The sequence below is a fragment of the Eschrichtius robustus genome, chromosome X (assembly GCF_028021215.1).
Source record: "Eschrichtius robustus isolate mEscRob2 chromosome X, mEscRob2.pri, whole genome shotgun sequence".
In the NCBI taxonomy this organism is placed as follows: Eukaryota; Metazoa; Chordata; class Mammalia; order Artiodactyla; family Eschrichtiidae; genus Eschrichtius; species Eschrichtius robustus.
In genome coordinates, this window is record NC_090845.1 from 91,726,984 (window position 1) to 91,799,072 (window position 72,089).

Here is a 72,089-nt window from a genome sequence, read left to right on the forward strand (position 1 = left end):
CTGTGTTCCCTCCATGTTGGTGTTTGGCCTGAGGCGACCCTGCACTGGAGCCTGCAAGCTGTTTGGTGGGGCTAATGGGGGCCTCCGGGAGGGTTCACACCAATGAGTACTTACCAGAAGTGGTGCTGCCAGTGTCCTTGTCCCCATGGTGAGCCAAAGCCACCCCCAGCTCTGCAGAAGACCCTCCAACACTAGCAGGTAGGTTTGGTTCAGTCTCCTGTGGGGTCACTGCTCCTTTCCCCTGGGTCCTGGTGCGCATAAGACTTTGTGTGTGCCCTCCAAGAGTGGGGTCTCTTGTTTCCCCCAGTCCTGTGGAAGTCCTGCAATCACGTCCTGCTGGCCTTCCAAGTCCGGTTCTCTGGGGATTCCTCCTCCTGTTGCTGAGCCCCCAGGTTGGGAAGCCTGACACGTGGCTCAGAGCCTTCACTCCAGTGGGAGAACTTCTGTCGTATAATGGTTCTCCAGTTTGTGAGTCGCCCACCCAGCAATTATGGGATTTGATTTTATCATGATTGTGCCCCTCCTACCGTCTCATTGTGGCTTCTCCTTTGTCTTTGGATGTGGGGTATCTTATTTTGTGGGTTCCAGCGTCTTCCTGTCAATGGTTATTCAGAAGATAGTTGTGATTCTGGTACTCTGGCAAGAAGGGGTGCGCACACATCCTTCTAACCCCCCATCTTGAGCCACTCTTCCATAAATGTTTAAATGATAAGCTTTCATATCAATAGTATATTTATGTTAAAATAAAACAATTTTCTTTCATCTGCTATGAAGACAGGGTTTCTTTGACTGTAGGTCTGCTCTTGATAAGAGATTGGGAAAGGTTTTTCTGCACCTTTTAAATAATCTGCCTAGAAAGGGGATAGTTCTTCTCTTTCCAAAATAATTTCCTGTGCTTCATGTTGTGTTTATCATGTCTTTAACTACATAAGAAAACTGTCTTCTCAGTATTAAAATACCTAAGTTTTGCTCACAACTATGTATCCTGCTGTATTTGCTTTTAAATTCTTTTATTGTCACTTCAGTTAAATAGATAATTAAGTATTGTTCCATAATGGTCTGTGATCCCACTTAGTCAAATGTCCCTTTCTCTTAATCTATCTAGAACCCCATGTTATTTTGGGGATCTCAAGAAGAGATAAAAATAGCAAAAATCATTAGAAAACCTTGGTGTATACTGTTCATGGATAAGTACTCTTAAGAGGTGAGTGTGTCCATTGTAAAGCAATTATACTTCAATAAAGATGTTTAAAAAAAAAAGCATGCATCCATATATAAGAAGACTGGAAGGAAAATAAAAATGTTGATGCACTGGAAAAAAAAAAAAAGTACAGAGCTCTTCAATTCTAAACCCTTAATTAAAAGCCTTTTACTTGAACACCCCCAGCCGCAAAAATGTACAGAGATGGCTCCATCTAGCACCGTATATTATTTAGATGCATCCGTATACACAGTGAGATTAAAAGAGTGCAAGTATTAGTCTACTAAACAAAATCAATCAATCAGTCAATCAGTCAATCATGGGCAATTTGCCCCCCTCCAATTTAAACATTGTGCATTTACCAGGCACCCTGTTTTAGATCATTTTTATTTTAATCTGTCAGAAATTCCAGATTTTTACTACTTATATTAAATAACTTCTAAGGGACACTTGTCATTAAATAATATCTAATATTAAGAAAAGGAAATGTATTTGATCTGCAGTATGTAGTATTAATATAATCTGTATAATGTGTTATTCGAAATTTCCACTCTATTTTCCAAGGAATAAAGCATTGATACTAAATACAAAAAAAAAATAAAAAATAAAAAGAGGTGAGTGTGTATTTGTTTTCAGAAATTTTGTTATGCAAATATAACCTGCATTTTTAAGATGAGCAATGAGGTGATACCCTACATACGGTTTTGTACACTGCTTTTTTTCTACAAACACCATATTATGGAGGTCAATTCACGCCAATCAGTATAAGCCCACATAATAATAAAATGGCCTTAAACACTAATGGTCAATTTAGGTATGATAATCATAAGAACTGTTAATTATAACTGCTGACTCCCTCAGTTCCCCACACTGTGGTAAGTGCTAAACCTGTACTCGCTCATTTAATCCTCATCACAACCTATGAGGAGGAGCTCCTGTTGCCCGACTAACCATCAGGGGACTGAGGCACAGTGATGGCAGTGCTAGCCAGTCACAAGATTAAGATATGATTTCTGGGTGGCAGCTGAGCCCCACATCTAACTAGTGTACACTAGTGCTTCTTATCTGATAAGACCCTCAACCTTACTGTTCATCAGGGCACAGCAAAATAAAACTAACGTCCCATGGTTTTTTCTCAGTTAGCTGGGCAAAAGTTTAAACAACAGATCTTAATCAGTGTGGTTTGGAACTTGGAGACCTGTGTCCTGTTATACTGTGGAAGGGGCTCCTCCAACATTCTGTCTCCCTTCCTGTGCCTCCGGGATGTTCCCCTACTAAAGTGGATAACTCTCCTGTGCTTGGAGCAGAAAATGTTTATGTTTCTCCAGCCTTTTTAATATTTTGTATAATTGCAAGGGCAATAGGAATTTATTACAGTTAAAAATAGATAACATACAAATGGAAATAAAATAATAATACCTCAAAGCCCACCATCTGAAGAAAAGCCCTTCTAGGCGCTTAGCGCCGAGCCGGCTGAGAGGAAGATGTGTTGGGTGCAGGGCTTGGGCTGCTGCTCTCGCCCCTTCGGTCACCGCCCCTGGAAACCCCTTTTGTAAAGCCTATACAGTTCAGACCCCCGATCAGACCCCCGAGAGTACGTCTCCAACTGCTGCTACAGAGGTTTACTCAACAGCTTTAGCTGTTTGCCATGGACCACTGGACCTCTCTGACTTTCTGATCAAAGCTCGTGAGCTAAAGGGCGATGAACATCAAAGAAGAGTCATACAGTGTTTGCAGGAATTACATGAGGACCTTAAAGGATACAGTATAGAGGCAGAAGGCCTTTTTTTCTAAGGTACAGGGAAAACAATGGTGATGGACATGTTTTATGCTTATGTGGAAATGAAGAGGAAAAAACGGGTTCATTTTCATGGTTTCATGCTAGATGTTCACAAAAGAATACACCGCCTTAAACAGAGTTTGCCAAAAAGGAAACCAGGACTCATGGCTAAATCATACGATCCAATAGCTCCTATAGCTGAAGAAATCAGTGAAGAAGCACGTCTCTTATGTTTTGATGAATTTCACGTCACGGACATTGCTGATGCCATGATTCTGAAACAGCTTTTTGAAAACCTGTTCAAAAATGGGGTCGTCGTTGTGGCAACATCCAACTGGCCACCAGATGATCTCTATAAAAATGGACTCCAAAGAGCTAACTTTGTACCATTCGTAGCTGTCCTGAAGGTCTCTGAGGCAATGAGAGAGTGGGATGCATGTATGTGGGCAATGCTGTATTTCTTTCTGGAATACTGTAATATGGTCCAGCTAGATTCTGGGATAGATGATCGGAAAAAGGAACTTCCTGCTGCAGGAGAACTCTACTATCTCACAAGTGAAGCTGATGTGGAGGCTGTCATGGATAAGTTGTTTGATGAGCTGGCTCAGAAACAAAGCGATTTAACTAGACCGAGGACTCTAAAGGTGCAAGGCAGAGAGCTGCGGCTGCATAAAGCCTGTGGAGCCGTTGCCGACTGCACATCTGAAGAGCCATGTGAGAGAGATCCCATCCAGGACACCACATTACCTTTAGTCATCATGCCTCCTTAGATTCCTCTTAGCTGTGACAATTTCTCAGAATTTCCTTCTTTTTGATGACCCTGACAGTTTTGAGGAATACTGGTCAGTTATTTTGTAGACTGCCCCTCAAATGGGATTTGTCTGATGTTTTTCTCATGATTTGACTGGAACTGTGGGCTTTGGGAGGAAGACCACAGAGGTCAAGTGCTATTTTCACCAGATCATATCAAGGGCACATATGATCAATATGACTTAACACTGTTGATGTTAACCTTGATCACACTTGTCTGAGGTAGTGTTTGTCCCCACTGTAAAGTTACTCTTTTCCCCCTCTTTCCATAGTGAACTCTTTGGAAGGAAGTTCTTGCTGAGTTTTCATGTAGCAGCGAAGAAGAAAATCCACAAGTATCTAACAAGGCTGTTAAAATACTTTTCCCTTTTCCAACTACACATTTGTGTGAGGCTAGATTTTCTTATATGACTCAACTAAAGCAACATATAACAATAGTCTGACTGTAGAAGCAGGTATGAGAATTCCACTATCTTCTATTACGCCAGACATTAAAGAGATTTGCCCAAAGTATAAAACAATGCTACTCTTCTTACTATTTTCATTTTAGAAATATAATTATTTTCATAAAAATGTTATTTCTGTTAATTTTATGGGTTGAATATAATGGTTTTATCATAGTTATTTTAAATAAATTAATAAATATTTTATAAATGTTATTTATTTATTTATTTATTTGGCTGTGTTGGGTCTTCGTTTCCGTGCGAGGGCTTTCTCCAGTTGCGGCGAGCGGGGGCCACTCTTCATCGTGGTGCGCGGCCCTCTCACTGTCGCGGCCTCTCCCGTTGCGGAGCACAGGCTCCAGACGCGCAGGCCCAGCAGCTGTGGCTCACGGGCCTAGTTGCTCCGCGGCATGTGGGATCCTCCCAGACCAGGGCTCGAACCCGTGTCCCCCGCATCGGCAGGCAGATTCTCAACCACTGCGCCACCAAGGAAGCCCGATAAATATTTTACAAAAAAAGAAAAGAAAAGCCCTTCTAATGTTTTCATCTGCATTATATTCCTCCAGAATTATTCTTATGCAGGTATTATATATTTATACATGTATGCATACATTTATATATTTACATACAAATCATAAGATCTCATCTTACATTTAATTTTATAACTTATCTCACTGTAGTGGGTTGAATTGTGTGCCCCCCAATATTGCCAAATCGTAACACCCCCATACCTTAGTTGGAAATAGGGTCTTTGCAGATATAATTAAGTTAAAGATCTCAAGAGATGATTGGATTTAGGATGGTCCCTAAACCCAATGACTAATGTCCTTATAAAAGAAAGGAAGGGGCTTCCCTGGTGGCGCAGTGGTTGAGAATCTGCCTGCCAATGCAGGGGACACGGGTTCGAGCCCTGGTCTGGGAAGATCCCATATGCCGCGGAGCAACTGGGCCCATGAGCCACAATTACTGAGCCTGCGCGTCTGGAGCCTGTGCTCCGCAACAAGGGAGGCTGCGATACTGAGAGGCCGGCACACCGCGATGAAGAGTGGCCCCCGCTTGCCACAACTAGAGGAAGCCCTCGCACAGAAAAGTAGACCCAACACAGCCATAAATAAATTAATTAATTAATTTAAAAAAAAAAAAGAAAAGAGGGAGATTTCACACACACAGGGAAGAAGGCCATGTGAAGACAGAGACAGAGACAGGAGTTATGCTGCCACAAACCAAGGGAAGCCAGGAGCCACCAGAAGCTGGAAGAAGAAAGGATGAATTCTCCTCTGGAAGCTTCAGAGGAAGCTTGACCCTGCCGACACCTTGATTTCAGATTTCTGGTCTCTAAAACTATGGGATAATGCATTTCTCTTGTTCTAAGCCACGAAGTTCCTGTTAATTAGTAACAGCAGCCCTAGGAAACACACACACTCACTAACCATATACCCCAAATGTCATTGATCGTGAATAAACACCACTCTGTATCCTATTTTTTTGTGTGTGCCTGTGGGGATAGTAATGATAATAAAGGTATATACGAAAAATAAATATGGCTAAAGTTTTAAACTCCTAATGGTTTTTACTGTATTGATTCATTTAATGCGCCAGGCACCCCTATGAGGTAGGTACTGTTGCTCAACCCCATTTTGTAGATGAAAAACTGAGGGGCAGAGAGAACTTGGCCTAGGACTACACAGTTAGAGAACAGGAAAGCTTGGGTTTGTACCTCACACTCCAGAGCCTGGGAAACTGTCAAAGCTTTGTTGTTAAGTAACAGAAGCGGTCTGCATAGCATGTATAATTTAGGAGGTCATTAAGGCAATTTTCATGTATTAACATATTTATACAAATAGCTGGACCTAGTGACCTTGGTGAGAGCACGTTCATTGCAAGATTCAATAGTGCAGTGAGATAAGAGGTTAGTGGGAAGTGAAGAATGTTAACCGGGAATGCAGAAAATGCTTTCTGGAACTTTGATTTTGAAGGACGGGGGAGAAAGGGAGAGAGAAACAGAGACAAACACAGAGAGAGAGAAAGAGAGAGAGAGAAACAGAGACAGACACACAGAGAGAGAAGGCCTGTGACTGAATGGGGAAAAGGGGTCCAAAGAGGGATTTTTTTTTTACATCTTCAGTTCCTTGAAAGTATAAAAGTTAATATTGCAGGAGTCATGTCATCTCAGATTTAACCTTTGAAAGAATTTCCCCATATTTCCCTCTTATTTCCACTTTAGAGTTAATGGGATGCCTCCAATGAACAGTATGGGTTTTTGAGCTCAATATCTATTTAGCTATGAGTGATAGGAAGAATGGATAATTGTGTGTCAAAGAAATGGTAGTAATTTGTGGATTTTTGCCTCTCAGGGAGGCAGCACATGGCTGAAATCCTTGTGTGACATGATCTGAGGACCCCTGCACAGTTGAATGGGAAACAGGTCTAGAATTTTCCTATAAACGTATTAACATACAGAGCAGTCCAGGAGCAGCAGTTAGACAAACACCGCAACTCGCTGCCCTGGTGCCACCTCTCACTGAGCTCACCAGGTGAGTCAAAGGCAAGTCTGTCTTCCCAGCGTGGGGAACTGGATTAGGGTCTGCTCAGAGGCACGATGTTGGGCAGCTCTTAGGAGCTTCTGAGTCTCCCAAGAAACTAGAGATCCTTCTGTCTTTAAAACTTTGAACTCAAGGCATACCAGAGAGAGATTTGCTTCCTTCATAAAGGTATCTATATTCTCATTAGGAGAAAGAATGAAGAACACCTTTCCACAGTGCCTGCCTTAGCCCTAAGGCTCAGTCAGCCCCTGCTACTGAGTCTTGACTTTTAAAGAGCCCTCGAAGTCCCACAATATGCCATATACTTTGGGCAGGTTTTCTCATTTTCTCCTTGGCATGGCTGTGTGACAAAAGGATCCTGAGTCCCATTTCGTAGACAACAAAGCCCAGGCTCATAGAACCGACAGCACCTCTCCAGATAAGTGGCAGGATTCAAATGAAGTTACATCCCTTGCCCTAAGGACAGGACACAGAGCAGCCTCCCTTTGAGAAAATGGGCTTCCAAGGCTTGAGAAGTGAGCCTCTTACACTCCCCTGATATTGTGGCCCCATGGGTACTCACCCAAAAATCCCTCTTGACGATGAAGATGATAGTGCACATATGTTTGCACATACATTCTTCACGTTATAAACATTCATTATATTCAATTTTATAGAAGAACAAAGTAGATTTTAAAATTGAACTGACAGTGTGTTTATGTGTGTGTGTGTGTGTGTGTGTGTTTCTGTATGTCCTATGGCTTGTACACTCCACAATCTTTATCTTCACATCAGACCAGAGCTTGATTCCTATCTCAGATTTAGATATGCCAGAAAAATGGTAGATACAGAGAAATTGCCACCAGTAAGTGAAAAATTCCGGAAAACACTGGCTAAAACCATTAACCCAGAGCCCAAACTTCGTCCTCACTCTCCTTTGCCAGGCTCCCTGGTCGGAGCCTCAGAGCTGCAATCCTGGATCTGGCCAGCAGGTGGCTTCCACCTCCATTTTTCTTTTACAAAGAAAATGAGCACATGACGCCAAGAATAAGAAGATCTTGGAATGTTTTGTTTACTAAGACACTAATTATGTTTGTGAAACTTATATGTATTACTAGAGCAGTCCCATCTGCTGTTGACCCGAAAAGAACATCGAGTTCATTGAGGTATCTCCTTCCCTCCTAAGTGTAGGTTGAAGTGTCCACACTGCAGGGGGGGGGGGTCCCTCCCAGAGAGTAGGGTATTCACCCTCCAACCCCACCCACCCCGTAGAGTCTGTCCAGAACTTTTCCCACTCCTTGTCTGTCATACCCTGTCCATGACACTGGACACAGCCGCCAAGACCCCGCTCTGGAGCCCCATTCTCTCTTCCACCTCCCACCAGTCCTGCAAAGCCCTTCAACAGCCGACCATTGCCAACACGCTACTGCCACCTGGTATTTCGTCTTCGTATTCAAGACCCGGAGTATATGTTTTTACACTCTTCTTTTACACCTAACAGGTTTTTCAGGCAAAATTAGAATCATTCTGTACATAGGTTCATGGGCTGGGTTTTGAGGAAGAGGATGGTATTTTTTTTTGCTCTTTGAATGAACGTCTTTGTAGAGAAGTTTGACAATGGAGGTACGATGGTGCCACCTCGTGACAGTGGACTGAACTGCAGCATGAACATCGCTGAGCCAGAAGGTGGGAGGGAAAGGCCTAAATCCAGAGAGCTTTCTGGAAGTCTGGGTGGAAAAGGGACACACTCCGGGTACAGGGATACTGAGGTATCTAGACAGAAAGTGCAGCCTCTTTCTATGCTGAGTGGAAAGCTCTATGTGATTTCAACAGAAAGACCATTTTTATTTTTATGTTTTAACAGAAATGTTTTTTTTTTTTTTTATTTTTAAAGACCTCTGGATAAAGAGGTATACACCTATATAAGCAAAACTGGATCCCTGTCATTTATGATCATTGTAACCCACCTTGGCACTTATTGTGACCATATTTCCATGTAAGTGAATTTCTGTGATAACGTTTTAAGTTACTTGACAATAAAATTGCACTTATTTTTTTTATATTGACCTGTTGTTGCATCATATGGATGCTCCAGAATTCACTTTTCCAGTACTAGTGATGTAAATATAGTTCCTTTACCACGTTTTCTATTACAAACTATAGTGTGCTTAACATTCTTGTTCATATACATGCAGATATCTTAGTAAGCATTTTTATAAGTTCCCGAAGTGTTCTTTCAAAACAATGTAAAAACTATTTTATTTGAACAAACTATTACTGTTTTATATTTCTAACAATACTATATGAAAATTCCTGTTTCTGCACACTTTAGAAATAATGTGAATCGTTGCTAATCTGATAGGCAACAAATCCTCTCTCCTTGTCGTCACTATAACTCGTTTCTGCTGCCTGACTAGAACTCCATCCTATGGATGTAACATAATGGATTCTCACTACCTCGTGTCATTTGGAATTCAGTGTTTCTTATATTCCCCATTGTCAAGGCTGTGTGGATGACATTTAACTGTGCTGAAGGGCACAGTTCAGGATTCATGTGGCTATTTGCACATGAGCTGAACGTGTCCTCTTTGAGCACACATTGCACTCTCTTGTGAGAGTCCTAGGATTCAAAACGCAGCCTGGTCGACGTATGAATATATATGGTGTGAGTGTGTCAGTGTATGGGTGCATGTGTGTGTGTGCGCACTGACAACCACATTTCCTTCTGTTTCTTTCAACCCCTTCATGGCCTTGCTTCTCATTCGTTCTCCCTTCCTAAATCCAGGCCCAGGAATGAAGGTAGGGAATTATCAGGATGGCAATCCTTATAACCAACTCCTATCACCATCCTTAACTACGTCCGTCCTGAATGTAATTTGCTTGTTATGGTGGTACAAAAGAAGACCAGGCCAACATCATATTTTATTTTTATTTTTTATTTTTTTTATTTTAAACAGCTTTCTTTGGGTAAAATTTACAGGCAATAAAGTTCACACATTTTAAGGGTACAGTGTGATGATTTTTAGTAAATGAATGCAACCATCAACATAATTGAATTTAGGCATTTCTGTAGTTCCCAAAACTTCCATAATCCTTGAAAACACTAAACCCCCGTACCCAGAGTTAGTACCAGGCAAGCACTGATTTGCTGTCTGTCTCTATGGATTTGCCTATTTTGGACATTCCCTATAAATTGAATCATATAGTATTTGGTCTTTTATGTTTGACTTTGTTCATTTAGCATAATGGTATCAAGGATCATATATGTTGTACATGTATCAGTGCTTCATTCATTTCATGGCTGAATAATAGTTTGTTGTATGGCTATGCCAAATTTTACTTGTGCATTTATCAACTGATAGGCATTTGAGTTGTTTCCACTTTTTGGCTGTTATGAGTAATGGTACTATGAATATTTTTCTCCGAGTTTCTATGTAGACGTGTTTTCATTTCTCTTGAGTATGTAACTAGAAGTGGAACTGCTGGGCCATATGGCGCCTCAACACGTGAGACAACATTACAATTTCAGATGATTTCATTCCATAATTGGAAATACCTTGAAAAAAAAAAAAAGAGGCAGGTGAGACACAGTCTAGTGAGGCGACCCTAATAAACATTGTTATCCTGCTGTAGACCTATTTGTAAAATCCCTTCCAATGATGCAAAAGTATGAGACATGTGGGGGACATTTTCAACTTCATTTGAAAGCCTACTGTCTATAGCACACACTTCCCCATTATCTGACTTGGTCTCCATGGAAGGTGTTTTACAATTCTAGATTTCAGGTAACTGACAGTATCAGTTTGCAATGTAATCCTGGTTTGTAGACAAGCAACTTAATTGTATCTTGGGAAGAGAAACCTCTGTCTCCATTTGACCATGCATTTCAACACTCATGATGTATAAATGTGACAAAAAGGTGGTTGTTGACTTTGGCAAGATAAATTTCAGTGGAGGAGTGGAGGGACGTCCCCATTAGATGAGAGATGAAGACTGAGTTGGAGGGGAGGTGGGGGGATGTGACTTGAGTATCAAGAATTCACTGTAGATCTTTGGTTGCAGAGTGCAGAATATATATGTAAAGAGGTCAGTAACCAGAGATGTGGACAGAGGTCCACAGCATTAAATGATGTTCTATAATCACCATTTATAAGATACTTGAGCAGCTTGAAATCTTAATGAGAAGGATCTATCTCTTCTTAGATTTAACATCTGAATTTACCACACCAGCCTTCCCACACTTTATTTCCTTGTTTCCATTCTGGAGAAGCCTAAAACTTACTGAAGGGATAGTGTAGAGTTTCTTCTTAATGTCTGTTAAACGTATGAACGGATGAATAGGTGGATGCACGACGTGTCAAAGATGTGCTAAGAACTTAAGGATTTTTATCCCTGAGTGCAGAGCTCCTCATGCAGATGACTGAACCCATGGTGGTGGGTGGCTGAGAGGATGCGGCTTCTCAGGACTCTGCAACTGACGGCTGTGCCACACCTTATGTCCTGGAGGGATCCATCCCTGACCTGAGCAGGTGAGTTCACAGACAGGCTTGCCTTCCACCTGGGGGAACGGGACTACTCTCTGCTCAGAAGCTTGCTGTGGTCCAACTCTTGTGCCATTTCGAAAGACTCAAGAACGAGCAGATCCAGCTCCTCTCTAAACTTGAACTCAACATATATCACAAAGAGATATTCTCAATCTCTTTCTAGGGATACACATTGTCCTTAGGAGCCCCCAGAGGACACACACACACACACACACACACACACACACACACAACCTGGAGCCTTCATGCAGGCAGTAGCCCTAGGAGAACTTGCTGGCTTATAAGGACGTCACTCATTGTTTGTTAGGTTGCAGATGTCACTGGACCTTTTTGCATTAATAACTAATGCAAATGATGATTAGCAGAATAGTCTGCATACTAGGAATACTTTTAAATAACCTTACTATCCAATTAAATCTGATGACAATAAGAGAATTTCTATGTTCATGTTTTTCAAGTGTAACAATAAACTACTGAGAATTTCCAGTGTGGGTGTGCATAGGGGGAATCCTACAAAGTCTGATATTGCTGGTGGGGATTGCACGTAGTACAACTTTTTCACAGGTTGATTTATCAATATGCATTAATGAATCCAGGAACTTTTGACCTTCACGCATTTGGAGACTGTTCCTTCAATTATTCATCCTCAGCATAACACCTGCCCCTCTATTATACTGTGCATATTCCTTATGTTGTCTGGGAATTCACTTTCAAACACTAATGACCTAATCACATTCCCTTGTCTCTACAGAACAGGAAATTGAAGTACAATTGATGTTCACCGACTTGCGTAAATACAAGCAGGACTATCAGCCTGGCGTCGCAAGTGAAGATAGATTTCAGAAGTGACACAGATCAGCAGGAAAGCAAGACTTATTTGAATACGGTGTCATGTGCAGCTGAGCATCATGCAGTCTGCACTCGGACATGTAGGGTGTCAGTCTCTGCTTTTCCTCTTAAGAGAAGGATGACCCCCCAGCCAAGTTGCTTAACCTCTGTACATTACTGTTTCTCCAGCTACAACATGATGTAAAGATATGTTATTCTCTACCTTCCAGGAATGTTGTGGAAAATGCATGAGAGAGAAAAAAATGCATGCATTCACAATAGATAAGTCCCTATGACTTTCTGGGTCAGAGGTCCTGCCCTAATATATAACTTTTCAGTTCCAGCCACCCTAAGACTACTCACAAATGGCCGTTCAAGTACAAAGTAATGCAAGGACTTATGCCTACTGAATCCATTCAACACAGAGTATGATAATATCTGAAGTGTAGATTGGAAAGTAATTACGTAGAAATAACAGCTTCTTCTATCCAATCTAAGGTCTCAAAAGTGCTTTCCCAGATGGTATCTCATTAGCCTCTACATCTGAGAGGTTTTATCCAAAAAAATGGCCAGCATGGGGGAAACGATTTACCCAAGAACCTATGATGTGCCTGGCCCCCAGTGATTTACTGTAGCGTTCTTCTGCAAAGCCCATTCTTGCTGGGTTACAGTACATGTTATTCTTTTTTTATTATTATTATTGAAGTATAGTTGATTTACAATGTTGTGTCAGTTTCTGCTGTACAGCAAAGTGATTCAGTTATACATATATATACCTTTTTACATTCTTTTCCATTATGGTTTATTACAGCATATTGAATATAGTTTCCTGTGCTATACAGTAGGACCTTGTCGTTTATCCATTCTATATATAATAGTTTGCATCGGATAATTCCAAACTCCCAATTCGTCCCTTCCCCACCCCCTCTCCCCCTTGGCAACCACAAGCGTGTTCTCTGTGAGTCTGTTTCTGTTTCATAGATAAGTTCATTTGAGTACACATGTTATTCTTAAGAAATTAACATAATTATTAAAAGTGGAATGGGAAAGGATATGAAGTAGTGTGAAATGGACCAATGGTTTTCTTTCACACACCCAATGGAAATGCTAGAGTAAGTTTCCCTTTTTCCTAAATTATCCGAGAAATGACTCCAGCACAGAGAAATGACACTGAAGTGAATACGTAATGAAAACTTATACATTTCCCTTCCATTTAATATTTCCACATTATTGTCTTATAATCATGCTGTTTGGATTGTATCAAGGGAATCTCCTTTAAAGGAAGGTCAGGTATGAAATAAGACTATTCATACCTATTCAGTACTGTATGTATCATCTGCCCGATTGACTTTTTGCTCCTCACAGTAATTGTCTAATATGGATAGAATTGTTTCCATTTTACAAGTGAGGAAAGGCAAATTCAGAGACACTGTGACGCAGCTATTATAAAATTTCCCATCTGCTTTTCACATCCCTTTTTTGCAGCCTCTAATGATCACTGCCTAGAGCTACATTTCATAAAAGGTTGCAAAAGCATGATGTACAAATTCTATAATTACTTCTGCATGTATTAGCGGAAATTCTTTTATAAAAGAATTCTTCCCTCAACAACTAGGCGTAGGTATAACATGCACAGGGAAGGCAAGGTGTATATACAATTCATTGGCAATATTTCCACTTTCAAAAACCAGGTGTTTCCCTAGGACTCTCAAAGGTGAGCAGTGAGTTGGTTTTGTTGGCTTTTTTTTTAGAGTGTCATAGATGTTTCTATATTTGACTTGTTTTAGTGCACGATACTCATTAATGTTCTTGATGTTCAAATTGTTCTACCTTTGGCCAATGGGAGGCCCTGAGGTTATGAGTCTTTTTGATATAATTTCTGGTATGAGAGTTCAGTCCAGACTCACCTGGTACAATCCTTACCTAGACCAAAAATCAGGCATTTCTCCAAGGAAGCCTGGTTCCTTTTGGTGGGAAATTCAGTCTAGGGACTACAGTTGCTGATTACTACTGTGTTGGTCATTGTTTCTTGCCCTTTCAGTGCATAGAGCCAGTAAACCTAGGTTTCATATTTAAGAGAATTTACATCATTGGCTTGCATCCTGGGCTGCTCTTCTGTCCCCTTACAGGTACGCATTTTTATCATCTTTTGTATTAACTGTACAGTTCTTAAAGTATAAGAAAATATAACATACATTTGTTTTCTCCCCCTTTCATATGTAAAAGTTGTCATATGCTACACCAGTGCTACCCAACAGAAACTTCTGTGGAGAAGGGAATGTTCTGTACCTGTGCTGCTCAACACAGCAGTCATTAACTACCTGAGTTTTATTCAGGAATTGAACATTTAGCACCTAAGACGTGGCAACTGTGACTGAGTAACTGATTTCTAAATTTCATGTAGTTTTAATTTAACTTACTGTAAATAGCTACTTGAGGCTAGTGGCCGTCATACTGGACAGCAGCAGCTCTACACACTTTTCCGCACCTGGCTTTTATCACTGAGCAATATATCCCGGAGATGACTCCACAGCAGTACAGAGAAGGAGTCGTCATTGCTTTTTATAGCTGCACAGTCCTCTCAGATGTAGATGGACCGCGGCTTATCCAACCAGCCCCTTATTGGTGGATATGTCTTGTTTCTTGCCTTCTGCTGTATGAATTGTTCCGGCAGGAATGGCTTTGTGTTTATGTCTTTTTGTCTTTTTACATTGTTACTTTGGGATAGATTCTTAGAAGAGACATTGCTGGTTCCAAGGGTAAGTACCCTGGTAATTTCATAACATCGTATCAAATCCCCTGGCTAGGAGTTATACCATGTTAACATTACCGCCAGCAATGTACGTGACTGCCTATTTCTTCACAGACTTATGTAAATGATGAGAAGAGGCATCTCGGTGTTTTGTCTGTTTGTTTGTTTTCTTTGCATCTCTTAATCCAGAGTTAGGTTTCACACTTTTTAACATGTTTAAGGAACAATTGTTGGGGAAATCCTTTTTGTATCTAGTGCCCTTTCCCCTTCAGAATGTTCTAATTTGCCTTTGCTTTTTCATAATCTTTCTACTACAAGGTAGATAACCTTTGTCATTGATGTAAGCTGTACGTTTCCCAATCTGTAATTTTTCAGTTTAATTTGCTTATGGGATGCTTTCTGCCTCACAATTTTTAATGAAATCAGGTGTATTATGGTTTTCCCTTATTGCTTCTGGATTTGAAGCCATATTTAGAAAACTTTTCTTCACTACTGGCTTTTAGAGGAATTTATTGTGGGTATATGTTTGTGGACAGGAGAGAGAGAAAGGGATCATATTTGAGCGTCAGGTGTAAGAGGACCCCAGAAAAGAAGTGACCATCATGTGAGAAATATGTGAAAACCATTTCACTAAGTCAAGAGAATTAGGCGTTTGGACCAGAGTCTTGGTCCTGTGTTTGTCTTGAGAGCTCGGTCTCTACTCTTTTCTCTCTCTTGTGGGTACGGATCCAGGCTCCCCCTGACTGGCAGAGAAGGTCTTCATGAAGCAGGAACTCCATGTCACCTCAAATGGACCTGTCAGATGACTAAATGGATAGAACCACCCTCTCAGGGATAAAACATACAAAACCAGTTCTGAAATGTACCACTCTGACAGAGCAAAGGTCTAAGAGAAAATAAAACCTCCAGCTGGAGCCTGTGAGGAGAAGCAAAACTGAGACCAACACTGTTCACCTCATCCTTGACTCTCTGAGTGATGTCCCGTCAGGAGAAGGTAATAGCCTATTCGTCCTATGCAAAAAGACGGGGGTTTGAGTTAGAAGGTGCCACAGTTTCCCAAGTTATAGCCTCTCCCACTAAGCTACATCATTTCCTGTTTCCATGCTGGTTTCCAGGACTCAGGGTCAAGCTTGGACTAATCTTGCTTAGAATGGAGCCTGAGGTCATGGGGCTCCACGGGGTGGGCACTAACATCCATCTTGTTTCCTGGGGGCTTTTCCAGTTATGCAGGTCTGGAGATGAAGAGAGGGAGGTTGGGATGCAGATAAGGAATTGGACTGACAGCTCCTGCCACATAGTACACACACAGTACACATTAATAAATTAATGGGAAGCGGGATAGAAACTACACATACGCCCTTTTAGTCTCTCTATACACATCTGAATTTTTCAAAGTAAGTTAAGATCACACTGTACTTGTTTTTTTCCAATAGACTTTGAGGAAACTTTTCACTTCTGTTTTAAAACTATGTATCTTCCATTGAGGGGAAAAAGAAAAATGTGTAGAAAATGGAGAGCGATGCCACCTGGTGACCAGAGTCAGAACTGCAGGGGTTAAAGTCTGAACTGGGGGCTTGGCAAAGGATGGGGGATGGAAAGGACTGCGGTGTTGGTGGGGAGGGGAATGAACTTCATCCTAAAGGCAAGATTTCTAGGCTTCACACTGGCAGCGATCCTTCTGTATTCATGCCCATGCTGGGATCTTCAAGCCCTGGGACCGGAAATCTGGCCCGTAAGTGAACTGAGTAGAAAGCTGCATGAGTTAGTGTATGAATAATTGGTGTAAAGAAATTTGAGATAAAGAGACATATACAAATACACACACATACAAAAAACTGTCAAATCAACTGTTTTGATCTGCTTCCGAATCCATGAATATATGGATAGCGTATTGGTAATCAGTTTGCAATTTTTTGTATTTTCAACATTTTAGTCAATGTTTCCATTCTGGAAACAGCATAGAAATGCAAAGTTATAAAACAAAAACATCTTCTGTCTTCAACAATCCACACTCAGTGATTTATTATCAAAGAAATCTGTTTAGTGTCTAAGTCAATAAATGTATTTCTACACTATTATTTTGTGACTTGGCTGCTGATATACCGGATCTGCAAAACTTTATCTCAGTACTTTGTTAGGGCACCAATTAATACTTCTCTTTGTTTAACACATATGGAGAAATATAGACATGCGTTTTTGGAAACCAAAATTACATTGCCACACCCATCTGTCCCTACCTTTTGGCCACCATAATACAAAGAGAGTTTCTCTTAACTTATTGGTGCCTACTTTCCAGATTTTTCTCTGTATGTAATGCACTAACATATTTAATCACCCTCATACACCCATGTTGATATATATTCTTTTGCAGAAAAAGGGTCATCACATTTTACTTTGTACATCATGACAACCCTGATCGCTTAATATGATTTATTTCCTATTAATTTATTTAGCTTGGCTTGTTTTCAAGTGGTTTTTCTTTGCATCCGCTCTTGATATCATTGACCTAACTCTACTGTTTAAGAATATTTTGTACATTGAAGAGATAAACCCACGTCTGAGTACAATATCCCCCAGATTTTCACACACCTTTTAATGTTTGTAATGCAGAGGGTATCTAATCCTTTTTAATGAGTTTTAGTGTTTTTATTTCACTTCACGTTGTTTTAAAAGGAACAACTGAATAATAATGCCTTCTGGGATGTCGAATGTCAGTTCATAGGATAAAATGTAACTCCAGATTACTTTGTGTAACTCCAGATTATGAATCCTGGAGCAGCAATTGATAAGGTTGTTTCTAGGTCATGTTACTTAACTTTTAAATTCTGTTCCCTGAAATGAATTCAGCAAGGTAGCAGGGTACAAGATTAATATACAGAAATCTGTTGCCTTTCATTACACTAATAATGAAATATCAGAAAGGAAAGTAAACAAATAATCCCATTTAAAATCCCATCAAAAAATGAAATACCGAAGAATAAACTTAACCAAGAGGTGAAAGACCTATACGATGAAAACTATAGAACATTGATAAAAGAAATGGAAGGTGATTCAAAGATATGGAAAGATGTCCCATGCTCTTAGACTGGAAGACTTAATATTGTTAAAATGGCCATACTACCCAAAGCAATCAACAGATTTAATGTAATCCCTATCAAAATACCTGGTACATTGTTCACAGAACTAGAGCTAAAAATCCAAAAATGTATATGGAACCACAAAAGACCCAGAACTGCCAAAGCAATCCTGAGGAAAAGAACAGAGCTGGAGGCATAACCCTCCCAGACTTCAGGTTATACTACCAAACTACAGTAATCAAAATAGCATGGTACTGGCACAAAGACAGACATATAGATCAATGGATAGAATAGACAGCCTAGGAATAAACCCACCCACCTACAGTCAATTAATCTTCAATAAAGGAGGCAAGAATATACAATGGAGAAAAGACTGTCTCTCCAACAAGTGATGTTGGGAAAGCTGGACAGCTACATGTAGATCAATGAAATAAGAACACTCCCTCACACCATATACAAAAATAAACTTGAAATGATTTCAAGACCTAAATATAAGACATGACACCATAAAACTCCTAGAAGAGAACACAGGTGAAACACTCTCTGACATAAATCGTAGCAATATTTTCTTAGATCAGTGTCCCAAGGCAAAAGAAATTAAAGCAAAAATAAACAAATGGGACCTAATTAAACTTAAAACCTTTTGCACAGCCAAGGAAGCCATCAACAAAATGAAAAGACAACTTATGGAATGGGAGAAAAATGTTTGCAAGTGATGTGACTGACAAGGGGTTAATATCCAAAATATACAACTCCATATCAAAATATAAACAACCCAATCAAAAAACGGGCAGAAGATCTAAATAGATATTTTTCCAAAGGAGACATAAAGATGGCCAACAGGCACATGAAAAGATGCTCAACATCACTAATTACCAGAGAAATGCAAATCAAAACCTCACATGAGTCAGAATGGTTATCATCGAAAAGTCTGCAAATAATAAATGCTGGAGAGGGTGCGGAGAAAAGGGACCCTCCTACACTGTTGGTGCGAATGTAAATTGGTGCAGCCACATGGAGAACAGTATGGAGGTTCCTTAAATAGCTAAAAACAGAGCTGCCATAGGATCCAGCAATCCCACGCCTGGGTGTATATCCAGAAAGAAATGAAAACTCATACACACACACACACAGTGGACAATTACTCAGCCATTTGCAGCAACATAGTTGGACTTAGAGAATATTATACTTAGTGAAGTAAGTCAGACAGAGAAAGACAAATATTATATGATATCACTTATATGTGGAATCTAAAAAATAATACAAATGAATCTATATACAAAACAGAAACAGCCTCACAGACATAGAAAACAAACTTATGGTTACCAAAGGGGAGAAGGAGGGGGGAGGGACAAATTAGGAGCATGAGACTGACAGATACAAGCCACTGTACATAAAATAGATAAGTAACAAGGATTTACGGTAAAGTACGGGGAATTGTATTCAATATCTTTTAATAACATATAATGGGAAATAATCTGATATCCAAATCACTTTGCTGTGCACCTGAAACTAACACAATATTGTAAATCAACTGTACTTCAATTTTTAAAAATACACACAAAAAATTCTGATTCTGATCATTTATAAGTACCTATTGGTCTTGAAAAGAGTTTCGGATTAAATGAGATAACATGTAAAACCCCTTTCATATAGTGGTTGTGTACATGTTAATATCCTACCATTCCGGTTCTCTTTCCAAAGGGCAACAGCTTGTGCTGCTTTCTGGGTCCAGTTCAGCACCTCAAGAATCAGCTAGTCATTGTGGCCCCCACACCCAGTCCTCTTGGCCCACGGAGTAGGATTTCATCCCTACCATCATCTTCATGTCCAATGGGGAGCATGACACAGCCCAGATTCCACATCAGGCGAGTTTTCCACTATCAGTCTTTTAAGCCCTGGAATTCTATCATCTAAACAGGAGGCTGCTGCTTGATCTGTGTAGAGGGCAAAGTGTAGACATTTGACCCTGGAAAATTTACATACTCCGTGAATCTGAGGTTGGCCCTCTGTAAAATGGGACTAAGGGCGCCTACTTCTAGACTTGTAAGAAGAAAAGGAGAAAACCTCAAAGAATGTCTGGCATGCAATAGGACTTTGAGATATATTACTCCTGGCCCACCTTGCCTCCTCTGTCCTATAAAATAGATTTGAAACAGCACCTGGAAATGTAGCAGCAAGAAGAGAACTTTGGTGCCATCTCATCATTTCCTTTTTCCTCATGCTTTCTTGTCTCCTTTTTTTTCATTCCAGTTTGACCAGAAGCAATTTCTTATTGAGCCCCAGGAAGAAGAATTAGCACAGAAGAGCAAAGAATAGGAACAGGTCAGCTAGACAGAAGTCATCAAACATATGTCCAGTTCCAGAGCCATCAACTGACCACAGGATCCGGGTTGAGTCTCTTCCCCTGTGTCGGCCTGAGTCCTAACATAGAAGTACACTCAATATAGAAACAGGGGTTAGGGGTGGGGCCTTTTCGGTCAGAAGACCAGGATTTGATACTGGGAACCATTACTGGCTGGTTGACTTACCTTGAGCACAAAGTAATTTATCTAATATGTGTGCTATAATTGTTGCTATCTTTTATTACTATTGTGGGTTTATTATTCTTTCAGTTTTATGAGTATTATTATTTTTCTTACCACCCAGCCAAGTGTGAATGGTAGGAGTGGTGATTAGCACAAAGTTAGGGATGAACCCAACTGAGGGTGGAGAATATAGGAAGTGAAAACAGAGAATGGAGGTGAAGTAAGCAGACAAGCCCTGGGCCCTCCCTGGGTGCCAGGCCCTGTGCCCACCCTTTCATGACCCAGGGAAGGTTCTTACCCAACAGCACTCCTGGTTCTCAGCTGCAGACAGTGATGACCTGGGGGCTGCCAGGGAGGTGCCCAGATGAAGGACTATACCCTTATTAGCTCCCTCCCCATTGAAGACCACCAGAGCTGCCTCTCCATTGCCATCTCCCTGCTCTTTGCCTCTGGGTATCGGAAAAGGTACCCCATGGAAACTTCCACACCTGACCCTTGAAGGGCTTTCCTCATACAAAAGATACTCTACCTTCCTCAGTCCTCAAAAGTTGTCCTGCACAACTTACATTCCCACCAACAGTGCAAGAGGGCTATGACCCAGCAATCCCACTCCTGGGCATATACCCTGAGAAAACCATAATTCAAAAAGAGTCAGGTACCACAATGTTCATTGCAACACTATTTACGATAGCCAGGACATGGAAGCAACCTAAGTGTCCACTGACAAACGAATGGATAAAGAAGATGTGACACATATCTACAATGGAGTATTTACTCACCCATAAAAAGAAATGAAATTGAGTTATCTGTAGTGAGGTGGATGGACCTAGAGTCTCTCATACACAGTGAACTAAGTCAGAAAGAGAAAAACAAATACCGTATGCTAACACATGTATATGGAATCTAAAAACCAAAAACGGTTCTGAAGAACCTAGGGGCAGGACGGGAATAAAGACGCAGACGTAGAGAATGGACTTGAGGACATGGGGAAGGGAAGGGTAAGCTGGGACGAAGTGAGAGAGTGGCATGGACATATATACGCTACCAAATGTAAAACAGACAGCTAGTGGGAAGCAGCCGCATAGCACAGGGAGATCAGCTCGGTGCTTGGTGACCACCTAGAGGGGTGGGTTAGGGAGGGTGGGAGGGAGACGCAAGAGGGAGGCGATATGGGGATATATATATATATACATATACCTGATTCACTTTGTTATACAGCAGAAACTAACACAACGTTGTAAAGCAATTATACTCCAATAAAGATGTTAAAAAAAAAAAAAAGTTGTCCTGCACACTAAGGAAGGGGGACTCTGTGGTAAAGAAGGAAGTGCCTGCCTCTCAGAGGTATGTCATCTCCACGTTTTTACCTGACATATTGTACTTTTATCACTAATGACTTTATACATTTCCTATACACAGCCCATCGATACACACACACAAACACACACACACACACGGAGATACGCTGTCAATTCCACTTGGTTCTACTTTATCTCCCCCATGAAATTGAGCACAATGAACGCTTTTCCAAGTTAATGAATGCATGTGCACATGTATGCGCACTATCATATTCATCAATAGGGGTTTTGAGGGAGTACCCCTTGGGCCTGTTATATCAGGGGAGAACAAAATGACCATTTCTCCAGCCCTAGAAGCCCACTGTCTAAAAGGGAGGCTGTTCCATTGTCCTCTAGAGAGGGCGAGGGATGGAACCTCATTCCCAAACTCCCACTTATCTGGATAGGTGACAGAAGCTATATGAGGAGGAGCTTTGTCATCTGTGAAATGGGACTCATCTTTAACACAGAGCTGTCCTGAGGGGTGAATGAGAAAACCTGGGGCTAAGGCAGGCATTATGGAAAGGTGTTTCTCATTGTTTCTCCTAATGAGAATATCGATATCTTTATGACGGAAGCAAATCTCTCTCTGGTATGCCTTGAGTTCGAAGTTTTAAAGACAGAAGGATCTCTAGTTTCTTGGGAGACTCAGAAGCTCCTAAGAGCTGCCCAACATCGTGCCTCTGAGCAGACCCTAATCCAGTTCCCCACGCTGGGAAGACAGGCTTGCCTTTGATTCACCTGGTGAGCTCAGTGAGAGGTGGCACCAGGGCAGCAAGCTGTGGTGTTTGCCTAACTGCTGCTCCTGGACTGCTCCGCATGTTAATACGTTTATAGGAAAATTCTAGACCTGTCTCCCATTCAACAGTGCAGGGGTCCTCAGTTCATGCGTCATCCAGCCACGTCACACCACAGTTTCAACCATCTGCTGCCTCCCTGTGAGACAAAAACCTAAAACGTACTACCATTTCATTGAAATACAATTGTCCATTCTTTCATTCACTAATAACTAAATATATATTGGGCTTAAAATTTATACTGTTCCATTTGAGGTGTCTCATTAGCTCTGTAGTAGAAATACGATAAGAAGGAAAATTAATATATGGGCAAATTTAAGAGTTAAAAATGAGCTGAGATGGCTCCTTCACATTAGCTGTTAACTTGCTCAAGTTTCAAGGCACTGAAGATTAAATAATCCCTCTTTGGACCCCTCTTCCCCATTCAGCCAAAAGCCTCTCTTTCTCTTTGTCTCTGCCTCTCTATTTCCTTCTCTCTCTCTCTCTCTCTCTCTCTCTCTCTCATGATGAGACCTCATTTTCTGTAGATACATATACAAATATATAAACGTGCATAATAAATATGTAAACACCTACATAAGCAAACTTACAGGAAGATATGATGAAGATGAAAACATTCAACGGTTACCTTTGGGTAGTATGTTTTGGGGTAATGATTTTTTTCCCCCTCCACATATACTGTGACATATACAGTGGAATGAACCTCATGCACACTCCTGAACACCCAACTGTCTGTTAATACAGAAGCAGCATCCATGAAATTAATAAAAATAATACAAGGCTGCTCAAAATAACTAGTTTCATATGTAACACGAATGAAATGCTCAGATTAAAAATGACTGAAATAAACAAGGACAACAAATTAGCTTCAAGTTCCCATTAATCACTCCTCTACTCCTCCCAGCTCCCTCCTATGCCCACGCAAACCCAGCACTCACTTCTGATTCCACTAGAGGTTCACCTCAGGTGGGGTGGAGGATGCCTGCATGATGTCCTGCTGCTCCTGGGAGAGGGTGTGCATGGAGCTGGAGGTGGGCGTAGGCACTGGGATGGAGAACACACTCTGGGTCTCACTGGGGCTGGCGTCCCTCACAAACAGCTCGTCATTCACGATGTACAGACTGAAGGAAAAATGGGCCCTCAGACAAGTGCTGGATGGACACCCACACCCCCAATATTGACTCTGCTCCCACTGGCACTCAGCAACCAGATTCCTTCCACGCCCCTCCTGTGTCTGTCTCCCAGGTTCCTTGACTGGTACCTCTGGCCCTCCCCACAGAGCCCACCTTTGGAGAGACTGTCTACCACCTTCACTCGATTTATAGGTTTATCCCCAACCCACGGGCAATTTCGCATTTACCCTTTACCACAGCCCAAGGGGTGGACGCTCTGATCCCCATTCTCGGAAGAAGACACTGAGTCACAGAGAGGTCATGTGACTTGACCAAGGTCACACAGCGAGTGAGTGTTGGGACAAGGAGAGAACGCATAGGCCGACTCCAGAGCCCATGCTCTTCTTCACCACTAGGCTAGACTGCTCCTGGGATCTTCCCGCTGGCTTTCCACAATACTGAGTAAACCTAAGGTCTCCGCCACCACATTCCCAAGCCCCTGAGCGCAGGCGGGGATGGGCATTCCCGCCCACAACAGGGCTCTCACCTGGAGTACCTGGCAGGGGTAACGATGAAGGTCCGGGTGAAGGCACGCACACAGCCCTGAGAACTTCCTTCCACTTCAACAGCAAACAAACAACAGTACCCCTTAGAGCCACACGTGCTGTACACGCTCACACGGCGGTCCCCAGTCAGGCTGTGACTGGACACTCATGCTGAGAGGGCAGTTGTTCACGGGGGCCAGGGTGTCGGGAATCGGGAGGGCAACTATAGGAGCAGTCTGCGCCCAGTGACAGGGCCCCTGACAACCACTACACAGGTTCACGGGATGCGTTTTTCACAGCCGCCCAAGAGGTGGATACTACTACCCCATTTTGCAAATGAGGAAACTGAGAGGTTAAGTAACGGCCCAAGTTCTCAGAGTGAGTATCTGGGATGACAGCCACCAAACTCCGCAGCCTGTGTCCCCAACGCCCAGGGTTTGCAGGGCAGACAAGGCATGGACACAGCTCAGACCTGGATTGTCTGTGGGAAGCCTGAGGGCTGGAGAACACAGTGAGGGAGGGGAGGGGAGGGGAGGGGATGTGGAGGGGAGGGGGGAGGGGAGGGGAGGGAAACGAAGGGATGGGAGGGGAAGGGGAGGGAGGGGAAGGGAAGGGAGGAGAAGGGAAGGAAACGGGAGGAAAGGGAGGGGAGGGGAAAGGAGGGGAAAGGCAGGTAAGGGAAGGGAAGGGCAAGGAAGGGAAGGGAAGTGCAGAGAGGGGTAAGGGAGGGGAGTGGAAGGGAAGGGAAGGGGAAAGGAGGGAAAAGGCAGGGAAGGGAACGGAAGGGAAGAGAAGGGAAGAGAAGGGGAAGGGAAGGGAAGGGGACGGAAGGGGTCAGGGAAGCTGGGTGGTTCTGGGAATGAGCCTGGCCAGGGGGAGGCAGCAGTGGGGAATCTGGGGAGGGGACTCTACACACACTCACCTTCCTTGAACACCCCGTTGACAGAGAAGCAGAGCACCCTTTCCTGAAAGGGAAGAGCCAAGGTGCCCAGTCACCACCTCCGCCTTCTACCCACCTGCGGCTTCCTGGGCCCGCCCGAGGGAGGAAGCAGGCGCTCACCGTCTGGAACCACGTGTCCACCACGAAGGAGCTTAAGTCATGCTGAGTCTTGGGCAACACACAGAGGGTGTGCACAATGACACGTTTTGTGTGCTTCAGCAGCTGGACCCGCAGGTCTATGAGGGGAGGGGAAGCGGGCGAAGGTCAGGGGCTGCCACGCCCTGGGCCCTATGATTGACCCCTTCACCGCCCTTTCCCACCCAGTCTTCCCATCACACACTCACGGGGGTCCTTGAGCTTCTTCATATTCCTGCTGTCCTTGAAGTACTCGCACAAGCTGCTTCTAGGAGACAAAGAGCAACAGTGGGTGGTGGGTGTTTGCAGGAGCTGGCCCGTGTCGGCTGGGGAGCCACATGGCCCAGGAGCAGAGCCTGTGCTGTGATACTCACGGGGCTGGGTCCTCGGTGTGGAAGGGAATGGTCAGGGAGAAGTAGGCCCTGTGGTGATAAGCACCCACGAGACACCGTCGGTCTCCATAGTCGTGGATCAAGTAGAACCTGAGGGGGAGCAATGAGAACAGTCTATCTCTGTGGTCTGGACCTCACATGAGACTTGGAAACTCCCCTGAGCAGACCTGTGCTTAGGTGGCCTCACCTGTCCTCGCCCTCCCCCCTTGCTCAGCTTCCCAGAGGTACTTACTGCTGCAGGAATTGCAGGACTTGTCTCTTCAGCTTATCAGATCCAAAGTAGCTGCCCTGGAATCAAATGGCATTTGAGACTATGCAGTGGATAAAGCCTCCCTGCAACACCCCAAATGTTGTTTGATCCTCTTCCTCACCTTGCAGGGCTTTACTACGTAGGGAGTGTCAACATCAACGGTAACTGGTGACGGTAACTCCTGGCCATCCTGGAGAAGGGAAGAGGAAGTCAGGAGTGGAGACCAGGGGAGTGGCCCTGGATGATCCGGGAAAAGGATGGGCCCAGGAGGGTGAGGGTCAGAGGTCAGGTGTGAAAGGGCCCTGGAAATTCCATGGGAAAGCTTACACTGGATGTCTTCATCATGAGGTCCTGGAAGTCTCTCTCTAGTGTTATATTCAACTTGTGTGTGTGCGTGTGTGTATTTATGGGTATTTTTCCAGCAAGTCTATCCATGTCATTTTCAGGAGTCCATGCCCCCCAAAATGGTTAAGGTTCTGATGCTAATATGTGATCTAGGCAAGACCCAAAGGGCTTGAGGGCAGGTGCAGAGGCCACCGACATTCGTAAGAGACAATGATTTACGTAGGCACTTACCAGGCGTAACAACTTCGGGAAACATTCTCTGATGGCCCTGTCCAAAACCAAAAATAGAGAAGAGGTGCTTGATAGTTCAAGGCTGCAATGCTTCCTTTGAGTTAAAACAGTAATACCATAAACAGACATCAGTGTGTTCTGGCCCATCCAGCAGCGCCCTTTGCCCACCTCTGCTTCTGATTTTAAGGGTTTTCGGTCCACTTCCCTGTTGAGCACTGAGCATCTGTCATCTTACTGTCTGAAAGGCACTGCCTCCTCATCTCTCTCAATACCTTCACTTTAATATTCCTTCCCTCCCTCCCTTCCTCTCCTTCGCCTGGGTAGCTCCCACCCAGACTACTCGCACTCCCTTCTCCAGTGCCACAGGGAGCAGCATTTCAAACCCATACTGCAGGGCTTCCTTCTCCTCCCTTCCTTCCTCCAGGGCCCCACTGAAGGCTGTGGGGAGAAGAGGGAATGGGGTGGGAGCCCGGGGCTCTGCTACCTCACTGGGGGTCCAGCACTCTGGCAAGACCCGGACACCCCCCAGGGATGGCCCAGGATGCTGGGCCAGGGAGGTGAGTGAGGTGGGGCTCAGGGAGGGAGATGGAGGGGATGAAGGCAGAAAGGGAGTGAAGGTAGGAGGGGAGAGATGAGAGAGACATAGGGGCACAGAGACAAGGGAGAGAGAGAAAGCAAAGGGAAGGGAAAGAAGCTCTCCCGTGGTCGGGGTCAGGGAAGAAGAGAGAAGAAAGGGGAAACGGCGCCCCTGTTGCGGCTCTTCACCTGCCCCAGAATCGCCCAGACACACCAGGTAGGAATGGAAAATATGCACATGTTGGGCTGGGGCCCCACTGGATGCTGGTTGAAACTTTGTCACCTGTGTGAGTTCAGCCAGACTTGGGCATGGGAAACAGGGCCGCCATGGGGGCACATCTCCCCCAGAATGAGGAAAGGGTCAGGTCCCAGCTCAGTATGGGGCTGAGGATCCGTGGCCCAGTCTTATGATCACCGCCTTCTCTCCTGATGACCCCTGCACCTGTCTGAGTTCGTTCTTTATCTGAGGAATCGTACCTGTCTCAGGCTGCCCAGGGCTCCTGTGAAGGACCAGATGGGATGATGTGACGTGTGCAGGGAGGGATGGGAAGTGCCCCTGAGAGCCCTGTCCTTCTGTCTCCTCTACCACCTCTGCCCTCTGCCTTCCACTCCTGCCTCAGGAAGCCCTCTGATCACTGGCGGGGGCCCACGTCTGGCCCCTTGACTCAAGGAGCCCTGCTTTTTCCCGAGGAGGGTCCAGCTCCTGACATTGGGCCAGCAGAATGGATGTCATGACAGCAGCCACCCACGGCCTCAGCCCTCAGCATGGCGCAGGAAAGCCCCCATGTCAACCTGGGAGACGAGGGGGGACCCCTTTGGAGGAAGGGGAAGAGGGCCCCTCTCAGAACGGGGGAGGCAAACGCCATCTCAGCACGAAGAAGGAAGGCTTCTCTCAGCAAGAGGCCCTGGACTGGAGGACCCTTCTCAGTCCAGGGCGCCAGCATCTGGATCAAGGCTGGTCGCTCCTGGTCCTGGTGAGGAGGAGAAGCCCTGCTTCCTGCGGCACACTCTTGGGAGGCCTTGGCGGAATATAGCTGGGCGCAGAGAGCTGGAAACAGACCCCAGAGCCCCTGCAGAGGTGAGCAGGTCAGGGGAAGGAAACTCCTCACCGGTGATAGGCACAGAGAGAGCAGAAGGTGGGGCCTGTGATCCTCCCAGAAGACCAGGGCTGCCACCTTTGGCAAAGGGGCACTGTCACAGATAGTCTAGGCTCCCATGGGTGAAGGTCACCAGGAAGGGTGACAGGGTGTTCACACTGACCTTACATAGGTGGACTGGTCTGGGAAGGTGCCACACAATGGGTTCCCTTGCAGCCACAGCTCTTCAAGCTTCAGCCCTTTAATCTTGCTCAACTCCCACACAGACATCAGCTGAGAAATATGGGGCGGAAGTGGGAAAAGGAATCCCAGGGAAAGAGGGACATCCGGATCTCTGCATCCCCAGCCCCCTCCCTCCCCCACAGGTACCTTCACCTGCCTCCTGTCATCGCTCTGATGGCCACTAACACGCCCCCCCCCCTACTCTCAACCCAACATTGATCTGGCTCCCTCTTCTCACCTTATTTTTGGAGAGGTTCAGGATCTTGACCGTGGGGGCCATCTGTATAATGTCAGACAGGCCATCCAGCTGGTACAGTTTGCTGCTGCTCAAGTTCAAGGACAACAGCTTTGGGGCAAGAAGAGGTAGAGTGAAGGTTACTATCTAGGACCTTGGAGACAAATCTGCCCTCCACCCCATCTCTTCCACCCCCTACCCTAATACCAGCACTGGGCCTACAGCCTCACCTCAGGGAAATTCTTTTTGATGATCTGCAGGGTGGCAGCCATGCAGCTTCTTTGATTCAGAATTATATCAATATCATGGCCCAACAAGCCTTCAGGAAGGAGATGGGAGGGAATCAGATGGCTGAGTGGGGTCTGGGGCCAGCAACAGCCCCGCCCCACGTTACCATCCCTAAGTCTCCCTCTAGGAAGACCCCTCTGCCGTCGCCCGCCCTAGAATTACTGCTGTCAGCCGTACCTGGGTCAACGCGGAGCCTCCGGAGGTCAAGAGCTTGCTTGGAGACATCAAATCTTTTGCGCAAGGTCAGCTGTGGAGAGAGAGATGGAGAGAGCCGCTCAGAGGCTGTGGTGGTGGCAGGGAAATCGGGGGCGAGGGGGACAGGGGCCTGGAGGAAGGAGAGGTGGGTCTGAGCGCTGGCACACAACATGCCTTGAGTCTGCATTACCTTTAGCTGCTCCATTTCTTCTGGCTTCAACTTATCCCGCACAGAGTAGGGAGCAGCGGAGGGGCTGACAAACACAGGTATCTGCAGGAAGAAGAGGTGGGGTAAGCACCAGGAACTCTAGTTCCAAAGAAGACAACCAGCCCCTGGCCTGTACTCCTTCCTCAGGATGAGGTACAGGTAATGCCCGCGACACACACCTTTCGGCTCTCCTCGTCACAAATCTTGTTGCTGACATCCATCAATGCAGAGGCAGTGCTAGCTTCTTGGACAAAGAACTCAGCCCCATTGTGAATAAAGTGGAACTACAGGGATTGAATGCAACAGCAATAGTATCAGAAGCCAACAGACCCTGCTGAACCAGGTCTCTCTCTCCCCCTTCCCTGTGCCCACGCGTCTGGCTTCGGCATCCTCTCTTACGTCCACTGGAGTGAAGGGGACACTGCAATGGCGCTGGATTGAGTTCATTAGCCATGTCCTGTCATACTGTATCCCACAAGGAATCTAAGGATGAAAAGAAGGGATGGGAGAGAGGACAGACAACAGGGAATTTAGGCTGGAGGACGAACCTTTTCCTGTTCTTTTCCGGCCTTCTACTGAGCTTGACAGGGCTTCTAAAGAAGGGACCACTGGCATGATTTCTTATGGGTGTGCGTAATATGGATTTCCTAAATACTCTTTCTCTCCAGTCAAACTCTCTTCCAAATAATCAAGGTGTCAGAGATGATCTTCCTTTTATAAATTTCCAGGAGATCCTACCCAGTGCAGACACTGCTTGCCCCTCAGACAAGGTCTCCAGAGGCTCGACCCTCCATCTCCCACACTCAGCTTGCCAAACTGAGACCTCCAACGTGGAGTTGCTCCATATCCTTGGCAGTAGTTTCCATCTTTGCTCTGAGACAGGCTCCTCCGTTCTCCTCACAGTCAGCCTGTTCCCTTTACACTGCTTCTCTGAATCTGCCCTTAGATGAACAAGATTGTTAACTCCTGGTCATAAAAAGGACAGATTACAAGCTGTCCACAGTGAAATAAACCAGCATCTCTACATGAGACCAACACAACTCCCCCTGACTTTTCTCTCCTGCACATTCCATCCATTTTTCAGGATACTCACGGTGACCCTGAACCAGCTCCCTGGGGTTCCGTCTTGTGTGTTCTCCTGCATTTCTCTCTCCAGAGGTTTTCTGTTTCCCCACACAGTCATATGCATGTGGCCTTCACTGTGCCATCTCACTGTCCTCTCGTTGCCTCGGATGGTACAGGAAGAGCTGCAGGGGGGATGTGGAGAGAAGGAGGGTGAGTGGCCATACGTGCTAAGAAAGTCTTCTGTACACCCTCGTCTCTTTGACACCAGCACTACAATTAGGATCGCTCAACCATTATTTCACTTCTAGCATGCTTCAGTTTTGCAGTGACAGAAGAAGAACAAGTCCACGGAGAGTGAGAGAGGTGCATAGTCCCAGGGGCTGCTGTGTACAAACCCTGCTGCCTGGTCACTTACTGTCTTACTTCGGGGTCCTCCTGGACATCCCTCTTCACCACGTTTCCATCATCCTCCTGGAGGTGTGAGGGCTGAGGCTCACCCCCACTGTGTTCATAATGAGGGCTCCTCTTGCCAGAATTACCTGGGAAAGAACTACAACCTTTCTTTCTTCCTTGAGGTGGTCTACCACCATCACTGTATTCTGAAAAGAGGAACAAAAATACAAGTTTGAAGACACATCTGTGGTGCACTTACCATGTACCATGTCTTAGGTAACAGGATGGTAGGGCAGGCAAAGTGCCAACTTGGCCTAAGGGACCAATCCCACAAACCTCAGAAAGGACAATCTTCTGCCTGTGCAGAGAGGACAGCCTTATCCGACAGATGGCACTATCAGGGGAAGAATCGAGGAGGAGCAGGATGAGGAAGAGGAGGACAAGGAGGAGAAAGAGGAAGGAGAAGGAGGAGGGAGGAGAGGACAACTGCCTTGAAACTTTTAACACAGTGGAGCAGGACTGATAAGGAACCGAGGTGTATGCGTCCATGGGTTAGACTGGACACCAGTCATATATGTACCAGGAAGGCACCCGAATCTTGCCTTCTCTCAGGACTTTCCAACAACCACACCAATACCTCTCTCGTGCTTCCCAAATCCAATCAGCCACCACACCGATTCCACTAACAACCAGCAAGCTAGCTGGACTTCCTTTGCCAGTGCACTAGGAGCTTTAATGTCAGGTGGCACTGATGTCACAGCCTCCTGAACTGTCTCCCTCCCTCCAGCTTTGCCCTGAACAATACTCTGTTTGAAAGAGCCAGGGTGAGCTCTCTTTTGGGCCAGCCTGAAATGCCTTTCAGCTCAGCAGGCAACTCTTCCTCACTTCAGCTCTTCTATAACAAGGGTGTGAATGATAACCTGGAATGATGTGTCAGCCACCATTTCCAAGTGTTTAGGGATTCTTCTTTTGCTTTCTATTACTGGTTTCTAATTTGATTCCATCGTGGCCAGGGAACACACTCTGGGACATTTCAATTCTTCTTTTTTTTTTTTTAATAAGTTAATTTCTTTATTTATGTCTGCGTTGCGTCTTCGTTGCTGCACACGGGCTTTCTCTACTTGCGGCTAGTGGGGCTACTCTTCGCTGTGGTGCACGGGCTTCTCGTCGCGGCGGCTTCTCTTGTTGCGGAGTTTGGGCTCTAGGCGCGCGGGCTTCAGTAGTTGTGGCACGAGGGCTTCAGTAGTTGTGGCACGCGGGCTCAGTAGTTGTGGCTCGAGGGCTCTAGAGCGCAGGCTCAGTAGTTGAGGCGCACGGGCTTAGCTGCTCCGCAGCATGTGGGATCTTCCTGACCAGGGCTCGAACCTGTGTCCCCTGCACTGGCAGGCGGATTCTTAACCACCGCACCACCAGGGAAGTCCCTCAGTTCTTTTTGAATTTACTGAGGCTTGTCTGACGGTCGAGGAGATGGTCTAACTTGGTGAATGTTACAGAGACCCTCGGGGAAAAAAACTGTACTCTGCTGTTGTTGGGCAGACTGTTCTGTTTATGTCATGCAGATCTCGTTAGTTTCCTGTGTTATTCAGGTCTCCTATATCCTTGTTGATTTTCTCTCTGGTAATTCTGTCACTTGCTAAGAGGGAGGTGGGTGTGGAAGGCCCCCACTGTAATTATAGATCTGGCTCTTTCTCCTTTCAGCTCCACCAGTTTTGCTTCATGTACTTTGAGGCTCTGTTGTTTGGTGCGTACACATTTAGGATCTTTATGTCTCCCTGGCGTCCTGATCCTTTCATCATTCTGTAAGGCCTCTCTTTGGCTCTTGTTCATTTTCTTTACTCTGACATCTACTGTATTGGATACTGAAGCCACAGGCACGCTTAGAAAGTGTCCTGGTTATACCTCACCTTTTATTCACTCCTAGGAGTTGTGTTGTTGTTCACCCCTCCGCCCACAAATTCTCCCCTCCAACATATCTAATTCACCATGGGAAAAGATTTGGAAGTTTTTCGGCACCTGCAGAAATAAGATCGTGTCAATTCTCTTCCCCATAGGTGGATTCACTAAGGGTATTTTATTTTTAACACATTCCACTGAAACAGGGAACCAGCAGATAATCATACCAGTGGCTTGTGGGGAGGGAGGATTATGGTAATTACACTGTTAGAAACCAGCTTCCTTTGGGTTGTAATACTTAAGGCTCTCCAGGTTTGTGGGCTGTGCCTTTTGTACATTAACTATTCCATGTTGTCTCAGGGCACGCTTACGAGTAAAGATCCGTCCAGGGCTGATCGCTCCACGATGGAGTGATTACGACCAGGCCTCAGATGAACTCCTCTGAGGAGCCGTTGCTTTCCCTGTGTGGCCCGCTGTCAGGGCAGTCCTGCTACTCACAACCTTGGGACTTTCCCTGTGTGGCACTGGAAGTGAAAGTAAACACAGATAGGGCATTGGACCCACAAATGCCACTTGCTCGGTCCCCAAACCTCGGAGGGGGCCTGGCGTGCTCTCTGTCTCCCACACTCCACATCCAACTGGTCAGGAAATTCTCTCGGCCCCTCTCTCAAAGTATGTCCAGAAGCCAGCCACTTCTCACCACCTCCATTACCACCACCCTGGCCAAGATACCAACATCTATCTCCTGGACTGTACTGCTGTCCAGCTGGCCCCTCTGCTTTCATCCTGGCTCCCTTACCTGTCTGCTTTCAACCCAGCAGCAGAGCACAAGTCAAATCATTTCACTCCTCTGCTCAACACCACATAACAATGGTTTGAAGCCCACCAACATGTTCAAAAGCCAGGAGTTCATAATGATACTCATCAACAATAACAACAACAAAGAGGAACCTTATTGGTGACCTTTGGAGAATGCCGGGCAACCAACTCGTTTTCAGGAAAATCCAGCAATGAAAGGGAAAAATTCACAGTTTAAAGGGAGCAGTAAGGGCATGTGGTCTATGTATGGTGTATAGGAAGAGTCAGAGTCATTTGCAAGAACCCACATTCCTTCAGAAATAACGTTGCCAAGGGGAAAGCGTAGAAGGGGGCCAGCTAACAGCTACCGTAGTCCCCCGGCTGACCAACTATGTCGGGTGCCTAAACAGGGCTAGAGACCTCCCTCATCAAGGTGATTCAGACACAGGCAATCTCAGACATCGCCTTGTCAAGTACTTGATAGAATAATCCAGTGAAGCCATGTGGTCCTGGGATTTACTTTGCTGGGAGATATTTGAGAACTGATTAAATCTCCCTCCTCATTAATCGATCTGTTCATATTATGTATTTCTTTACGATTCAGTCTTGCTAGATTGTCTGTTTGGGGGACTTTATCCATTTCTTCTAGGTTTTCCAATTTGTTGGCATACAATTATTCACAGTATTCGCTAATAATCCTTTTAATTTCTGTAGTATCAGTTGTAATGTCCCTCTTTCATTTCTGATTTTAATTATTTGAGTGTCTTCTATTTTTTTTTTCTTAGTGAGTCTAACTAAGGCGTTTGTCAATTTTGTGTAGCTTTAACAAAAAGCCAACTCTTAGTTTCATTTACTTTTCTTCTATTGTTGTTGTATTTCTTCTCTATTTCATTTATCTCTGCTCTTATATATCTCCTTCCTTCTGCTAGTTTTGGCTTTAGTTTATTCTTCTGTTTCTAATTTCTTGAGGTGTAAAGTTACGTTGTTGATTTGAGATCTTTTGTCTTTTCAATGTACACATTTAAAGCTATAAACTTCCTTCTTAGCACACCTTTGCTGCATCCCATAAGTTTTGGTATGATGGACTTTCATTTTAATTTGTCTCAAAGTAGTTTCTAATTTCCTTTGTGACTTCTTCTTTGACCCATTCATTCTTTATGCGTGTGTATGGAGATTCCAAAAAAAATGAAATACAACTCCCATATGACCTAACAATCCCACTTCTGGGTATATATCCAAAAGAACTGAAAGTAGAATCTTGAGGAGGTACTTGCACATCTATGTTCATAGCAGCACTATTCACAACAGCCAAGAAGTAGAAACAATTAAAATGCCCATCAATGGATAAATGGATGAACAAATTTTGATATGTATATATATATATACAATGGAATATTATTCAGCCTTTTAAAGGAAGGAAATTCTGTCATATGCTACAGCATGGATGAACCTTGAGAACATTACGCTAAATGAAATAAGCCAGTCATGAGACGACAAATACTGTATGATTCCACTTACATAAGTTTTCTAGGGACTTCCCTGGTGGTCCCGTGGGTAAGACTCCATGCTCCCATTGCAGGGGGCCCATGTTCAATTCCTCGTCGGGGAACTAGATCCTGCAAGCATGCTGCAACTGAGAGTCCGCATGCCACAGCTAAGAAGCCTGCATGCCACAACTGAGTCCACATGCTGCAACTAAGAAGCCTGCATGCCGCAACTAGAGATCCCGCATGCTGCAACAAACAGCCAGCGCAGCCAAAATAATAAATAAATAAATATTTTTTTAAAAAGTTGGGAAAACTATAGTAAACAGAGTCCATGGGTTTGAAAAAAAAAAGGTATCTAAAGTAGTCAGATTCATAGAAACAGACAGTAGAATGGGGTTACCAGGGACTGGGGGGAAGGGACAAAGGGGAATTGCTGTTTAAGGTGTAGAGTTTCAGAATTGAAAGACGAAAAAGTTCTGAAGATTGGTTTCACAACAATGTGAATCAACTTAACAGTACTGAACTGTACACTTAAAAATGGTTATGATGGTAAATTTTATGTTACGTATTTTTACCATACTTTTTAAACCTGTACATTAGAGTGTGATTACTCAAAAGGAAATATTAAGAAAAGTTTTTGTTTGGATATGTAAATACAAACGTAAAGAAGTCAACATAAAGGAACACGTGAGAATGTCAACTGTGCTTATGAGTAGGTGTTTGGAATGCACAAGAGGTGTACTTTCATGTCCCTGCTCTACTTGTATAAAAGGCTGGGTCAGGGTTTTGCCACGGGCTTGGGGGGAAGCACTATTGCTACTGACTCATTACCTAGCATAACAGAAACAATTACTGATAATCAGATCCACCTGTCTTCTCTCTGATTATTAAGCTACATCACTTTGGACAATTCACCCGACTTCTCCTGATCTCAAATTACTTACATGTAAAAATCAGGGATTAGAGCTAACCACCACCTCAATCAAGATATAAAGCACATACCACACTCCAAATGGTTCCCAGTTAACCTTTCCATCTCCCAGCTCCATATAAACCTTGATCTGCTCACAGTCCCTGTATATTCGTTTTGCCTGCTGCAGAATTTCTTGTAAATGGAATCATACATACTGCACACCTTTGTGTCTGGCTTTTTAAAGTCAGCATCATGTTTTTGAAATCCGTTTATGTTCCTGCCATTTTTATTGCTGAGTAATATCCCACAGTATGGGTTGTAGTTCTCCACCTCGTTTACACAGTAGAGCCCCTTGGGGAGTTTGAGAATGCCACCAGCTCCAAGCTATACCCACAATAATTAAAGCAGAATTGGGTTGAGACCCAGGCACCCACATTTTCTAAATTCTCCACGTGACTGCAGTGTGCTACCACAGTTGAAAGCTACTGTATTAAAGTATCAGCTTTTGGTTTATGCTTGCCAGAGACCCTAGGAACGGATGCCACCTCATTTTGCTGGCTTTCCACTCTGTTCTTTTAGGGACCTAGTGATTCCATTAGCTTAAATTAGAGATTGGCAGACTACAGCCCATGGGCCAAACCTGGCCTGTGGCCTGTTTTTCTAGGGCCTGCAAGCTAAGAATGGTTGTTACATATTTAAATGGTTACAAAAATAATATTTCTTGACACGTGAAAATTATTTAAAATCCACACGCCAATGTCCATATGCAAAGTTTTATTGGAACACAGCCATACTTGTCTCTGGAGCCTTCCGCTCTACAACAGCAGAGCTGAGTAGTTACGGAAGAGACAAACTGGCCCACAAAGCCTCAAATATTTGTCACCTGGCCCTTTCCAGGGAGTTTGCTGAGCTCTGGCTTAGAGCAAGTGTCCTTAAAGCAAATGCACAGTAACTGTGGTAAATGGCTGACGGTCCCTTTGGCTAAGGCTGGGAAGAAGATTTACTGCAGTAACTTGCGACTTCACCATAGGGTCCTTCCTCAGTAGTCCACTCATTCATGGTGTTCTGGCTCAAGTGTGGGAATTGAGTAAGGGACTACCATTTGCCATCAAGATAGGTCAAGTCACCAGACCTAGAGCTTGATTTCTTTATTTTTATGTTCTTATATTTTATTACAAATATTTATTTATATTTTATTTATTTTTACACTGCTCAAATGCAACTTTGGAGTATGTCAGATATTTCAAGATCCAAGGGATCTGTTGATCAATTAGCCACCTTCAGAGGTTGCTACAGGTCAAACCAATGTGACTACCCTTCCATCCTTGCTGTTTATTAGGTAAACAGCACTCACCTTGAGGCAGGAGATTAAGTGCTCCTACTGGGCCTGCAACACCAGAACCCCAACATCTCCACTCAAATGAGGGTGACCATGTCAATGGCAGAATCTCCCATCTCATCTGTGGCCTACACAAGTCAGCCACTTCAGAACACTTCACAGATGAAGATGCCCTCCACACTAATGTGTTTCTCAATGCTGTGGGGGAAAGGAGTGTCCTCTGGGTCCCAAACAGCAGCTGCCTGGTCCACCAACACATTGACTTCAAAGGCATTTCAATTCAAGTGACCACAGGTGGTAACTCTTGAAACCGAGTCCCCCTAAAACCGAGTTCCCTTGCCAGGTTGATGATTAACTTCTCTATCCAAAACTTTATTCCCTCTCTTGTTCCACTCATGATCCCCTCAGGATTGAGGAGTATCAAAGAAAAGGGGGGACTGACACTGAACAGAACCCTTCAGGGCCCTCCTGGGTACAAAAGCCCCGCTGTGTTCCCTGTTTCTTGTCTGTAGAAAAAGGCTTTGGCCTCCTAGGCCTTCCCTGAGTTCCAAAGAACAGACTCAAGCAGTTACTAGTTAGGGAAGTGAGGAAATGCAGAAACAAAGGAAAAGCAGTCAAAGAAACGAAATTGAGTTATTTGTAGACAGGTGGATGGACATAGAGTCTGTCATACAGAGTGAAGTTAAGTCAGAAAGAGAAAAACAAATACCGTATGCTAACACATATATAGGGAATCTAAAAAGAAATGGTCATGAAGAACCTAGGGACAAGACGGGAATAAAGACACAGACCTACTAGAGAATGGACTTGAGGATACGGGGAGGGGGAAGGGTAAGCTGGGGCGAAGTGAGAGAGTGGCACGGACATATATACACTACCAAACATAAAACAGAGAGCTAGTGGGAAGCAGCCGAATAGCACAGGGAGATCAGCTCGGTGCCTGGTGACCACCGAGAGGGGTGGGATAGGGAGGGTGGGAGGGAGGGAGACGCAAGAGGGAAGAGATATGGGGACATATGTATATGTATAACAGATTCACTTTGTTAGAAAGCAGAAACTAACACACCATTGTAAAGCAATTATACTCCAATAAAGATGTTAAAAAAAAAAAAAAGAAAGAAAGGCAGTCAAGAAACAATAGTGCAGTGATAAAGCAGAGTCCTAGTTTCTCCTCAAGAGATAACAACTTGATACATATCTTTGAGCTGCTATGCAGAAACTAAGATCCCCTGCCCAGGTGGAGGACGGTGACTCCATGCTGACCACAAGCACACAGACCCCAGACTGGTCAGAGCCAGAATGCTGATGATTAAGATCCCTGAAACAGCACCCTGTTTCTTCACCACCAACCAATCAGAGGAAAGTCATGCACCCTGCAGCCCTCACCCCAGATGTTGCCTTTAAAACCCTTCCCTGAAAGTCAGCAGGGAGTTAGAGTCTTCTGAACACAAGCAGCCAGTTCTCCTTGCTTGGCACCCAGAAAATAAACACTGTACTTTCCTTCACCAACAACCCAGTGTCAGTAGATTGGTTTTGCTGCGCAGCAGGTGAGTGGACCCAAGTTCTGTCCAGTAACGCAACTGCAACTCTTTCACCATTGTGTGCCATGGAACACTAATGATTCATCCTCTATTACCAACTGGGTCCTTACTATCTTCAGATCCACCTAGACTGGATGACCTATCCCCGACCCCCACTTCCTTCAGGGCCCTTTGCTTGCAACCAATTTTGGTGTCAAGTACTCTATTAATCAAAGTTCCCACTTCCTTATGCCAGATATTCATTCTAGCTATTTTATAAAAATAAGACATCTTTAATAAAACATATCACACAGCTTACAAAAATTCTGTGAGGGCCAGAAAAGTGGGCTTGGATGCCGCACAGCCAGGGGAAGCCCCCTCACACCATGGGACTGGTATAGCTGAAACACCCCTGCTGCCTATGAGCTAACCAACATGTATGACAGAGACTGAATTCTAGGCACTCTGCTGTGGCTGCCCGTAAAAGCCAGAGACCTCTCCCATCATACAAAGCTGATCCTGCCTGTGGCTCCCACATTACTCAGTTCCACCTCCAAGTTTCACTATGGTGCATAGGCTTGATACATAGAGATCTTCTTTGGGACCCTAGACAAAAGGGGGTCTAGGAAACCTACACACACACACACACACACAGACACACACACACACACACATACGAACGTAGGTCTCCATTCTTGTTTTTAGCTTTCCAGGTCTCTACAGTACAGGAAAACATGTAAGAGTGTTTATGAGTGTTGGAATAGTTGCCAGCTGAGCCAACTTGAGGTATATTCCACAGGACCAATTTTTTTGCTCTCGTAAATGGTATACTCACAATGAAAATATTATTTTCTATTTCGTGCAATTATCTCGTGTATATTAGTCTTGCATCCAATAAACTGGTTAATCACTATTATTATAATTTTCCATAGGTCCTCTTGAGTTTTATATGAAGACAATTATACTCACAGTTTTGTTCCCTTTCACTTTTACACATGTATTAATTAATGTATGTATGTATTTTGGCTTACTGCAATGCCTAGGAGACTCAGTAAGATGTGGAACAGAAGTGATTATATGAATCATCTTTGCCTCTTCTGAGTTTGAATGGAATGCTTTTAATGTCTCACTATTATGTACGGTGTTTGTTGTAGTTTTTGTAAAGTACACATTATCATTTTAAAGAAATATCTTTCTATTCCCAGTTAGCTAAGAGTTATTTTTGTGGTTGTTTAATCTTGATTGGTTGTTGAATTTTATTGCATGCATGTTTTTTCTGGAATCTTTGTGATAATCATCCTTTTCTTGCTCCTTTACCTATTAATGTGTTGAACTACATTATGAATCTCCTAATGTTAAACCAACATTGCAAGTTTGGTATAAACACAACTTTGCCCTGCTGTATTATCTGTTTTAGCCATTGCTGGATTAAGTTTGCCATTATCTTATTTCTATTTTTGGCATTTTTATAACTAATTAAGATTCACCAGTAATTTTGCCTTCTCATGCATGCTTTGTCAAGAATAAGCTCAATATTAATATTTTCTGTTTCCCCAATATAAATTTCTTTTTTCTAGAATTTACCCATTTAGTATTAATTTTCAAATTATCAGCATATCTTTTTCATGATATTATCTTTTAAATCTTTACTGTCAGTACAAGCAAGACACCTTCTTCGAAAGTGGCTTATCTGTGCCTTCTAATTTTCTTGACCCGTACTGCCAAAGCTTTCCTTATTTTTTTATATTTTGAAAGCACTAACATCTAGCATTTTTACTCAACTCTTCCATATCTGTTATCGATTTCATTAACTTTGGCTCTTACTTTTATTATTTTTTTCTTGCCAATATGGAAACGCATGAGATGATTTGTATCAAGTATGTGACAAATCCACAGTCTTTTCATCTACCGTCATGTTTTCTTTTATAATTGCTATCCTCGAATAGCACAGATATCCAAATACCCAGTACATTTAATTACTTGGAAAAGACCTGTGGCTTACCAATGTGGGGGGTTTAATTAAATCCATTGTTGGAATATCAGATGATTAAGGGAGATGGAACTGCAGCATTGAAGCAAAGGAACTGCTATGATAAGTACATATGAACTTCATTGAAGAGGACAGCATACAATATAGAAAGGAGTAGGAACAGAAAGAGCACGGACTTTGAAATCATATATCCAGAATGTGCTCTGTCACTTACTGCGTATGTGATTTTAGGCGAGTATTTTACCTCTCTGAGCCTCAATTTCATCATGCGGTAGTGCTGTTTGCCATGGGTTTCCATTTGTCCCTGTTCCCGGGACCTGGAAGAGCTGTACTTCTTGACCTCCTTTGTTTGGGCAGGGCTGTGTATGTGACTGGTTCTGGCTAATGGGTTGTGAGTGACATGTGCTATTTCTGGGCCAGAACATATGGTTGTTGGTTTGAGACCTTGCAGGGTCCTCTTCTCCTCAGGCACAGGGACTGACAACTCTCTAGATGATGGCTGCTCTGTCACTTTGGGTCTCCAAGTCATTCCAGCAAGAATGGCTCAGACCCCCATTGTCCACCATCCCGTGAGGGGCATGCACCTGCCATGGACATGTAGTCGAAGTGAGGAACAAGCCCCTGAGATACGGGGACTGTCTATTACCACAGCATAATCTAGCCTATCTTGATTCTTGTATCTTATCTGTAAATTAAAATAACATCCTCTCAGGATTTTTCTGAGGATTAAATGACAAAGCTGGTATGACAAGGTTGCCACAGCGCTTGACATATAACAGGAACTCAAAAAATGGCAGCTATAATTATTAAATAATAATAACAAACTAGTTTTGAAAAAGTGTGGAAAATTGGTATAAAATGAGAGCTATTATTCATCCACTCATCCTTACGGGTAAGTTGTATCGTCTTTTCAAGAGTGGGGCATTTTATTTTATTTTGAAGGCTTCCTAATGACTAGCACTTATGCATTTATTTCTTGCCATCATGATATCAGAAACATAAATTGAGGTTATACGTAAAGAATGAAAAAGTGGAAAGATTAAGCAAAAGAGAGAATGACTAATGACATAAGAGAAAATGAGTTAGCAATAAGTAGTTTCTTAATGAGAAGAACAGATCATAATTATTAGTAAGCATACACTGTTCTTAGTAAACAAAGGTACAAGGTATTAATGCGGTAGAAGAGACTTAGTTTGAACAGGCTTTCCCAAAATGTTTTCTGAGGAACACTAGCACTTCCAGTGGTCTGTGGAAAAATGTTCCATTCCCATAGAGCTTGACGAAACTACCTGCTACAGACTGAATGTTTATGTACCAACCTAGTCTCCAAGGTGACAGTATTTGCAGGTAGAGTCTTTGGTAGGTGATTAGGTCATGAGGGAGGTGCCGTCATGAATGGGATTAGTGCCTTTATAAAAGAGCACCTAGAGAGCTCCCTTGCCCTTTCTGCCACGTGAGGACACAGCGTGAAGACAGCCCTTTATGAACCAGGAAGCAGGCTCTCACCAGACACTGAACCTGCTGGTGCCTTGATTTTGGACTTCACAGACTCCAGAACCGTGAAAAATAAATTTTTGTAATTTATAAGCCACCCGGTCCATGGTGTTCTACTACAGCAGCCTGAACAAGCTAAGACACTACCCTTCTCTTTGAGATTCAAGTGGCATATTATCTTAAAAATATGACAATATAGAAATCCTTTTTACCTTCATTTTTGTATGTCCCGTATTTCTTCAATGGATAAAACCATTTTTGTTGTTGCTGTCTCTCAGACATAGTGTCTTGTAGAACAAACCTGAAAGTGCTGAAATGAGAGGAAAGAAATGGCTATTATATAATAAAAAATATATATATACCACCCCTTTAACCATCTCTCAAACAATATTTAAATCCCTCACAAATGTAAACACCATCTTTTTCTTGCTGCATTTTACTCATTAAGTACCATCTACGTGATTTTTATGAAATGTATCATCTATAATTTTACTTAACATGGTTTTCTTAAATAAATTCACTGTTTTTTTTCCCACATGAAGGAAAGGGGAGAGCTTTCAAGGAATGTAACAAGGAATGGTTAGAAAATCAGGAGGAAAGTCAGAAGCCAGTGGTGTCTGGCTGGACTAATTTAAGCCGTTTAGAGAGTCCAAGGAGAAAAAGATTATGGCACCCCACCCCACACACACTTTGAAAAACTACTGATCAGCAAAGCAAATACACAAAACAAACTCTGAACCTTAACGTGCTGGCTACTTTCACACTTTTACTGAAAAAATATCAAATTAAAAAAAGTCTCTCTCCTTGCCTCTCTCTACGGAACAAATTAAGAGACAGAAATTCCGATCAGATTTGAAATCATCGATCCGAGCTGGCATCTAGGAGTTCTCTGGTGTTCTTAATAACAAACGTGGTCAGAGGAGGGCAGAGGATGCCATCACATGGCAGGCAGTGAATAGGAATACGGAAGAGAGATAAGCAAGAGTAGGGCTTTAATGTGGGGGTTGGGAAGGAAGGGGGAAGGGAGGGGTCCACCCAGTTTCCCGAGCCGAGCTGCCGAGAGCAGCCCATGAACGCCTGCCGCCCGCTGTCCCGCCAATTCTGAGTAAACCTCTAGGACAGGCGGGCGCCCCTCCTACCCGCCTACCGCCTACCGCCTACCGCCTACCGTGGCAGAATATGAAAGTCGGGGGAAAGGTTGGGATCGGAGCCAGAGCCTCATCAAAGTTCCCCCTCAGCCAGGACAAGTACCTTAATTCTAAAGGTCCTCACCTCTCGGTCTGACTCCTCAGAAGGCCAAGCCGAGCTACCCACCGTTGGGCAGGCTCTCCACACGCGGAAAGGGCGCCCCCCTCGGTCGCGACCTTATGGCGTCACATGGCTGTGGGACGTACGTAACGTAACGCGCGCCGCCGTGGGGCCCCACCTGACTTCCAGGGGCTTGGCTGGGGGAGGCCACGGAGTAGAAGGATGCAGGTGACCTCGGGGTTCAGGAGCCCTCAATCCTCAGCTGTGACCGAGAGAACTGAGCCTCAAGACACCACAGCATGTCCCGTGACCGTAGAATATACACGACCAACAGCCGAAAGCTAGGTGCGGTGCGGTGTTCACATGACTGCAGGCGCTTTGCCTGCCATGTGATGGAAGCGGCCACATCCCTGTTGACTCAGGGATCTGAAGATTCTGGTAGCCAGCAATCTTCACGAGATAGAGATGGCTGAGCCTGATATGTGACCAAGGGGGATATGTGACCGACCATAGCATCCAGACGACTCTCAGAAGCGGGTCACCTTTGTGACTTGGAGGGCTGAGGCTTCCACATGCCACTAGCTAGTGAGGGCCACATGACAGGATGAATCCACATGATGGGCAGGGTTTAGGAGTCTGCCATGCTCTAGCGACTTGAAAAGCTGGATCTACCACATGATCATAGTGGCAATAGGTCCAGAGAGACTGCATGAGCTCAGGGTTTAAGGGCTCATGGTGCTGGCATGACCACTAGGTCTGGGCCTGCCACATAACTGTCTGGGCCTGCCACTTGATGGCCGCATCCGTGTGACCATAGCCTTAGGAGCCCACGGTGCTCAAAAGCTGGGTCAGCCTCCTGAGTGTAGGATAGTGACAGTAGGGTTCTCCCGGCTGCATGTTTCAGGAGGTCGTTCTCTTCACGAGACCTGGAGAGCTGAGACTGCCCACATTCCTGGGCTTCCCTTTGATGGTGGTGCCGCCGGATGATCTTCCTCATAACACAAGCTGGCTTCAGCTGCCCCAACCCCTTTTTAATGTGCTAATGTGCTTCTTTCATGTGCTAATTTTTTCCCTAATAACACGTGAAATTTAACACATAAATTAACACATAGCAATGGACTAGGTCCTCCCTAAATCCATAAGCATTGCCATATTTTAAGGGCCACTTCAAAAACCTAAGCAGTGGGTACAGGTAAGCTTTGTTGCCGTAATTTCATGCAAGTCTAAGAGAAATTAAAGCAAACTCAATAAGTGAATTTTAGCTCTTAATTTGGAAAAAAATGTATATAATGATTACTATGTGTCAGGCACTTTAAAGCGTCAACTCCTTTAATAGTGGCAATTCTATAAACTAAGTACTATGATTATTATTCCAGTTTTCACAGATGAGAACGTGGAGGCACAGATGTGTTAAGTCACTTGCCTAAGAGGTAACTGAACCTGTAGGTGCCAAACCAGGGTTTACTCCCAGGCACCCTGGCTCCAGACTTTGTGTTTTGATCACCCACAAGATTCTCCAAAGAAAATTAAGAATAATTCAGTCTTCCTTATTCAGACTAACTGGAAAGCCATCTGCAGTTACTGAAAAGTGGAGATCATAGAGGACCTCTTTAAAGTGCCATTTAAATAATTTCCAGTACTACCAGTGATTAGAACTAATCCAAGCTGAAGCCAGTTAAGGCCCTCGGATTCATTTTAAGGTATAAGTATAAACTTATCCTTAATAAGTGAAGTATTTGTGTATATAAAAGGTGGTATAAAATGCTAGACGTTAGTTGAAAACGTTTCCTTCTTTTATTTTTAAACACTCTAAAGAGAAATATTGCGGACTTTATGGCTCTTTTTCTCTGAAGAGAAATATTGCAGACTTTATGGCTCTTAACGGAATTCCAGAAGTTAAAAATGAGCAGAATCTGAATTAGATATTACTGCACTTATATTTTGTTTGCATCTTTCTAGAAAGGACAGAGAAAGGGAAAGGAGAATATACAATATAGTTTTGGTTTGTGTTTTTTTTTTAATTGCAGTTTTACAAACGCCTCTTTTGCTGATTTGTGTGGAAAACTGAAGATCTGTCTGTATATCCAACATAGATCTGATGTGATCTTGCTGGTTTGCTGGCTTAGGCAAACTTAATGCTCTACAAGCAGTGGGATTATTTTGCTGGCACCCTGCAACGTGGCATGGCTACATAAATAAACTGAAGAAAATACGACAGACCAAATTTTGCACCATGGTTAAATTTGAATATACTAGTAAGGATAACAGACTGTGTTTGTAGTTCTAAGCCTACGGAAGGAAGTAGTGATTTTTTGGGAGTGACTCTGTTTGGGTACATTGGTGTTACTTAGATGATTTTGGAAAATTATTTATGGGACACATGTAAATGCAGGGTATGAAAATGGAGCCACATGTTTACAATAGAGCCTATTATGAAACCTCAAGATGGATTTAGGAAGCATCTGTGTACAATCACTGGATGGACTCTGACATCAAGACCTGATGTCTGTCCCAACTGTAGTTTCTGTAATGGACAAGTCCACTAATGGTGATTGTGAGTTCACCTTCTTTCACCAAAAGACAAACCCTGGAGTTCTAATTATAACTTTTCTTTGGAAGGGTCAGATATTCTCCTGTCAGAACTAATGGTCGTATCATTTGTTCTTTCCCTGCAATGATTTCCAGGAGTTATTTTAGGATTAAAAAATATATATTTAGTTACACCAGTGGGTGCCCGTCAGCTCTTTCTAACATACATTGGGGAAGGGACGCTCAGGCTATGGATAAACACCTGTATGAACACAGCTTATATGAGCTAGGCAGTTTAGGCACTGCATGTGTCAGGTGCTGTGTCTATTTAGGTGAGGCAGGCTGATAAGCTATTCTTCTTGAATGTTGTTTGGCAAGGTTTACTGGGAACAACTTTTACTTCTTTTATATTTCTGTTTTGGAGGTCAGTGCTAGAGGCATTGTTTAACACAGAGAAATGGGAAAGGAGAATAACAGACATTTGTGATGCTGCTAAATTAAACACAGATACTCAAATGCTTTTGGTTCAAACACAGATATGTACAACTCAAGTAGAGATCCTATGTGAATTTACTTTCAGAAAGTAAAATTGACTTAATCTGGTAACGTTATCCAAGAGAACTTACCAGATATTGCTGTACCTTTATAGAAATGGTAATCGAAACATGTTTTTCTTTGTTCCTTTAAGAAACTCGTTAATTAACTAGAAGTGACTTTACTGTCAGTGTCAAGCAGTGGGAAAGAAGAGAAACAATTGTAGATGGTGCTCCCTGTCAGAGTACTCAGTGTGCTCCCTTCCCCCAGCACAGTGTAAATTTTAACAGCTCTAGGGGTTGAGCTCATTCTTGGGGACTACCACAGCCTGGAAACAGAAAACTACATCCACAGTGAAAACTTCTTTTGAGGCCAAAGGATGATGGAAAGGGGCGAGAAGGCAGGGATTCCTTACAGGGATTTTGCTCATAAACTGTGTCATTTGTGATGGTATGATTCTCTGGTACAGTTTGAAAGTCCCATCCGCGTGAAGACCATTTACAAATTAAATAAGTGTGGTTCAAGGCTTTAAAAATTATTAGACAGGGAGAATTGAAGTGGTCCCAGCTTGGCTCTTGTTATCCACTCATTGTAACTATTTTTTTGCCACACCCCCCAAATAATTCTAAATATAGTCTTTGAGAGTAGTGTGAGACGGGTTTTTACGTAAACAGCCACATTGTTTTCTTGTTACGATATCACACTGCCATCTACTGCTGGTGGATATGTTCCCATATGATGTAAATGAGTGACCTTTGCCAGTTTTCTTTAGAATAAAAGCAGGCTTTGAGGACTAAGTTCTATCAATGAACTTTACATTTCCGTAACATCACCAGATGATTTTTGAATTCTCTACTTCGTGTAGCCTGTTTGGGTCCAACGATAATCTAAAATGTACATGATGCTCTACCTTTTTTTCCCCCACGAAATCTGGAAAAACACGGCATATCCTGTGCTCTCTAAAAACTGACAGGCACTTGCAATAGTTGACTCTCACTGGATTCTGAAATTCTAATTTAGTCTAGTGTATCTGTTTCTATATGGGACACTTTGATGCAATTCAAAGTCTCTCAAATAGGGAGGGGGATCAAGATGGTGGAGGAGGAGTATGTGGAGCTCACCTCTCCCCACAAACACATTAAAAATACCCCTACATGTGAGGCAATTCTCACAGAAAACCAACTGGAAACTGGCAGAAGATCTCCTACACAACCAAAGCTGCAAGGAATATCTCTACATATCCAGGAAGGACAGAAAAAATTTTCAAAGGCATGAGGACGGTCCTGGCACCCCTGGGAGAGATCTGTAAAGGAGGAAAGGTACACATAGGCAGACCCTTACCCCAGGGAGCCCCCGTGCCTGCTGGAAAAGCCGCTGGGATAGATGGAGGGGCTGGAAAAGCCTAAATTCTACTCACAAGGAGTGCATGCATGCTGGCTTGCGAACAATCAGGGCAGAGAGAGACTGGCACTGGCGGCTGCTGCCTTGCTGCACTTCCCAATCCAAAGCACACACAAGGTGGTGGGGACACAGATGCACACAGCAGCTGAGCATTGAATCTTAGGTAGACAGGTCCAGGGAGAGGACTCGATCTAGATGTGTGGAGACAGCCCGGAGGGCCTGGGGTATGGTCTGGGCCAAACCAAGGAGCCTATTGTCAGCCTGCACATAGTGGGGGCAGGTCCTGCCACAGTGCCCATTGTCAGTGTGCACACAGTGGGGGCAGGTCTGGCCATGGTGGACTTTGCCAGCACGTGCACCAGATGGCGCCACGGAAAGGCACAGCAGCTGGGCACTGCATCTCGGTTGGACGGGCTCTGGGCAGGAGTATGCAGCCGTTCATTTCACGGTGGGAGCACACTGGCCCCGCTCACTCTACACCAGAGCTTGGAGCCAGATCTGGAGCTGACAGGTCCTGGGAGAGGTCTGCCACAGAGGCAGCCCAGGTTGCAGGCAGCGGCACAACCGCCTCAATTCCTGCAGCCACAGGGCCCCGGCCCCCAGCACCAGCCTACTCCACACCACAGCCCAGCACTAAGTCTGGAATGAACACAACAGAGAAAGGGATGCAACCTTGGGCTGCTTCTGAGCACAACCATGGATGCCTGCACGGGAGGCACATAGGTTTGCGGTGACCACACGGACCTCATTTGCTTCAGTGGTCACCTCCTTTGCATCAGGGCATGTGCTCAGGGGCAATGGAACCTGACTGAACCTGACCCTCAGGGCTTCTACTCCAACAGCTGGGAAGCAGACCCCAGCCCCAACAGGGCTGTGACAGCCATAGAGCAAAGAGGAGGCCCCAGCCAACAACCAGTGCAGGCTCTGGTCAACACAACTTCAAACACACCCCCTATCAAGGGAACAAGGGCCAGCACACTTTAAGGAAATACGTGGCAAGCACCCACACCAAAACCAGCCCTTGCACCAAAGATATTGGACTCATACCGTCTACACAGGGATCCTCTTCAAGAACACAGTAGAGTCATGCTTCTCCTAAATTCAGAGACAAAGAAAGTTAAGTAGAATGAAAAACAGAGGAACTATCCCCAATGGAAAGAACAAGAGAAATCCCCTGAAGGAACAAATAATGAAAGAGACCTCACCAGTCTACTAGACCCCAGATTCAGAAAGGAGGTAAGAAAAAGGCTAAAGAAATTAAGAAAGATTATTGATAGAAATGCAGATCACTGCAACAAGGAACTAGAAACTATAAAGAGAAATCAATCAAAACTAGACAACTCAATTGCCCAGATGAAAAGCAAACTAAAAGCAATAAATAGCAGAGTAAACAAAGCAGAAGAATAACTAAGTGATCTGGAAGATAGAATAATGGGAATCACCAAATCAGAACAGCAGACAGAAAGACAAATGTTTAAAAATGAAGAAAACAAATGAGATCTATAGGATAATATAAAGCATGCATAATATGCATAATCATATGCATAATGTGCACAGTCATATGCATAATAGGGGTACCAGAAGAAGAGGAGAGAGAAAAGGGGATAGAAAATGTATTTGAAGAAATTATGGCTGAAACCTTCCCAAACCTAAAGAAGAAAACCGATATCCAGGTACAGGAAGCACACAGGGTCCCACACAAGAAGAACCCAATTAGAGTGACACCAAGACGTAGCATAATTAAAATGGCAAAAGTGAAAGATATAGAGAACTACAAAGTCAACTGGAAAACAAGGTTTAAAATGGCAGTAAGTACATACTTATCAATAATTACTTTAACTTTCAGTGGACTAAATGCTCCCATCAAAAGACAGAGTGGCTGAATGGATAAAAAAACAAAAACAAAAACAAAAACAAAAACAAGAACCTACAATATGCTGCCTATAAGAGACTCACTTCAGGGCACAAGACACAGACAGATTGAAAGTGAGGAGATGGAAAGCTATTTCATGCAAATGGAAACAACAAGAAAGCGGGGTTAGCAATACACATATCAGACAAGACAGACTCAAAACAAAGTCCATAAAGACAAACAAGGACATTATATAATGATAAAGGGATCAATAACGAAGAGGATATTACACTTGTTAGCATATATACACCCAATATAGGAGCACCTAAATATATAAAACAAATAGTTACAGACATAAAGGGAGAAATTAACAGGAATACTATAATACTAGGAGACTTTAACGCCTCACTGACATCAATGGACACATCTTCCAGACAGAAAATCAATACGGCAACAGAGGCCCTAAATGACACAATAGACCACTTGGACTTAATTTCTATCTACAGGACACTACATCCCCCAAATAAACAGAATACACATTCTTTTCAAGCGTGCAAGGAACGTTCTCTAGGAGAGGCCACGTACTAGGTCAAAAAACAAACCTCAACACATTTAAGAGGATAGAAATGACTTCAAGCATCTTTTGTTACCACAGTGTTATGAAACTAGAAATCAACCACAGAAAGAAAAATGGGTAAAGAACGAATACATGGAGACTGAACAACATGCTCCCAATAAACCAGCGGGTCAATGATGAAATCAAAGAAGAAATCAGGAAATACCTCAAGACAAATGACAATGAAAACACAACCTTCCAAAATCTATGTGATGCAGCCAAAGCAGTTCTCAGAGGGAAGTACACAGCGATTCAGGCCTTCCTCAAGGAACAAGAAAAATCTCAAAAAAACAAAAAGAGAGAAAGAATTAGAAAAAGAAGAACCGAAAAAATCCCAAAGTCAGTTCTTTGGGAAAGATCAGAGGGAAACAAATAAAATAGAGATAAAAATAGAAAAGATCAATAAAACCAAGGGCTAGATTTTTGAAAAGACAAACAAAATCGACACACTTCTAGCCAGGCTCACCAAGAAAAAAAGAGAAAGGGCCCAAATAAACAAAATAAGAAATGAAACAGAAGCAACAACCAATACCACAAAAATACGAAAAAAACCCCACAAAAACCAATAAAACATAAGAGAATACTATGAACAGTTATATGCCAACAGATTAGACAACCAAGAAGAAATGGACAAGTTTCTAGAAATATACAGCCTGCCAAATTTGAGTCAAGAAGAAACAGATAATTTGAACAGACCAATCACTAGAAGTGAAATAGAATCTGTAATTAAAACAAAACAAAACAACCTCCCTGCAAACAAAAGTCCAGTACCAGACAGCTTCACCAGTGAATTCTACCAAACATACGTAGAACTTATACCTATACTTCTCAAACTCTTCCAAAAGTTTGAAGAGGAGGGAACAGTCCCAAATTCATTCTATGAAGCCACCATCACCCTGATACCAACACCAGACAAAGACACTACCAAAAGAGATAATTACAGGCCAATATCTGTGAAGAATATAGATGCAAAAATCCTCAACCACATATTAGCAAACCGAGTCCAACGATACATTAAAAAGGATCATACACCGTGATCCACTTGGAATCATTCCAGTTGCTCTGATAGCCTTATGGGAGTTCCCTTGTATGTTATTTGTTGCTTTTCCCTTGCTGCTTTTAATATTCTCTCTTTGTCTTTAATTTTTGCCATTTTAACTGCAGTGTGTCTTGGTGTGGTCCCCTTTGGCTTGACCCTGTTTGGGACTCTCTGTGCTTACTAAACCTGGATATCTCTTTCCTTTGCCAGGTTAAGGATGTTTTCAGCTATCATGTCTTCAAATATGTTCTCTGCCCCTTTCTCTTTCTCTTTCTCTTCTCCTTCTAAGAACCCTATAATGCAAATGTTAGTACACTTGCTGTTGTCCCAGAGGTCTCCTAAACTGTCCTATTTCTTTTTCTCTTTTTTCTTTTCTCTATTCTGCTTCAGTTATTTCTATTACTCAGTCTTCCAGCTTGCTCGTCCATTCCTCTGCATCATTTCAGTTACTGTTGATTCCTTGTAGTGTATTTTTCATTTCAGTTACTGTATTCTTCTCTGTGTGGTTCTTCTTCATATTTTCTAAATCTTTGTTAAAAACTTCTCACTCTGTTCATCCAATCTTCTCCTGAGTTCTTTGAACATCTTTATGATCATTACCCTGAACTCTTTATCAGGTAGATCGCCTATCTCCACTTCACTTTGTTCTTCTTCTGGGGTTTTATCGTGTTCCTTGGTTTGGATTAGATTCCTTTGTTGCCTCATTTTGTCCAATTTGCTATTTTATTTCTCTGTATCTGGTAGGTTGGCTCCATTTCCCAACCGCAGAGAAGTGGCTTTTTGTAGGAGATGTCTTGTGTGTCCCAGCCGAACTCTCCCCTCTAGTCACCAGAGCTATATGCTCTAAGGGTGCCCCCTGTTAGGGCTGCGTGTGTCCTTCTGTTGTGACCGGCACACTACTGTGGGTGGTGGGGTAGGTGTGGCTGTCCCCTGGTCCAGTGGGTTGCCAGGCCCTGCTTTGTGCAGAGGCTGGTGGCCACTGGTGAGTGAGGCTGGGTCATGAGGCTGCTGGCTGCAGTGCCCCAGGAAGCCCCGGGATTAGTGCTGGCCCACTGGTGGGTGGTGCTAGGCTCTGCAGTGGGTGGTGGTGGGGGCTAGAGGTCCTGTATCTAGTGTCAGCCTGCTGGTGGGCAGGGCCAGTTCCACATGGCTGGCTCCAGGGTTTGGGGGTGTCTAAAAGCTGGTGATGGCCCACTGTTGAGTGGGGCTGGATCCCAGGGCAGCTGGCTGAGGGGTCCAAGGTGTCTTGGAACTGGTGTTGGCCTGCTGGTGGGTGGGGCTGTGGCCCAGGGAGTCCTGGAGCTAGTGCTGGCTCGCTGGTGGGCAGAGCCAGGTTCCTGGGTCTCTGGCTGCAGGGCCTTGGAGTCCTGAAGCTAGTGTCGGTTTGCTGGTGTGTGGGGCCAGTTCCTGACATGGCTGGGTATGCGGTCTGGGGTGTCCCAAAGCTGGCGTCATCCCACTGGTGAGTGGGGCCAGATCCAGGAGCAGCTGGTTGAGGGGCCCAATGTGTCCCAGAGCTGGTGCCAGCCTGTTGGTGTATGTGCTGGGTCCTGGTATGCCAGGCGGCAGGGCTGCGGTGGTTCTTGGGCTAGTGTTCCAAGAGGAATATTCCTTTTTACATATTTACAAGTATGTACATTAACAGAAGATGTTCTTTAATTTTATTACATTTTTATGAGACTGAATTTCTTCTAAAAGCTTGAAGTTTTTAAAGATATTCCATATTGAAATTTAATGGTGCTCTTTAAAGAAAATTGTCGCTGATCATAAATGTTGACAATTTTCTTGCTTCTCATCTTTCATATCTTTATGAACTCTGTGTTGTATGTTTACAGAATGGTAATACTTGATAAAATTGTAGCTATAAAGAATCCATTCCGTTCTAGTGAAACTATCCTGACACAAGAATATCAAAGTACGATAGTAAAGAAAAAGCTTTGCCAAAAATTTGAGAAAGAAAATGAGATTTAAGTACGCTACCATGGATGCCTTTGTGGTTCTTCCTAAACTTACTGCAGGGGTGAGCGCTCTAGTGCTTTGTAACTACCCATTCACTAATTCAATGTAGGTATTTCCTGAATAGAAGTATCTGTTACCTGGAAAGACATAGTAGTTGAAAACCATTTGCGCTTGAGTATTGTGGGTATTATGCTCATATTGATAATTGTGCTTTCAAATGGTGCCTGAAGGTGACATTTTTGTTTACCTACGCAATATACATTCTTCTTCCTAACTGGTCTCAAATTTTCATGAGTGCATTTCCTCCCTCATACAGTCACGTTTGGGGGGAATTTGACTGCTAGTTCCAAGGGTGAGACCAGAGTTACTCTAGATCTCAATCAATAATCCTATGTCCCTAGCCACAGTCATTGGTTCAAGATTGGGCCTGAGTCTTTATATCTTTGAGTCACTGGATCAACTAACCTAAAGTCTCCTCTACCTCTGGGCTCTCAGTTATATAAGTAAATGTATTTCCTTATCGTATACACAAAAGTGGATTTTACTTTCTGTTACTTGTAACTTCGTTACTTACTGCTATATATGTTTTTGAAGATATGTTATCAGGTGAGTGTAAGTTCAGAATTTTTAAACTTCTTAATACATTTTCTTTTATGATTTGATAGTGGCCTTCTTTGTTGCAATTGCTTGATGCCTATTTTGCCTGATAGTAATACAAATTAACCACGTTTCTTTCAGTTTTACTGATCACTGGTATTTTTTACCATCACTTTATTTTCATCCTTTCTGACAGTCTACTCTACCTGCTTCATGACCTACTGAAACACGTTCATAATGCCTGTATTAGACTGTTCAGACTGCCACAACAAAAATACCACAGACTAAGTGGCTTAACAACAAAAATTGGTTTCTCACCGTTCTGGAGGCTGGAAGTACAAGATCAAGGTGTGAGCAGGGGTGATTTCTTCTAAGGCCTCTCTCCTTGGCTTGAAGATGGCCATCTTCTTGCTGCTTTTTCACGTGGTTGTCCCTCTGTGTGTACACACTTCTGCTGTCTCTCTGTGTGTCCTAAACTCCTCTTCTTATAAGCACACCAGTCAGATGGGATTAACGTATCCCCTAAGAGCCTTAAATTAACTTAATCACCTTTTAAAGGCCCTATCTCCAAATCCAGTCACATTCTGAGGCACTGCTAATTAGGGCTTCAGTGTATGAATATTGGGAGAACACAGTTCAGTCAATAACAAAACCTAATGTTAAGATGACGTTATCATAGAAAACAAGAGAGCAGAGGCAGGAACAATGATGCGGAGCAGGCAGGAGGATGGTATGTTAGGCTTTCATTTTCCTATAGCTTCTCCAGTTCCTAAAATTCTCTAATGACCAATGAATCCCAGGCATTTGACTGAGAAATTTGCATTGCTACTACCTCAGCCTGGACCTAAAGGATGGGAACGAGTATTCCACACTAGTTAATAGCTCACAGCTTAAAATCGAACACTTTCCTATCATCAATAGATCTGCTGTTTTCTTCCAAGATACTTGACCCTTCTTAACCTCAGCTTCTTAATTAGATACAGAGATAAAATAATTAGTCATACAACTCCAACTGTGAGAATTCAATGAAATTGAGATATACTTCTGCACATAATCAGGGCTGTTTGCTGGGTGGAAGGTTTGGAAAGCTGTTTCCTCAGCCATTTATGCAGAGAATGTTCAGGTTCATTCTATTCTCACAGCTCTATATTCTAGGTCATGCCACAGCATTGTCTATGAGACATGCAGAAGGGGAAAAGTTGCTTCTGTGCACTGGGGTTAGACCTTTTGGGGGCCCAATTATCTCACCAAATACCTCCCTTACTATTTAGCAACCAGAGCCACTTGCAGTTCTCTATTTCGACTCCTAATCTTCAGGAAGACAGAGACATTGCCTGAAATTTTTCATGGTTCTATCTTCCCTTTTTAGCACTAATCTTGACATGCACTAGGTGCATGAATGAATGAATAAGTGAATGACTGATAGTTATATTCCAGACATATATCTTTCTTCTCTGACAGTTAGTAGCCCCTGGCAGGCCAGCGCCTTAGCCTTATAGCTAAGTCCAGTGGTTAGGACTCGGTGCTCTCACTGCAAGGGGCCCAGGTTCGATCCCCGGTTGGGGAACTAAGATCCTGCAAGCTGCGCAGCACAGCCAAAAGAGAAAAAAAAAAATGGATGCATTATGTTGAACAAAAATTATAGCTCAGTGAAGTTGGTTTTTAATATGTCTTTGTATCCCTTCCAGAATCTAGAGCTCTGTCACGCTCATATGTGGAATCAACCTGTATTTTCAGATTGAACTGTACAGTTGGGTTTTTCATTTCTTTGCTTGCATGCTAGTTTTTTTGTTTTGTTTTGGGTTTGTTTGTTTTTTTTGCCACAGCCAAGAATATTCTCAAGATCTCCTGACTTATACATCCAGCCACATGCTCCCCACCCAGATTTTTCATAGGCTCCACAAACGACATGGTCAAAACAGAACTGTCAGTGTCCTGGCATTGCACCGAAACTGGTCCTCCATTCACTTCCCCATCGAAGAAAACCGCCCTAACCCAGCTGCAAAAATCCACATTCCAAGGGACACACTTAATCCCTCTCTATCCCTTACCACAAACGTGAACTTCATCAACAAGTTCAGTACTTCCGAGATACATCTCATTTCAAACCCCATCTCACCCCTTCCATTGCTACGGCCGTGGTCTACGAGACTGTCACCTCTCACTGTCATGTGTGTAGTAGCCTCCTAATCTTGTCTCTTGATCTTACAGTTGCTCTATTTCAGTCTGTCCTCCAAAGAACATTTAGAATGAGCTTTAATAAAGTAGATGATAATAATAACTTCCCTTCCTTTCAGAAAGCACCCAATGGCTCCATCATAATAAGAACAAAACCCAGAGTCCTTACCATGGCCCACAGGACCTTCTGTTATTGGGCCCCTCCTACCATTCTCACCTCATTTTCTAACACTGTCCTCCCAATACGCACTGGCATACAAGCTGTTCCCTAAAACTGCCAAGCTTGCCCATATCTTAGGGCCTTTCGTCTTGCTCTTCCCTCTGCCTCGAGGGCTCAGCTCCTATATCTTCCCACTGCTGACTGTGTACTTGTTGTTATTTGAATATTAAATCTAAGTTACGTCTTCAGAACATCCTTCCTTGCCTTCCCCACCCTAGTCATTCTCTGTCACATTTTCCCATATTATTTTCTTAATGGCTCTTAAACCTTGAGTGTATCAACCCCTGTAGAATGTGAGCTCCATGAGAACCATGACCCTGTCTGTCAGGTTCTCTGATTTATCTCCCGTGCCTATCACAGTGCCTCACATATCATTGGTAACGAATAAATATTTGTTGAATGAATGAATGAGTGAGTGAATGACGTCGATTAAACATGCTAAGTTGTGAGGACTCAGGCATAGTCTGGGACATGGGATTTGGGAGGATGGGAGAGTGAGCTCAGGTGTCCCTGAAGCAGCAGTTTTGTTTGAACCCATGAAAACTGTGGTTGGAAAACTGGGTAGAAAGGACATGATAATTGAGGTAGTGCTTCTAGCTGCCTTGGGTATGAAAGTGTAGCATATGTTCTATACCAATTCGCCTTCTTTCTTAATAAAAGAATCCCAAATTTATTTGGTACAGTAATGTTTCCAGTAAAAGACCACATTTATAGCCTGCTTTGCAGCCAACAATGGTCACATGACCAACTTCTACCTAATGAGGTGATGGCAGAAGTGTTGTATAGTAGTTCCAGGAAGGTAGCTAAAAGGGAGATGAATTTCTCAGACCAAGGTATTTCTCATACCATCTGTTGTGGACTGAACTGTGGCCTACCCAAATTCATATGTTGAAGCTTTAACCCCCAGTACCTCAGAATGTGACTGTGTTTGAAGATAGGGCCTTTAAAGAGGTGATTAAATTAAAATGAGGCCGTTAGGGTAGACACTAATCCAATATGATTGGTTTCCTTATAAGAGGAGCTTAGGACACATAAAGAGATACCAGGGTGTGTATGCACAGAGGGACAGCCATGTGAAGAAGGAGTAAGAAGGAGGCCATTTGCAAGCCAAGGAGAGAGGCCTCAGAAGAAACCAAACCTGTGAACACCTGGTTCTTGGACTTCCAACCTTTAAAACTGTGAGAAATAAATTTCTGTTGTTTAAGCTACTCAGCCTGTGGTATCTTGTTATGGCAGCCATAGCAACTAATACACCGTCAGATAAGGTTTCCAATTTTGAAAGCTCATTAGAATCAACTGAGGTGAACCTTAAAGATACTGATGACTGGGCTTACCCCTAGAGGCTCTGATTCAGTTCGTTGAATCTGAGCATTAGAGGGGATCCTAATGGATATCCAGAGTTGAAAACCACATGTCTAGGAGAGTAGTTTTTTGCACTCCATTGAGCAGGCTGAGAGTGATGAATCTAGCATCATTTAGAAGGCATCCCCCTGTATCTCCCTCCTTCCACTCTTTTTCCTCTGCCCCACATCCCCCTTCTTTTTCTGCCGTATCCAGATCTCCACAGATGGACCCAGAGATGCCCCCACCTCTTAATCCTGTTCCATATCCAAGTTCCGTCCTAATTTGAGGAACATTTAATAGCTTCAGCCCCACTTCTGCCCTCCCTGTCAAGAAAAGTGAGTCTCGAGGGGCCTCATATTCTCTTACTCTGCCTGTTAGCCAAAGCCAGGGCAGCTCTCTATAGAGATAACTTCTTGCCTCTTAATCCAATTATGAAATGGATGAAAGACATGAACAGAGGGCAAATAGGCTTAGGAAAAGCTATTCAACATCTTTAGCCATCATGGAAATGCAAATTAAAAGCACAATGAAATATTAAACCCCCCTATCAGAATGGCTGAGAAAAACAGTGACAAAACCAAATGCAGACAACACTGGATAAACTGAGTCACTCATACATTGCCAATGGGAATGCAAAATGGTACAGGTCGTCTGCAAAACAATGTGGCAGGGTTTTCAGAACGAAATATGCCATTACCATATGATACAGCAGTTGCACTCTGGGCCGTTTACCCAGAGAAATGAAAATTTATGTTTACACAAAAACCCTTACATGAAGTTCATCACAGTTTTACTCACAATAGTTAAAAAGTGGAAATAGCCCAGATGTCTTTCAACGGGGGAATGGCTAAACAAACTGTGGTACATTCACACCATGGAATCCTATTCAGCAATACAAAGGAACAGACTATAGACCCACTTTACAACTTGGATGGATCTCAGGAGAGTTATGCTGAGTGAAAGAAATCCATTCCTAAAGATAATATACTATATGATTCTATTTCTATGACATTTAGGAAATTATAATAGTGTCTGACAGAGTTTAGTGATGTGGGATCAGGAAGAAGGTGGGTGTGGCTATAAAGGCTAACATGAGGGAAACGTGTGGTGATGAAACAGATTTTGATCTTGTTTGTGGTGATAGTTAGAACACCTACATAGCTGGTAAAAGTGCATGGAATTATATATATAAGTATTATTCACAGGTGTTCTAACACACAAATGAGTGCATGTAAAATGGCGAAATTGTAATAAGCTCAGTGGACTGTACCAATGTCCATTTCTTAGTTTCGATACTGTACTAAAGTAATGCAAGGTGTTGTTATTAGGAGAAGGTGAGTGATGGGTATACATGACCTCTCTACATATTTTTTTGCAACTTTTGGTAAATCAATAATTATTTCAAAGTAAATAAGTTAAAAAAACAACATAGGAGTTGTGGGGAAAATAGTGTTAGTTACACAACCTAAGAACCTAATAAAAATGTTAGCACAGTTTTAGACCTGTTAAATGATTAAGAATACCATAATTATTAGAGTAAATATGGTACTTTACTTGCTAAATACGTTATATTTGTTTATAGAAGTGAACATCAGAATGGTCACAACTTGTGAGTACTGAAGTGGTGGAGAGAAGGTTATCAGGAGGCAAAGCTTGGATTTTAGGGTAGTCCAGGAATGGAGTCCTTACTCTATAATTTTCAAGCACTGTATAGGTCGGATATAAATGCTAGAGACTGCCAGGGATGATGTGGGAGATGGGACCTTTTGGTCCTGGCCCCACTAACTCATGGTTGGGTCAGGGGAAGAGCAATCCAAGACACACAACATACAATGTGCAATGTCACTCTTTAATATAAAGATAAACAAGGATCATGCGTGGGAAAAATACAGAACAACTGGCAGGCCTACACGGTAAACTTTGGTTTCCTGATTAGCTGGACTGCAAGCTTAGTCATGGATATGGCTTCAGTTAAGAGAAGAGAGGTAACAAATATGAGGAGGATGAAAATGACATCTAAAGGCTCATTTGCAGAGTTTTGTTCTCAAGATCCCAGGTCAGTGGATGAGGGTCTCATGTCAAAATTCATCTGGAATCTTGCCCTTGGGCTGAAGAAAGTAAAGAGAAAGAATTGGGATGTCAGCAGAGCCAGCAGCCGTTGAGTTTCAACCCCAGGGCACCTGACTTCTGTCCGCCTTCACCTTCCTGAAACCCTAGAGGTCTATTTCTTCTTATCTCTGAATTCTCAGAATTGACTTTTTAATGAGTAAAGAATTTTTTAGTTCTGGTATAGTCTAGTCATCGTACTGAAAGCACCTGTAGTGGGGGAGGATAGATGACCTCCCTTAGGACCAAACTGGAGACACTTGACCACACAACGTCACAGCTAAATCTATGCTACAAGAGCACGCCTTCAAGTTTACCAACATGTATGTACCAGAATGAGCAGATGCCACAGCATGTAATGCTGAAAAAGAAGCGAAAAGGTAAATGCCTATCAATAATAGCTTATGGCTTCCTGGAATTCAATTGTTTAATATATTGATCTTAGAAAGAATAATGTAGCTTCACATATACTGAGAGGAAATGCTGGTACTAATAATAAACAAAAGAAGTTTCAAAACAGTATATAAGATAGGAAACCTGTATTTTATAATACATGGAAAGGTATTAGTATGAAGTTAGGGAATTTCTCACAACTAAACGTTTGTAAGAAAAAAATAGATGTAAAATAATTACCTTCAAGTTCCCATTAATCACCCCTCTACTCCTCCCAGCTCCCTCCTATGCCCACGCAAACCCAGCACTCACTTCTGATTCCACTAGAGGTTCACCTCAGGTGGGGTGGAGGACGCCTGCATGATGTCCTGCTGCTCCTGGGAGAGGGTGTGCATGGAGCTGGAGGTGGGCGTATGCGCTGGGATGGAGAACACACTCTGGGTCTCACTGGGGCTGGCGTCCCTCACAAACAGCTCGTCATTCACGATGCACAGACTGAAGGAAAAATGGGCCCTCAGACAAGTGCTGGATGGACACCCACACCCCCAATATTGACTCCGCTCCCACTGGCACTCAGCAACCAGATTCCTTCCACGCCCCTCCTGTGTCTGTCTCCCAGGTTCCTTGACTGGTACCTCTGGCCCTCCCCACAGAGCCCACCTTTGGAGAGACTGTCTACCACCTTCACTCGATTTATAGGTTTATCCCCAACCCACGGGCAATTTCGCATTTACCCTTTACCACAGCCCAAGGGGTGGACGCTCTGATCCCCATTCTCGGAAGAAGACACTGAGTCACAGAGAGGTCATGTGACTTGACCAAGGTCACACAGCGAGTGAGTGTTGGGTCAAGGAGAGAACGCATAGGCCGATTCCAGAGCCCATGCTCTTCTTAACCACTAGGCTAGACTGCTCCTGGGATCTCCCTGCTGGCTTTCCACAATACCGAGTAAACCTAAGGTCTCCGCCACCACATTCCCACGCCCCTGAGCGCAGGCGGGGATGGGCATTCCCACCCACAACAGGGCTCTCACCTGGAGTAGCTGGCAGGGTTAGCGATGAAGGTCCGGGTGAAGGCACGCACACAGCCCTGAGAACTTCCTTCCACTTCAACAGCAAACAAACAACAGTACCCCTTAGAGCCACACATGCTGTACACGCTCACACGGCGGTCCCCAGTCAGGCTGTGACTGGACACTCATGCTGAGAGGGCATTTGTTCACGGGGGCCAGGGTGTCGGGAATCGGGAGGGCAACTATAGGAGCAGTCTGCGCCCAGTGACAGGGCCCCTGACAACCACTACACAGGTTCACGGGATGCGTTTTTCACAGCCGCCCAAGAGGTGGATACTACTACCCCATTTTGCAAATGAGGAAACTGAGAGGTTAAGTAACGACCCAAGTTCTCAGAGTGAGTATCTGGGATGAGAGCCACCAAACTCCGCAGCCTGTGTCCCTAACGCCCAGGGTGTGCAGGGCAGACAGGCATGGACACAGCTCAGACCTGGGTTGTCTGTGGGAAGCCTGAGGGCTGGAGAACACAGTGGGGAAGGGGAGGGGAGGGGAAGGGAAGGGAAGGGGTCAGGGAAGCTGGGTGGTTCTGGGAGTGAGCCTGGCCAGGGGGAGGCAGCAGTGGGGCATCTGGGGTGGGGATCTACACACACTCACCTTCCTTGAACACCCCGCTGACGGAGAAGCAGAGCATCGTTTCCTGAAAGGGAAGAGCCCAGGCGCCCAGTCACCACCTGCACCTCCTACCCACCTGCGGCTTCCTGGGCCCGCCCGAGGGTGGAAGCAGGCGCTCACCGTCTGGAACCACGTGTCCACCACGAAGGAGCTTAAGTCATGCTGAGTCTTGGGCAACACACAGAGGGTGTGCACAATGACACGATTTGTGTGCTTCAGCAGCTGGACCCGCAGGTCTGTGAGGGGAGGGGAAGCGAGCGAAGGTCAGGGGCTGCCACGCCCTGGGCCCTATGATTGACCCCTTCACCGCCCTTTCCCACCCAGTCTTCCCATCACACACTCACGGGGGTCCGTGAGCTTCTTCATATTCCGGCTGTCCTTGAAGTACTTGCACAAGCTGCTTCTAGGAGACAAAGAGCAACAGTGGGTGGTGGGTGTTTGCAGGAGCTGGCCTGTGTCTGCTGGGGAGCCACACGGCCCAGGAGCAGAGCCTGTGCTGTGATACTCACGGGGCTGTGTCCTCGGGGTGGAAGGGAATGGTCAGGGAGAAGCAGGCCTGCTCGTGATAAGCACCCACGAGACCCTGTCGGTCTCCACAGTCATGGATCAGGTAGTACCTGAGGGGGAGCAATGAGGACAGTCTATCTCTGTGGTCTGGACCTCAAATGAGACTTGGAAACTCCCCTGAACAGACCTGTGCTTAGGTGGCCTCACCTGTCCTCGCCCTCTCCCCCTTGCTCAGCTTCCCAGAGGTACTTACTGCTGCAGGAATTGCAGGACTAGGCTCTTCAGCTCATCGCATCCAAAGTAGCTGCCCTGGAATCAAAAGGCATTTGAGACCATGCAGTGGATAAAGCCTCCCTGCAACACCGCAAATGTCGTTTGATCCTCTTCCTCACCTTGCAGGGCTTTAATACGCAGGGAGTGTCAACGTCAACAGTAACTGGTGACGGTAACTCCTGGCCATCCTGGAGAAGGGAAGAGGAAGTCAGGAGTGGAGACCAGGGGAGTGGCCCTGGATGATCCGGGAAAAGGATGGGCCCAGGAGGGTGAGGGTCAGAGGTCAGGTGTGAAAGGGCCCTGGAAATTCCATGGGAAAGCTTACACTGGATGTCTTCATCATGAGGTCCTGGAAGTCTCTAGTGTTATGTGCAACTTGTGTGTGTGCGTGTGTGTATTTATGGGTATTTTTCCAGCAAGTCTATCCATGTCATTTTCAGGAGTCCATGCCCCCCAAAATGGTTAAGGTTCTGATGCTAATATGTGATCTAGGCAAGACCCAAAGGGCTTGAGGGCAGGTGCAGAGGCCACCGACATTCGTAAGAGACAATGATTTACGTAGGCACTTACCAGGCGTAACAACTTCGGGAAACATTCTCTGATGGCCCTGTCCAACACCAAAAATAGAGAAGAAGTGGTTAATAGTTCAAGGTTGCAATGCTTCCTTTGAGTTAAAACAGTAATACCATAAACAGAGATCAGTGTGTTCTGGCCCATCCAGCAGCGCCCTTTGCCCACCTCTGCTTCTGATTTTAAGGGTTTTCGGTCCACTTCCCTGTTGAGCACTGAGCATCTGTCATCTTACTGTCTGAAAGGCACTGTCTCCTCATCTCTCTCAATACCTTCACTTTAATATTCCTTCCCTCCCTCCCTTCCTCTCCTTCGCCTGGGTAGCTCCCACCCAGACTACTCGCACTCCCTTCTCCAGTGCCACAGGGAGCAGCATTTCAAACCCATACTGCAGGGCTTCCTTCTCCTCCCTTCCTTCCTCCAGGGCCCCACTGAAGGCTGTGGGGAGAAGAGGGAATGGGGTGGGAGCCCGGGGCTCTGCTACCTCACTGGGGGTCCAGCACTCTGGCAAGACCCGGACACCCCCCAGGGATGGCCCAGGATGCTGGGCCAGGGAGGTGAGTGAGGTGGGGCTCAGGGAGGGAGATGGAGGGGATGAAGGCAGAAAGGGAGTGAAGGTAGGAGGGGAGAGATGAGAGAGACATAGGGGCACAGAGACAAGGGAGAGAGAGAAAGCAAAGGGAAGGGAAAGAAGCTCTCCCGTGGTCGGGGTCAGGGAAGAAGAGAGAAGAAAGGGGAAACGGCGCCCCTGTTGCGGCTCTTCACCTGCCCCAGAATCGCCCAGACACACCAGGTAGGAATGGAAAATATGCACATGTTGGGCTGGGGCCCCACTGGATGCTGGTTGAAACTTTGTCACCTGTGTGAGTTCAGCCAGACTTGGGCATGGGAAACAGGGCCGCCATGGGGGCACATCTCCCCCAGAATGAGGAAAGGGTCAGGTCCCAGCTCAGTATGGGGCTGAGGATCCGTGGCCCAGTCTTATGATCACCGCCTTCTCTCCTGATGACCCCTGCACCTGTCTGAGTTCGTTCTTTATCTGAGGAATCGTACCTGTCTCAGGCTGCCCAGGGCTCCTGTGAAGGACCAGATGGGATGATGTGACGTGTGCAGGGAGTTGATGGGAAGTGCCCCTGAGAGCCCTGTCCTTCTGTCTCCTCTACCACCTCTGCCCTCTGCCTTCCACTCCTGCCTCAGAAAGCCCTCTGATCACTGGCAGGGGCCCACGTCTGGCCCCTTGACTCAAGGAGCCCTGCTTTTTCCCAAGGAGGGTCCAGCTCCTGGCATTGGGCCAGCAGAATGGATGTCATGACAGCAGCCACCTACGGCCTCAGCCCTCAGCATGGCGCAGGAAAGCCCCCATGTCAACCTGGGAGACGAGGGGGGTCCCCTTTGGAGGAAGGGGAAGAGGGCCCCTCTCAGAACAGGGGAGGCAAATGCCATCTCAGCACGAAGAAGGAAGGCTTCTCTCAGCAAGAGGCCCTGGACTGGAGGACCCTTCTCAGTCCAGGGCGCCAGCATCTGGATCAAGGCTGGTCGCTCCTGGTCCTGGTGAGGAGGAGAAGCCCTGCTTCCTGCGGCACACTCTTGGGAGGCCTTGGCGGAATATAGCTGGGCGCAGAGAGCTGGAAACAGACCCCAGAGCCCCTGCAGAGGTGAGCAGGTCAGGGGAAGGAAACTCCTCACCGGTGATAGGCACAGAGAGAGCAGAAGGTGGGGCCTGTGATCCTCCCAGAAGACCAGGGCTGCCACCTTTGGCAAAGGGGCACTGTCACAGATAGTCTAGGCTCCCACGGGTGAAGGTCACCAGGAAGGGTGACAGGGTGTTCACACTGACCTTACATAGGTGGACTGGTCTGGGAAGGTGCCACACAATGGGTTCCCTTGCAGCCACAGCTCTTCAAGCTTCAGCCCTTTAATCTTCCTCAACTCCCACACAGACTTCAGCTGAGAAATATGGGGCGGAAGTGGGAAAAGGAATCCCAGGGAAAGAGGGACATCCGGATCTCTGCACCCCCAGCCCCCTCCCTCCCCCACAGGTACCTTCACCTGCCTCCTGTCATCACTCTGATGGCCACTAACACGCCCCCCCCCCTACTCTCAACCCAACTTTGATCTGGCTCCCTCTTCTCACCTCATTTTTGGAGAGGTTCAGGATCTTGACCGTGGGGGCCATCTGTATAATGTCAGACAGGCCATCCAGCTGGTACAGTTTGTTGCTGCTCAAGTTCAAGGACAACAGCTTTGGGGCAAGAAGAGGTAGAGTGAAGGTTACTATCTAGGGCCTTGGAGACAAATCTGCCCTCCACCCCATCTCTTCCACCCCCTACCCTAATACCAGCACTGGGCCTACAGCCTCACCTCAGGGAAATTCTTTTTGATGATCTGCAGGGTGGCAGCCATGCAGTTTCTTCGATTCAGAATTATATCAATATCATGGCCCACCAAGTCTTCAGGAAGGAGAGGGGAGGGAATCAGATGGCTGAGTGGGGTCTGGGGCCAGCACCAGCCCCTCCCACGTTACCATCCCTAAGTCTCCCTCTAGGAAGACCCCTCTGCCCTCGCCCGCCCTAGAATTACTGCTGTCAGCCGTACCTGGGTCAACGCAGAGCCTCTGGAGGTCAAGAGCTTGCTTGGAGACATTAAATCGTTTGATCAAGGTCAGCTGCGGAGTGAGAGATGGAGAGAGCCGCTCTGAGGCTGTGGTGGTGGTAGGGAAAACGGGGGAGAGGGTGACGGGGGCCTGGAGGAAGGAGAGGTGGGTTTGAGCGCTGGCACACAAAATGCCTTGAGTCTGCATTACCTTTAGCTGCTCCATTTCTTCTGGCTTCAACTTATACTGCACAGAGTAGGGAACAGCGGACGGGCTGACAAACACAGGTATCTGCAGGAAGAAGAGGTGGGGTAAGCACCAGGAACTCTAGTTCCAAAGAAAACAGCCAGCCCCTGGCCTGTACTCCTTCCTCAGGATGAGGTACAGGTAATGCCCGCGACACACACCTTTCGGCTCTCCTCGTCACAAATCTTGTTGCTGACATCCATCAATGCAGAGGCAGTGCTAGCTTCTTGGACAAAGAACTCAGCCCCATTGTGAATAAAGTGGAACTACAGGCATTGAATGCAACAGCAATAGTATCAGAAGCCAACAGACCCTGCTGAACCAGGTCTCTCTCTCCCCCTTCCCTGTGCCCACGCGTCTGGCTTCGGCATCCTCTCTTACGTCCACTGGAGTGAAGGGGACACTGCAATGGCGCTGGATTGAGTTCATTAGCCATGTCCTGTCATACTGTATCCCACAAGGAATCTAAGGATGAAAAGAAGGGATGGGAGAGAGGACAGACAACAGGGAATTTAGGCTGGAGGACGAACCTTTTCCTGTTCTTTTCCGGCCTTCTACTGAGCTTGACAGGGCTTCTAAAGAAGGGACCACTGGCATGATTTCTTATGGGTGTGCGTAATATGGATTTCCTAAATACTCTTTCTCTCCAGTCAAACTCTCTTCCAAATAATCAAGGTGTCAGAGATGATCTTCCTTTTATAAATTTCCAGGAGATCCTACCCAGTGCAGACACTGCTTGCCCCTCAGACAAGGTCTCCAGAGGCTCGACCCTCCATCTCCCACACTCAGCTTGCCAAACTGAGACCTCCAACGTGGAGTTGCTCCATATCCTTGGCAGTAGTTTCCATCTTTGCTCTGAGACAGGCTCCTCCGTTCTCCTCACAGTCAGCCTGTTCCCTTTACACTGCTTCTCTGAATCTGCCCTTAGATGAACAAGATTGTTAACTCCTGGTCATAAAAAGGACAGATTACAAGCTGTCTACAGTGAAATAAACCAGCATCTCTACATGAGACCAACACAACTCCCCCTGACTTTTCTCTCCTGCACATTCCATCCATTTTTCAGGATACTCACGGTGACCCTGAACCAGCTCCCTGGGGTTCCATCTTGTGTGTTCTCCCGCATTTCTCTCTCCAGAGGTTTTCTGTTTCCCCACACAGTAATATGCATGTGGCCTTCACTGTCCAGTCTCACTGTCCTCTCTTTGCCTCGGATGGTACAGGGAGAGCTGCAGGGGGGATGTGGAGAGAAGGAGGGTGAGTGGCCATACGTGCTAAGAAAGTCTTCTGTACACCCTCGTCTCTTTGACACCAGCGCTACAATTAGGATTGCTCAACCATTATTTCACTTCTAGCATGCTTCAGTTTTGCAGTGACAGAAGATAAACAAGTCCACGGAGAGTGAGAGAGGTGCATAGTCCCAGGGGCTGCTGTGTACAAACCCTGCTGCCTGGTCACTTACTGTCTTACTTCGGGGTCCTCCTGGACATCCCTCTTCACCACGTTTCCATCATCCTCCTGGAGGTGTGAGGGCTGAGGCTCACCCCCACCGTGTTCATAATGAGGGCTCCTCTTGCCAGAATTACCTGGGAAAGAACTACAACCTTTCTTTCTTCCTTGAGGTGCTCTACCACCATCACTGTATTCTGAAAAGAGGAACAAAAATACAGGTTTGAAGACACATCTGTGGTGCACTTACCATGTACCATGTCTTAGGCTAACAGGATGGTAGGGCAGGCACAGTGCCAACCTGGCCTAAGGGACCAATCCCACAAACCTCAGAAAGGACACACTTCTGCCTGTGCAGAGAGGACAGCCTTATCCGACAGATGGCACTATCAGGGGAAGAATCGAGGAGGAGCAGGATGAGGAAGAGGAGGACAAGGAGGAGAAAGAGGGAGGAGAAGGAGGAGGGAGGAGAGGACAACTGCCTTGAAACTTTTAACACAGTGGAGCAGGACTGATAAGGAACCGAGGTGTATGCGTCCATGGGTTAGACTGGACACCAGTCATATATGTACCAGGAAGGCACCCGAATCTTGCCTTCTCTCAGGACTTTCCAACAACCACACCAATACCTCTCTCGTGCTTCCCAAATCCAATCAGCCACCACACCGATTCCACTAACAACCAGCAAGCTAGCTGGACTTCCTTTGCCAGTGCACTAGGAGCTTTAATGTCAGGTGGCACTGATGTCACAGCCTCCTGAACTGTCTCCCTCCCTCCAGCTTTGCCCTGAACAATACTCTGTTTGAAAGAGCCAGGGTGAGCTCTCTTTTGGGCCAGCCTGAAATGCCTTTCAGCTCAGCAGGCAACTCTTCCTCACTTCAGCTCTTCTATAACAAGGGTGTGAATGATAACCTGGAATGATGTGTCAGCCACCATTTCCAAGTGTTTAGGGATTCCTCTTTTTGCTTTCTATTACTGGTTTCTAATTTGATTCCATCATGGCCAGGGAACATACTCTGGGACATTTCAACTCTTCTTTTTTTTTTTTTTAATAAGTTAATTTCTTTATTTATGTCTGCGTTGCGTCTTCGTTGCTGCACACGGGCTTTCTCCACTTGCGGCTAGTGGGGGCTACTCTTCGCTGTGGTGCACGGGCTTCTCGTCGCGGCGGCTTCTCTTGTTGCGGAGTTTGGGCTCTAGGCACGCGGGCTTCAGTAGTTGTGGCACGTGGGCTCAGTAGTTGTGGCTCGAGGGCTCTAGAGCGCAGGCTCAGTAGTTGAGGAGCGTGGGCTTAGCTGCTCCGCGGCATGTGGGATCTTCCTGACCAGGGCTCGAACCTGTGTCCCCTGCACTGACAGGCGGATTCTTAACCACTGCACCACCAGGGAAGTCCCTCAGTTCTTTTTGAATTTACTGAGGCTTGTCTGATGGTCGAGGAGATGGTCTAACTTGGTGAATGTTACAGAGACCCTCGGGGAAAAACCTGTACTCTGCTGTTGGTGGGCGGACTGTTCTATTTATGTCATGAAGATCTCGTTAGTTTCCTGTGTTATTCAGGTCTCCTATATCCTTGCTGATTTTCTCTCTGGTAATTCTGTCACTTGCTAAGAGGGAGGTGGGTGTGGAAGGCCCCCACTGTAATTATAGATCTGGCTCTTTCTCCTTTCAGCTCCACCAGTTTTTGCTTCATGTACTTTGAGGCTCTGTTGTTTGTGTTCATACACATTTAGGATCTTTATGTCTCCCTGGTGTCCTGATCCTTTCATCATTCTGTAAGGCCTCTCTTTGGCTCTTGTTCATTTTCTTTGCTCTGACATCTACTGTATTGGATACTGAAGCCACAGGCACGCTTAGAAAGTGTCCTGGTTATACCTCACCTTTTATTCACTCCTAGGAGTTGTGTTGTTGTTCACCCCTCCGCCCACAAATTCTCCCCTCCAACATATCTAATTCACCATGGGAAAAGATTTGGAAGTTTTTCGGCACCTGCAGAAATAAGATCGTGTCAATTCTCTTCCCCATAGGTGGATTCACTAAGGGTATTTTATTTTTAACACATTCCACTGAAACAGGGAACCAGCAGATAATCATACCAGTGGCTTGTGGGGAGGGAGGATTATGGTAATTACACTGTTAGAAACCAGCTTCCTTTGGGTTGTAATACTTAAGGCTCTCCAGGTTTGTGGGCTGTGCCTTTTGTACATTAACTATTCCATGTTGTCTCAGGGCACGCTTACGAGTAAAGATCCGTCCAGGGCTGATCGCTCCACGATGGAGTGATTACGACCAGGCCTCAGATGAACTCCTCTGAGGAGCCGTTGCTTTCCCAGTGTGGCCCGCTGTCAGGGCAGTCCTGCTACTCACAACCTTGGGACTTTCCCTGTGTGGCACTGGAAGTGAAAGTAAACACAGATAGGGCATTGGACCCACAAATGCCACTTGCTCGGTCCCCAAACCTCGGAGGGGGCCTGGCGTGCTCTCTTTCTCCCACACTCCACATCCAACTGGTCAGGAAATTCTCTCGGCCCCTCTCTCAAAGTATGTCCAGAAGCCAGCCACTTCTCACCACCTCCATTACCACCACCCTGGCCAAGATACCAACATCTATCTCCTGGACTGTACTGCTGTCCAGCTGGCCCCTCTGCTTTCATCCTGGCTCCCTTACCTGTCTGCTTTCAACCCAGCAGCAGAGCACAAGTCAAATCATTTCACTCCTCTGCTCAACACCACATAACAATGGTTTGAAGCCCACCAACATGTTCAAAAGCCAGGAGTTCATAATGATACTCATCAACAATAACAACAACAAAGAGGAACCTTATTGGTGACCTTTGGAGAATGCCGGGCAACCAACTCGTTTTCAGGAAAATCCAGCAATGAAAGGGAAAAATTCACAGTTTAAAGGGAGCAGTAAGGGCATGTGGTCTATGTATGGTGTATAGGAAGAGTCAGAGTCATTTGCAAGAACCCACATTCCTTCAGAAATAACGTTGCCAAGGGGAAAGCGTAGAAGGGGGCCAGCTAACAGCTACCGTAGTCCCCCGGCTGACCAACTATGTCGGGTGCCTAAACAGGGCTAGAGACCTCCCTCATCAAGGTGATTCAGACACAGGCAATCTCAGACATCGCCTTGTCAAGTACTTGGTAGAATAATCCAGTGAAGCCATGTGGTCCTGGGATTTACTTTGCTGGGAGATATTTGAGAACTGATTAAATCTCCCTCCTCATTAATCGATCTGTTCATATTATGTATTTCTTTACGATTCAGTCTTGCTAGATTGTCTGTTTGGGGGACTTTATCCATTTCTTCTAGGTTTTCCAATTTGTTGGCATACAATTATTCACAGTATTCGCTAATAATCCTTTTAATTTCTGTAGTATCAGTTGTAATGTCCCTCTTTCATTTCTGATTTTAATTATTTGAGTGTCTTCTATTTTTTTTTTCTTAGTGAGTCTAACTAAGGCGTTTGTCAATTTTGTGTAGCTTTAACAAAAAGCCAACTCTTAGTTTCATTTACTTTTCTTCTATTGTTGTTGTATTTCTTCTCTATTTCATTTATCTCTGCTCTTATATATCTCCTTCCTTCTGCTAGTTTTGGCTTTAGTTTATTCTTCTGTTTCTAATTTCTTGAGGTGTAAAGTTACGTTGTTGATTTGAGATCTTTTGTCTTTTCAATGTACACATTTAAAGCTATAAACTTCCTTCTTAGCACACCTTTGCTGCATCCCATAAGTTTTGGTATGATGGACTTTCATTTTAATTTGTCTCAAAGTAGTTTCTAATTTCCTTTGTGACTTCTTCTTTGACCCATTCATTCTTTATGCGTGTGTATGGAGATTCCAAAAAAAATGAAATACAACTCCCATATGACCTAACAATCCCACTTCTGGGTATATATCCAAAAGAACTGAAAGTAGAATCTTGAGGAGGTACTTGCACATCTATGTTCATAGCAGCACTATTCACAACAGCCAAGAAGTAGAAACAATTAAAATGCCCATCAATGGATAAATGGATGAACAAATTTTGATATGTATATATATATATACAATGGAATATTATTCAGCCTTTTAAAGGAAGGAAATTCTGTCATATGCTACAGCATGGATGAACCTTGAGAACATTACGCTAAATGAAATAAGCCAGTCATGAGACGACAAATACTGTATGATTCCACTTACATAAGTTTTCTAGGGACTTCCCTGGTGGTCCCGTGGGTAAGACTCCATGCTCCCATTGCAGGGGGCCCATGTTCAATTCCTCGTCGGGGAACTAGATCCTGCAAGCATGCTGCAACTGAGAGTCCGCATGCCACAGCTAAGAAGCCTGCATGCCACAACTGAGTCCACATGCTGCAACTAAGAAGCCTGCATGCCGCAACTAGAGATCCCGCATGCTGCAACAAACAGCCAGCGCAGCCAAAATAATAAATAAATAAATATTTTTTTAAAAAGTTGGGAAAACTATA

At 44.6% G+C, this 72,089-nt stretch overlaps 3 pseudogenes; 1 reads left to right on the top strand and 2 right to left on the bottom strand.

Moving 5' to 3' along the window:
- The first annotated feature begins 3,006 nt into the window (after positions 1 to 3,006).
- LOC137756382 (AFG1-like ATPase pseudogene) lies at positions 3,007 to 3,751 on the top strand (annotated as a pseudogene).
- A 19,802-nt stretch (positions 3,752 to 23,553) lies between these two features.
- LOC137756626 (nuclear RNA export factor 2-like) lies at positions 23,554 to 31,022 on the bottom strand (annotated as a pseudogene).
- A 29,584-nt stretch (positions 31,023 to 60,606) lies between these two features.
- On the bottom strand, positions 60,607 to 67,785 carry LOC137756619 (nuclear RNA export factor 2-like; annotated as a pseudogene).
- Between the last annotated feature and the right edge of the window lie 4,304 nt (positions 67,786 to 72,089).